Below are 72,089 nucleotides of genomic sequence, written 5' to 3'. Positions count from 1 at the left end.
CCGGTCTCTTGCCATATTCTCTTCCGTCTGAAGGCGTCTCATCTCCAGGCGTATGTGCTCTTCTTCGCTCCGTTGCTGTGTTTGGAGTCGATCGCGTTCACCCTGAAGTCGATCGCGTTCACCCTGGAGTCGATCACGTTCGGTAGAGGCTGTCAGGCTGACGAGGAACGCCTGTGACAGCATCCTCTCTGCCTCGCTGGGGGAAGACGCTTGTAGAGGTGAGCCGCTCCTGGCTGTCCTCGTTGGGGAGTCCTGGAGCTCTATCTCCTCGGCGCTCTCCTCATCTTGTTCCGTGCAGGGTTCCACCTCTGGAGGGTTGTCTTCCTCCCGGAGCTGGTCGGGGACTACTTCTTCAGTATTGGCGGGGGGTAAAGGCATGTCTGTTCCCTCCTGGTCCCCACCGTGAGCTTGGTCAGTTACATTAGAACCCACTAGGGCCTCTGTGGTCGGGGTAACCTGGTCGTTAAGGTCAGACATAATTTTACTTTCTACTTTTACCGCGTTTACCGTCTGTAGAAGGCTAGGTAGTTGACTGACAGCGTAATCCTCTAAGTACTGAGGTGTCTGTCGTCTGCGCCGCGGGCGTTCTACGTTAGGAGGACCGTTTCGTGGAGTGTTCATCATAGGCCATTTCAATATTAATAACACTATATTAATATTACACTAGTTACCCTCCGGCTCGAAGGACCAATAGACCTGTCTCAAACCCTGCCCCTTTTCTTGATCCTCCAATCACAGCTGTCGCTTACCTCTGACTTCCTCGTACAAAACTTTGTTTGTACGAGGAAGTCAGAGGTAAGCGACAGCTGTGATTTGAGGATCAAGAAAAGAGGGCAGGGTTTTGAGACAGGTCCATTGTAACTGAGGGGTACAATTCCCTGACTGTATTGATAAGTATGGTATCATTAAACCACTACCGCTTGATGTACTTTAACTTCTGGCCATCCAGTACACGATATCTAAGTATGATGAACACTTTCCCACATATGAAACCAGGTCCACACAAATATAACAGTCGAAGGTTTAATATAGCAAAAGGTACATACAACATTCACTTAATTACATTTATGATTTGAATGCACCTGTAAGGCAAACGAGCATTCGCATCAAATCAACACTGAATGTCCAATCTCTGGTCACGCAGGAAGCAAGCATACAACCTGGTTCCTTAGGGAAACCATAGCGACGGTACTTAAGGACCACAGCGGGATACTAAAGGGGTCCCGCTGGCTGCAAGTCAGTAAGGGGGGGGGGGGTTTGGAGAGCCGTCAGCTGCATCCCATCTGGCCAACGATTCCTGGGGAGAATTCAGGTACAGAAAACAGTGCCTGCAGGATCTTGATCCACAGATGAACACACCTGGGCCCTCTTGTAGACGGTAGCTGTAGGTCCACAACGAAGGAGAAGCGAGGCGGCCTCGGTCTGGGTTGAGCGCCGTCTCACCTGGGCTCCTCTCGGGGGTAACTCCAACACTCACTGGCGCCGGCTGTTATCCGCTCCACAAATCAAAGCACCCAAAGCAAATAGATACTCCATGCCGTATAGGCTCAGCAGTCGTCCGGGTAGGTAATCCAATGTGCAGGTCCACCCGTCCTCGCCCAGAACTCCTCGGATGAAAGCACCACGCGTGGTCTGCCCAGCCTGGCCAAGACTCCAGACAACGCGAGGAACGATGGGAGTGCTGCTCACTCTAGAACTTCAACCGAACGATGCACCACACACAACAGACCATTACTACTCAATAGAAATACGTCCCACCCGACGGTACAGTGCCAAACCACGACAACTCAGCCATGAATTTACACGAGGTCTCAATGCCTATTCTGGGGCCAAAATAGGCCATACTGCACCACACGTGGGTCGTGGGTGAGGCTTCACGTCTGTTACTAGGTTGGAGGGTAAAGGACTAATGGACTAAAAGAAAGTTCTACTTGACTTGCGCCCTATTTATATTCACGGTGAACAAATAGTACCATTCGTATTTCGGTAGCCGTATTCCTACGCGGAACCGGGGCTAGTTGGGACATGTTCGTCGGCACTATTGAACTTGACTCAAGGGGCCTGTCTGCTGGCGCCAGGTTCTTGTCCAATGAGAGAATGAACTATTATGGGCTGTAGTAGACTAAAGGGATATTCAGTGTATATGTACAAAGAATATACAAGGGATATCAAACGATATACAAATACTATTAAATATATATCCATAAATAAATATATATATTCGGTTTAATCTGATCCTTCACAACATACGTCATACATACGTTATAGAGCAAGCAGATTTTGTTGGTTAAGAGTCAGACACTTATAGTAGTGGTCAGACATTCCTAATAGTTCTCAAGTTCTGCAGCCATTGGTTCTCCAGCTGCTGGCAGGTTGTGGAGCCTGCCTGATGGCCGCTGGCATGAAGGACTGGCTGAGGTGGTTGGTGGAGTGTCAGGGTCTGTGTGCTGAACTTGCTCCTCATCTTGGCTAGCTCCTCATAGAGGGGTTGGGAGGGGTTCTCTTGTTATGTGCAACTTGCCTAGTGCGCACTGACTTCCGTTGTCTCAGAATGGATTTGGTAGAGAGAGAGAGAGAGAGAGAGAGAGAGAGAGAGAGAGAGAGAGAGAGAGAGAGAGAGAGAGAGAGAGAGAGAGAGAGAGAGAGAGAGAGAGAGGAAGCCTGCAGAGGTGCAGAGAACTGTTGTCACGCACAAGCGCCGCTATTTACCGATAATGATTACAGACAGTAGCCTTATTTGAGAGAATAACAAACTTATAATACCATGTTTTATATTACACAACGGTTTTACAATTTTATTTAAAATGTGTATTATATTATATACATTTTCTATTATTTTCTATTTTATTTCGCTTTTTTTCCACGGACTGATTGATTGATTGAAAACTTTATTAACAGATTGCAGAATGGGTCCAATACAGTAAAGCAACTGCTAAGAGGATGAAGACCAGAAAAAGTCTTTCGTCTTGTTTACATAAGGGACCTCCATGTTCAATTAATCAAGACCACCTACAATACCCTCCACGGACCACAGTTTGGGAACCACTGTCATAGATAACACCTCAAAAATACACAGGTTCAGGTGAGGTTTCTAGTGATCTAGGCTATTTTTCCTTCATGGAAATGTATGTAGATTTAATTTAAAGATGAAGATCTTTCATATGGCCATTTCAGACCAATCAAGTGATGATGATGATGATGATGATGATGATGATGATGATGATGATGATGATGATGATGATGATGATGATGATGATGATGATGATGATGATGAGCCCCACCCACACACACACACTCTTTATATTATATGTATATGTTATATGTACTTAGGCTAGTGGTGATGATGGATCTTTCAAGGAGGCTGAGCAGTTTGGAGAATAGGTTCCTACTGCTCAGTCTGAGCTTTTATTGTCAATAGAGCAGACACTGCTATGTGGTGTCAGCACAGTCTCATATCTGTACTCATGCATAATATGATTTCATTTTTGTATCAAGGAAAGAATGACTTGGAACCCACATGTCAAAAACATAGAGCCATTCTTAGGTCTGTAGGCCTATGCAGTCTGCATGGTGTTGTAGTTATCTAACATCAGGGTGTGGAGTTCACAGGATGTCTGTGTATGGATTTGCAGTCAAACTCCTTTCGGTTGCCAAATGATGTTGTTTATTACATCTTGAGTTCGAGTTTTCATGTTCACTTTCACTTTATGCCTATAAATGTCCAGAGCAGAGGAGAGCAGATTGAGCAGAGCAGACTGAGCAGAGCAGACTGAGCAGAGCAGACTGAGCAGAGCAGACAAAACGCATCATGGGAGCACGTGAGTAGACTAAAGACTTTATATATATGTATATGTATATATATATATACACATACACACATTTTAAATTAAACATTTAATAATTATGAACCTATATAATAAATAGTATTTTATAGGTTAACAGAGTAATACCTTTCTTGCACTGTACATTTTATTAAATATAATAATTAAATTATTTTAATTTTCCCATGTCCGCCTCTCTCTTTCTTTCCTTGAAGTTATTCTTCTATTTCTTGGAGTGGTTGGAGCCCCGATCCTGGCCCCTCTTGCTGTGGGTGTGGCCAGCGTTGCTGCCATTGGAGCTGCGGCGGCGGCGGTAACAGGAGGGGTTGCAGGTAATGACCTTTACTGAAGTCTTTACAGTGAAATGGTATTTGAACTTTTCAGTAAAAGCTGTGCTACGTAGTTTTGGGAGAGAAATTTGAAACTCAGAAAAGTGATACAATTATAATGATATATTTTCATAACAGAATAAACAAACAGACAAATGTAGTCAACAGCAATTTTGTTTTTTTTAAGAATATTCAATTGGCTTACGTTCACAGTACCTCAAAATTATTTTCTATTAATTTAGGATGACATAAGGTAGAATCATTTAATGAATTGCATTTCTTTTTGTCAGGGACAATGCAAAAGAAAATCACTGTAAAAAGTTACAATAACAAGATACAGATGCATTGCATGTAGGATTTCTAGCCATGGCTAATTTGCAACCCCTTAGGCTTTAAAATAGTGACATTCTTTACGTGATCATACAATAATTACATCACATTACAGTCATTTTACATGTGTTGCATATGTGTCTGTTCCCTGATTCATGGCAATATATGTGTATGTGCATAATGTTTATAGGTGTGTGTGTACTATAGTCTTATGTAGTAATATGTAAGTATATTTGTCTATGTTGGCCTATATAGTAAACATCTCCTCAAACTTCATAGTGCACCTTTAATAAAAAATAGAACAGAGAATAAAATGAGTTCCTTAGTCGTCTCTTTTTGTCAGCGTTGAACAGTGTTCCCCCTGTAATGCATGGAGTGTTAACCTCACGTGACAGACTCAGGATCAGACCTGAACACCACAGTAACGTCTCTGTGATCTCCTTCTAGGGGCAGTCAGTGCCGCTACGGCGGTGGCGACTACTGTGGCGTTACTGTGACGAGCAGGAGGAGTTACATCATCGGACTGGCCACAGAGGCACCCGCTACACAGGAGAAGCACAGGAGCAAACCCTGAATCATAGAAGAAGAAAACTAAACAACAGGGAGGGGAGGAGTACGAGGCCGGATCACCTCTCTGTTTGACCTTGTTGTGATGCTTTTCTATGTCTTAAATAAAAATGATATTTTATCCTATTGTTGTCTTTCTCTCTTACTGAAATAGGAGATACAGTTACTACATCTACACCGTGGTTAACGTGGTGCATTGGTTAACACTGTCGCCTCACAGCACGGTGAGAGGCATTTCATTTTTCAATGCGTGTGTGTGTGTTCCTGTGTGTCGCCCACCTTACATGTGTGTGTTGCTGCATGGCAAAATAAAGACTTATTCTACTATAAGCCACCTTAGGTAGCAGAGGGGGGCTGTATCCAATGTCTTTGAACACATAGGCCACTATGTTACTCCTACACCTCATCATGAGCAATCAGTTACTTCAAAGACTAGTAATCATCAAATGAGATCAAGCGTATGGTGTGTTTGGTTCTGTTTATTTGATTCAAAGTCAGTCCGTCAAGTCACGTGACAGAGTGCGTGGCTCAAGGCTTTGCCTCGACGTTACCTGCCCAATAGTAATCATTAAATGCTGGAAGACCCAGACCTCCCTCCCGAGTGGACATAAATAAATGTTTGTTTGATAATCTATGTTTTTTATAACCCCCTAAAATTCTATAAATGATAAGGCGGCTGGGTGGCGCAGTGGACTAAGCGCTCGTCACCAACGCAAGAGACACTGGTATCGAATCCGGCTGTCATCGTTGCCTCCGGCTTGGCCGGCCGTCATACTGGCTCGATTGGCAGAGTCAGCGGGAGCGAAGCCGGTGGGTGGGTCCAGGTCGTTGTAAACAGTGACTCCTACATTTCGGTCGGGGCGCCTGCACAGCGAGGGAAGGATCTGGAGGGAGGTAGACAGTGTGACCTTCCACACGTTACACTCTCCCAGTGAGAGTCCGCACTGCCAGGTGAAAAGAAGTGGTGGGCTGGGTACACATGTGTCCAGGGACGTGCACAGGACTTTAGAGGGGCAGGTGCTCAAAGGCTGAAAAGGGCACAACACTTGTGTGTATATATAAAGCGAGCGCGCGTAGCGCGCAAGCACGATTTTTAAGGGCCCTTTTCGGGCGGGGGGCCCCCTTTTTATGCTTTTTGGGGGGTTTTGGTGATCAAATATTGAATATTGAACTATAATAATCAGTGCAGGAGCTCACTTATCCTTGAAAGACACTTTTATCACTGACTTAAAAGGCCCATACATCTCCATAAATGTTCAGGGGGGAGGGAATAAGTGCTTACCCTACAGACCCCAAGAAGTGCTGTATATTCTGTATTGTTTAATATAAATGCATTTTTTATTCCAATCCCGATTTGTATTTGAGATTCCCAAATCCCATCGGACTTGACTTCTTTGTGTCCCTCAATGAGTGTAATACCAGCATTCAACAGCGGTTTCTATCATGATCATCATCACCACCCACGCTATGCATAAAATATATAGGTCCGCGGAGAGGCATGCTGAGGAGGCCGTGCAAACTGCAATGGAATATGGGGCATCTCTCTCTTTACCTAATATTTTTATTCTATCCTGACATTTTTCAGTTGGAAGGGCAGTCTATATGCGTAACAGTAAAAACAAAAAACAAATTATTTTAATTTTTTTTCAAAAAGGGCACTTTTTTGATGAGGCTCAAAAAGGCAGGTGCTCAGGCACCCCTTGGCCTCTATGTGTGCACGTGCCTGTGAGCGGCTATAATAGAGGGGTAGACATAGGCGGAGTTTGAACTTGACGCCAGGGGGTGCGACAGCTTGGCGAATGATCCCCGCGCGCACGCGCAGCGGGCGTGCGCGATTTTTTTGACCTTTATTTTATTATTTTAGCGTTTTTACAATGCCCTAACCCCTAATTTTTTATTTTATTTAGGTAGTACAGCAGCACACACACACAGCACTACGGGGGATCATTTTTAACTGACTTGAAAAATGGAGGGTCTAATTATTATTATTCATAGAGACTCTCGAGCAATAATAATTATTACAGCCTCCATTTTTCGTGGACGAAAAATATACCAACTATAGATATCAATTTTCCCGAAATAACGCTACCTGCCTCGACAAAATCCGTGCATTGGTTATCCAGATACATTAATTATCATCTCAGAATAAGTGGCTTTGTACAAGCTTTACAATGTACTATCGCGCGGGGCATTCTGCTGCTGCTGCTGCCGAATGGTGGTGCTTGGCCGCACGTTAACCCTTTCACTGCCACACTACAGAAGGTTCGCCTTATAATGTGACATGATTACTACTATAAAATGAATGTATTGTAAAACAAAACATAATAGAATTCAGATTTGTTTCTCACAATTATTATAATTTTATTAAAATAAAAATAATCTTATTTTTTTTCTTTTTTTTTTAAAGCAATTTCACCCCCGGCCACCAGGGGGTGCAATGCACCCCCTGCACCCCCATAAACTCCGCCCATGGGGGTAGATCTTGTACACGCCGTTCTGTTTGGAGATGCCGGTGAAGACGTCAACACAGTCCTGAGCCGCAGAGAGATCACAGCGAGGAGCACAGTGGACTATTACGGCCAACATCAGAACCGCAACAGCACCAGCTCGTCATTTTCAAATCCCAAAGTGTCATTTTGCTTTTCAAATCAAATTAATGATGTCTGTGACTGTGAATAATGCAAGGTTTGGTATTTTTTTGTTTTTTTTTTACAGCCACATAACAAATAAACCTCTGTGTTAAAAAACATGTGACACAACCACGTATGCCTGATACTGTAGGTGTGTTTGGGAGGAACAGAACCGATTTTTTCTCAAAAATCACGTGACACGACATGTGATGGGGCTGCTTCTGGGAAGTGAGCTTAAAGGGGGAACTATTTTACTATTTCTTTCACTATTTGGGCACTTTTACACAATTTCTAATCAAGTCCTCAAAAACAGCATTTTTCTACCTCAAGATCTCGAGCCGTTTTGAGCCTGGGCTCCTAAACCACTGTGTGCAGCTCATCTTGTATCTCAACATTAACATGCAGCGGTGTCTCTCTGACATCACAAATCATCACATTTTCAAATGACTCAGTTCAGTGAGGGTGAATATTGTGAGAGGAGAATTGGAAGAATGCGCCAATATGAGAATTTTGAGACATAGATCATATTAATATAAGTTCACATAGCTAGGAAACAATGCTAAACACTCAAAAAGGCCATTTATAAGATAGTTCCCCTTTAAATGTGTTTGACCGGTTTTGATGGTATGTTGCTTGGCTATGAACTTGAACACTATTTAGTGTGTCGACAGGTTGACAGGACAGGGCACCCCCTACAACCCCCATACCTAACATGTTCCCTAGCTGTGTTACTGCGTTGGGAATCCAAGAACAGAGTCCAGATCGATTTCCTCAACCTACGATATGTACACTGCAAAACATCCACGATCCTCTTCGGTCACCTGACTTTCATCTGCCATACGAAGGGAAAAAGCTTTGTAGATTGTTCACACTGCTATTCAAGGGGGAGTAATGCAGCTTTATTGAATACACATACAGGCCATTATGGCCATAGCCCACGCCAATAAAGTGTCACAGTATTACCATATACCATACTGTATATGATACATGTTACATCCTTCACTGTACTTGTGCTGTATAATGACAATACATTTGAATCTAATCTAATCACATCATTTAGTCCATCTCCCTCTGTCTGTCTCCAAGTCACAGTATACCAGAACCACAGAGAGATCACAACGAAGAGCAGAGTGCCCTCGACCTGGCATACCGTGCGGCAAAGGGAACCGCTCCCCCCTACCTCCGGTCAATGGTCTCTAACTACACACCCTCAAGACCCCTACGCTCTGCATCTTCTGGCCGCCTCAGACCTACTCCTATCCGAGCCCCGGGAGGGTCATCAAAGAGAAGTCGCCTATTCTCAGTCCTTGCCCCACAATGGTGGAATGAACTACCCACCCCAGTTAGAACAGCCGAAACACGTCCAATCTTTCGCCGTCGACTAAAGACGCACTTATTCAACCATTATCTAAATTAAAAAATGAAAAAAAAATTAAAATAAAAAATCTAACCCTGACTAACCTTACTGTCATGCACTTGTCCTAATAAACTAACCTACACTGTAGCACTCAACACTTTGATGAACATTGTCGCTCAGCTGATAGAGTTGTGCCCTTCCTGATGGCTTGTCGTACAGAACATGTAAGTCGCTTTGGATAAAAGCATCAGCTAAATGACTAAATGTAAATGTAAATGTAAATGTTACGGTTTCACCTCCACAACCCTCTGTAGTACCACCGTCACACACCTCCGTGTCTGTCTCACCCTCCGTGTCTGTCTCTACGGGCGCGCAATCAGCACAGGTGATACAAATCACGCTGATGGATGGAGGCTCCGCACCTGTCTTCTAATCATCACACTACACTACAAGATACCTGGATCTCCATTCATCAGCATCAGATCTTCTTTAAGAATGGCCTGGCAAGTATCCTCTACATTATTTCCCATAATGATGTTTTTGGTCTTTTGTTATGTGAATACCTTACCTGTTGTATTTCCATGTATATGTAGACACCTGAATATGTCTGAAAATAATTCAATGTGTCTAACGCTAATTCCTTGCATTCCCTGTGTTCGCAAGGAAGTTGTGTAACCGGCTGACCGCTCTTGATCCTCCCTATCCTAACATTGACCAGTGGCGGCTGGCCACTGGGGGCGCTCGGGCGCCGACCCCCCTGTTAAAAGAAAGAAGAACAAGAATTTTTTGTTTTTGTTTTTTGTTTTATAGCCCTATAAATAATATAAACATGTTTAAAATTAATAATATTTACTCATTTTAAGTGTTTGTGTTTCCAATGCACAATATAACGTTAATATATCAAATAAAAATAATTGTTTTCCTGAACAGGAAGTGACTCACTGTCGCATAGCCGCATTTCTCCTAGCCGTATTTCTCTCGGCCCGGGCTAGACGCAATAGCGATCTGAGTGTGCGTCACTGTTTCATCGCTGTATCCGTCGCAGCCAATCAGTGCGTAACGCGCTGTGCGTTGAAATATGATGTATTATGTTGGAAGCCGGGCGCGATTTGAAGCGGTCTAGGCAAGCAGCCTTAGCAGCGTCTAGAATTTCCGTAGCCGCATTTCGCGGAGACGCTCTCTGATTGGCCGACGCGATGCCAGTACTTTTCCGTAGTCGCATTTCTCGGTTTTGCTTGTGTGGACAATAGAACGCCAGGTAGTTTGCAGGATGTTCGATGCTGTGTGTTGTGATGCAGTCTGGAGTCTGAACAGTGGGCAGTGGATATACATCGACAACAGTCTGGGGGACAGTCAGTGGACATACACTTTATCAAGCCCTCCGGCTGGACCACGTTTCAATTAAACAAAGTGAGTTAATTCTCTCTCTCTCTCTCTCTCTCTCTCTCTCTCTCTCTCTTAGCCACTCAGCTAACGTTAGCTGCTGTTAGCCACTCAGCTAATGCTAAACTAACTAACGTGATTCCGTGATTCTCTCTCTTTCTCTCTAACTAACTAACGTGATTCCGTGATTCTCTCTCTCTCTCTCTCTCTCTCTCTCTCGCTCTCTCTCTCTCTCTCTGAATGAAAACTTTATTTAACAGATTGCAGAATGGGTACAATACAGTACGGCTCAATATGGCGATAGTTGTACTGTAACTACTTAAATATTCGTACGCTTGTGGTTTCTCTGACGCACACAGTAGGCTACTCAGTGTGTAGTGTGGTGAGTGAGTGGCCGCGATCTCTCTCTCTCTCTCTCTCTCTCTCTCTCTCTCTGTGCGTGTGTTTGGAGATGGAGCGAGTTTGTTTCTAACTTTTCTATTTATATATTGTGTTTCAAGTTGTGAATTAGACTGTACTTTATTTGACTGGTTGTGTGTTGTTGGTGGTTTGGTAGTGTTGTGGGGAGTCAGTGTTCGCTTGGTCAGCTGCCCGCTGCCAGTGACATGCAAAGCGTCCATGAAAACTAAAGGCTTCATCTGTACATGTTTGCGAAATGTTTGGTATAGCGCCCCCCATGGAGAAGAATGTACCGGCCGCCACTGACATTGACACTTAACTTGCTACCTCTCTTGATTGTGAAAGGTCTCTACTCATCATTCGGGAAGGGTACTGCTTTGGGGAGCGAATATATCATCCATCTTTACTGCCATCGGGTGTGGGAGGGCCCAGGAAGTATTGGGGGAAGTGTGGGTGTGTGGGGAGCTGCTGTTGATCGCCCTGGAGGGCAAGAAGGACCAGCGCACCATTCCTAGGTTAGTGAATCCTAGGCCCCATCCACTCTTGCTGCTCGACCTCCACTTCAACATTCCTGGCCTACAGTCGGGGACCCAGCTGGACCCAGCTCTGCTGCGTTCTCACTACCAGGTGGCCGTGTACATCCACTCCCATAAAGCAGGGATAATCCACCCTGCTACATATACAACCCTCTCACAATTTGTTGACGTTCTACTTCTATCATGTTTTTATCATTGTGTTTGTTCTCGTGTTTTTATTTTCCTCCCCCTCTGTGTCATCCACAGTTCACAAACCCCAGTGCTCTCCACCAGCCACTGTCATCCGCCTGCCAGGCTAAAAGACGCACACACACTTGTTTTTTTCTCCTTTCAATGTATTATTAAATGCCCTACGGGGTTGAACATTATCCTGTCTCCCGTGTTGTGCATTTGAGCCCACCGGTCACCACTGTCCAACGCAGAGTGGACTATTACAGCCAACATTAGAACCACAACAGCACCAGTCGTCATTTTCAAATCCCATTTCTCAAAAATTAAAAGTGTTATTTTCCTTTTCAAATCAAATGTCCGTGAGTAATGCACGGTTTGGTCTTTTTTGTTTTGTACAGCGGCAGCCACATAACAAACAAACCTCTGTGTTCAAAACACGTGACACAACCATGTATACCTGATACTGTAGGTGTGTTTGGCATGTGGAAATGTGGCATGGCGAACGACTTTGATTGTTGTTTCTGTTCTTGTGCTGGGAATTGAGTTGCAATGTGTTTGACCGGTTTTGATGCCATGTTGCCTGGCTATGAACATTCCGTTCCACACTATTACGTGCGTCACAGATTGACAGAACAGGACATCCCCTACAACCCCCATCCCTAACATAAACTAAACTAAAACCAATACACCTTAATACATTTAAAACTGCTGGAATATAACCCCCATGGATTATATGTACCTTTATGTCTCCCCCACAGCTGTACCCAGGCCAGAACATTTGGACATTATTGATTAATTACTACGTGATTTGGCACACTGTGAATAAATTATTGTGTTGGGAGAGGACTCGGGGATTGGCTGATCTCCATGACCTCATCACACACCTACGGGAAAATATAAGAGAATTGGGGAGAGGCTTCCAGGGGTGGTTATCAGCCAATGGCCGCTGTGTATGGGCTGTGTACCCCTTGTGTGTATACATACTGTAAGAAAGAGTGCCTTGGTCTTTTGGACTTTTTTTTTTTAGATGCAAAGCACCTCATAGACTGGCCCTGTCACTAGCTCACCCAATCACTTGCTCGCACATTCACTCACACATGATTAGCCACTCTGCCTCTAGTGGCATTTCAGAGGCTTTGTATCCATGACTGCCAATTATATTCCCCCAAAAAACAAACAGTGTAGATATATCAAGCTGCCATTGTTCCCTGCTTATTCTGCTCTGACAGGACATGCGTGTCAGTCACTATTCCTTGTTCATTCCCCACTATTACAATATAGTAGCAACATAGTAACATGATATGTCAGGATACCACAAATGTTACTCTTCTTCCCCTTTGGTGTTATATCCGGTATATACAGTATATGTATGGTGCAACTCCCTGGTAATACAGAACAATGTATACTAATGCTACCACTAATAGTCAGCTGACTTTGTCAGCTAACCTATTCAATGATTTAATCAACAAATCTGTAAAAGTGTTTTCCCCTCATGCAATAATGCAGAGGGACCTCTTTAAATCATTGGATGACAAAGGATAGTAATTGAATAAGACATATCAGATTTAAGTCGGCAGTCCCATTACAAGAGCCAGTCCTGTAATACAGTGCTCCAGTACATGAGAACAGAAACTGTACTTGCTGTACTTGTACGGGCTGTATAATGACAATACATTTGAATCTAATCGAATCGAATTGAATCACATCATTTAGTTAATTTCCCCCCGTCTGTCTCATGTCACAGTAGACCTGAGCAGCTCCACATTCTGCGTGGAGATGTTGGTGAAGATGGTGGTGCTAGTATGTTAGATCCAGTGATGCCACTAACGCGCTACTAAGTAACGCGTTACTGTAATCTGATTACTTTTCCCCGAAAATAGTAATCTAACGCGTTAATCTTTACAAGCCAGTAATCTGATTGCAGTTACTTGTCCAAGTGGCTGTGCTTTACTATTTCGTTACTATCTCATCATAATGCAGGCGGAATGCAGTATTTTCTTTCGTTTTCGACAGTCAAAAATACGTTTGGAGCTGTTTCCTATGGTGTATTGGGGAGTGACGTCACAGCACGCAACCTCACGTGTTGTACCATGCTGGTGGGCGCGGCTATTATTGTTATTATCAGGCTGACCAAAACATAGCGAGCTAGCAGGGAGACGCTCACGCTGGTAACGCTTTCTTGCACTGGAAGTTCAGTCACTAGTCTACTTAACGTTTGTGTCAGCTAAGCCGGGTGAAAAAAACATTCACTATGCGGAGGAAACAAAATACTGTCCGCATCTGGAATATACAGCACAGCACGACCAAACGGATAGAAAAAAAACCAAAGCCGAAGCATCGACTTCTACAGGACTCGGAGGTGCACCAGCCAAACAGCAAAAGCTGGATTTCTTTACTGGATTTAAACTTTACTACCCACACTTGAAGTGCTGATGCAGAAGACCCTCGCTCTGAAGGACACCCTGCAGGACACGACTGCAGGCCTTCCAGATGCCATAGTGCAGGTATGTTCCACCTTTGAGTTAAACATCTTTTGCATTGCACTATTCATGAACATGGAACACCATACTGCAGTATGTAGGTTGTCAGTAGCACACAATAATAAATAATAATAAATAATAATAAATAATAATAATAATAATAATAATAATAATAATAATAATAATAATAATAATAATAATAATAATAATAATAATAATAATAATAATAATAATAATAATAATAATAATAATAATAATAATAATAATAATAATAATAATAATAATAATAATAATAATAATAATAATAATAATAATAATAATAATAATAATAATAATAATAATAATAATAGCATAGGAGGAGCAGTACCATTTAATAGACTGTTTTTTAAGAGCATGAGCTTCAGATACTGGATAGACCTTCAAACATAAAGAACATTTTCTTGAAGTATAACACTCCAACCCATCAAGTGCTCCTGTGCAGGGACGTGCACAGGACTTTAGAGGGGCAGGTGCTCAAAGGCTGAAAAGGGCACTACACTTGTGCGTATATATTAGCCGAGCGCGCGTAGCCCTTTTCGGGCGGGGGGCCCCCTTTTTATGCTTTTTGGGGGGTTTTGGTGATCAAATATTGAATATTGAACTATAATAATCAGTGCAGGAGCTCACTTATCCTTGAAAGACACTTTTATCACTGACTTAAAAGGCCCATACATCTCCATAAATGTTCAGGGGGGAGGGAATAAGTGCTTACCCTACAGACCCCAAGAAGTGCTGTATATTCTGTATTGTTTAATATAAATGCATTTTTTATTCCAATCCCGATTTGTATTTGAGATTCCCAAATCCCATCGGATTTGACTTCTTCGTGTCCCTCAACCAGCATTCAACAGCGGTTTCTATCATCATCATCATCATCACCACCCACGCTATGCATAAAATATATAGGTCTGCGGAGAGGCACGCTGAGGAGGCCGTGCAAACTGCAATGGAATATGGGGCATCTCTCTCTCTTTACCTAATATTTTGATTCTATCCTGACATTTTTCAGTTGGAAGGGCAGTCTATATGCGTAATGGTAAAAAAATAATAATTTTTTTTTTTTTTTTTTTTTTTTTCAAAGAGGGCACTTTTTTGATGAGGCTTAAAAAGGCAGGTGCTCAGGCACCCCTTGGCCTCTATGTGTGCACGTGCCTGCATGTGTCGGAGGAAGCATGTGATAGTCTCCGCCCTCCCATGCCGACTGTAGAGGGTAGAGTGCGCAACGACCAGGAAGGGGATTGGGAATTGGCATAACGACTAACATTGGGAGGGGAGAAAAATAAAAAAAATAAAAGAAAAGAAAAGATAATAAAAAAATATTATTCTATAAATGATTATCTCTAACTTCAAAATCATTATCAGCAAATTTTAAAGAAATTTGGTAGAGATGAGATACCATCCTAATGGATAGGGGCAAATTCTTCCAGTATTCTATGCTGTGTTTTAATTCACCAATGTCTTCTATCAAATTTAATTTGAGCAAAAATGTTGCTTTTCTTTTTCATTTTAAGTCCTAAATGTGATATAAATGGTAAATGGTGCATTTATATATCGCTTTTATCCAAAGCGCTTTACAATTTTTGTTCCTCACATTCACCCATTCACTCACACATTCAGACACCGATGGCAGAGGCAACCATGCAAGGTGCCAACCTGCTCATCGGGAGTAATTAGGGGGTAAGTGTCTCAAGGACACTTCGACACGCTGCCCGGGAGGAGCGGGAACCAAACCAGGAACCTTCTGATTACCAGACAACTGTTAACCCTAACCCTCCTGAGCCACAGTCACCCTATCCTGAACATCCATAGCGGGACAATCTTGTAATATTGTATTATCTACAAAATACATAATTTCATTTGACCAAATGTATTGTGCAACCAGACATTTTAATTAATGCTTTATTGTAAATAAGTAAATCATCCAGCTGGAATACCCTTGATATGAGGATGACCTCTTATCCAAATTGCCAAAGGTTGTGCAAATAACAAACACCCCAATATAGACTAAATTACTCTGATGAGGTATTATTTGTTATGACAGAGGATTTAGTAGAGTGATAAATCATTTCAATCCCGTCCACAAAACTCTTCCCAAATCCAAACCTCCTCAAAGTTTAAAATAAATAACGCTGTTGTTACAGCCACAGCCAGGGCTTTTCTCTCCCCTGTCTGTCAGCAGGTCCCCATGCCCATAGCTGGTCTACTTCCTGTTCCCGTTTCACCATCCTCGTTCTCACCTGTGCCTGTCTATCACCCAATCACCGAACCAGGATAAGAGGCCTGCACCCCTGCCACTCCTCGTCTGAGTGTTGTTTACGCCTCCCGTGGTATAAGGACTCTTCTCTAGTCTAGACTATACTGCCCTGTCAAGGCAGACCGCAGTAACTTCAAAAAAGTTAAACTGAGAAAAATGGCTTTAAAGTTTTTTGACTTGCCATCCAAAATGTGTTATAGGTAGATAGATGATAGTACCCAGATTTAACATGTATTAATGAAGTAATCTTTAGGCATACAAAAATATGACATAATTATTTTAATTAACCGCCAAAAAGCAGATACTGCACTCTGCTGCACAGTTCCCTTAAATAATTATACAGGTAATGTACAGGCAAAGTGCAGTAACTTCAAATACAATGTTGTTTTCCCTCCAGCTTTCATAACTTAACCTAGCCATTTTATTTGGATCATCATCATTCCAATATATTCAGGTGTTAAATTTCATTTTCAAAATGGCTAGGTTAAGTTATGAAAGCTGGAGGGAAAACAACATTGTATTTGAAGTTACTGCACTTTGCCTGTACATTACCTGTATAATTATTTAAGGGAACTGTGCAGCAGAGTGCAGTATCTGCTTTTTGGGGGTTAATTAAAATAATTATGTCATATTTTTGTATGCCTAAAGATTACTTCATTAATACATGTTAAATCTGGGTACTATCATCTATCTGCCTATAACACATTTTGGATGGCAAGTCAAAAAACTTTAAAGCCATTTTTCACTGTTTGGAAGTTACTGCGGTCTGCCTGGTTTTTGAGTGTGATTTTGTAGTTACTGCAGTTTTTAAAACCCCATATCTCCAAAACTGCGCGACATTAACATCTGAAACTTGGTCACAAGATAAAACATTTATTGACAAGTTCAATTTCACTCATAACTCAATTTTGACTTTTTTTGAGTTACTGCGGTCTGCCTTGACAGGGCAGTATAGTACTCCTAGTTGATGTTTGTGTGCTCAGTGACCTTGTTACATACTTACCCTTGTTCTCCGATGTGCAGGACCTCACCCCTCCAGCCAACACGTCAACCACGGATCCCACCAGCCTGCATCCCCCTGGACCTCACCCACCCACGGCATCGGCCTGTCTCTCCTACACTCCTTGTTCCCCGTCTCCAGCCCCTCTCCCGACCCCCTTTCCCCCCCTCCTGCTTCAATTAAACATTCTAAACTGCTCCATTCTCCTGTGCCTGTGTTCTGCTCTTGGGTTCTAGAAACACTCACCCATAACAGGCGTCCAATGTCATAACAGCTGCTTAATAATGAAAGACCCTCACCACCCCAACAACAGCCTGTTCATGCTGCTGCGGTCGGGCAGACGCCTGCGAACACCAGCTACTAGGACAGAGAGACTTCGGCTCAGCTTATTCCCCCAGGCCATCAGAGCCTTGAACACTGAACTCTCCACACACAAGCACACATGAGCACACACATGACACACACACTGTACACGCTCACACACTAGCAGCCACTTTAACATGAGCAAACACACACTCATGCTGCACACGCTCACACTTATGGTCACTTTACAAAAGGAAAGGTCACTTTAAGAATAGTATAGTATAACTTGAGATTGTATAATATAGCATTGTATAGCAGTGTACATAAAGACCCAGTGCATCATCCGTAGCTAACAGTGTATTGCACTACCACAGGACCTAGCATGTCCTACCATGCTCTGTAAATAACTCATGTACATATACCGATATGCCCTACTTTGTTTACTTGTTTTATTGCACAATGTCATTTTATTGGATTCTATTATATATTACTATTGTATTATGCACATCGTTGCGGGCAAGACCCCCCCGCATTTCATTGTATACTTGTATGCCATGACAAATAAAACTTTTGACTTGACTTGACTGCTTGAGTGTTTTCACCCCAGTCAGAATACAATATATAAAAAATGTGACACATGTTGAAAAAGGAAAGCCTGCCAGGGATCAAGCCAGCTTGATCTTGGTGGATAATTGTTGCTATGTTTATTTAACCTTTGTTAAACCTCTTGAATATAATACATTTAATATAGCTGTGTTAAAATGTTTAAGAATGTTCTGTCCTAAAGTATCTAATATAATAATTTTTTTCTTTTACAGTGGAATAGAATACAATATGAATTAATGAATTGAATGAATTATTTTATTTCGAATGTTTTCAAATACAAATAAATAAACAAACACATTTTTTTTTTCGAAATTTTTTACAAATAAACAAACGAAAAGAATACAATATGTTCAAGGTCTCCTGAAGACAGGGCTTTATGATATTGAAAATAATAAATATTGTTATTGTCACCTGACCCCCACGGGAAGCATCCAGGTCTAAGGCTAAGGTGTGCACATGCACGGATACTCTTCCCACAGGGGCCAGCCGACCTACCACCATGAATTTCCCCAGGACCACAAACAGACACGGGAGAATGCGCCGAGAAACAGTAAGAAAGCTTTTATTGCATAAAAATAGATAGTTTAATACAAGGTTAGATGTTAATATAAATAACTGGTCGGTTAGCCCATTTAAAAGACCCACGCCTCTTAAGCCTAGGGTAGTCTAAAAAGAGGAAGTGCTCCATGCCCCGTAAACCCACCCCCAGACGGTTACTCCCACCCACGTCACCTATCCCCACCCCTGAGACACTACACACGTGAAGGCAAAAAGAGTCTACCCTGCACACGGGTCTATGACTTATCAAACGTCAACTTAGAATCACACTATACCACACGGTTCACTGCAAAACGTCCTGAAATAAGCATCGATATCACACTATCCCTCGGGGAGCCACGGCAAATGCTTTAGGGAGAATATAGGTAGATAAATACACACTAAGTGTTCACACGGTAAATTAAGGGGGTTTGGATAGGATAGTGGGTGTTGTTCACCACTAGGGGTTATGACCAGGCCTAGAATATTCCTCCCATATCCTAACCTAGGTCTGGGGCAGTGGAAGCGCTGAGTTACAAACAATACAAAAAGAAAGGTTATTAATAACCGGGGCCCGAAGCAGAGGGCCGGAAGGACGTCACCTCCTTCCGCTCCCGTAGCCCCTCTCGGCTTTGGGCTAAAAACTGTTCGGTCTGTACTGGGGTGTTTTAGGCCCTCCAAGCACCAGGCGTGCAATAATGTCCTTCCGCCTGTAATGAAAGGCACAGTCAGTAAGAGCACGGTTCCCCCCCCGTTCACGGGTTCGTCACAATGCACAATTGATTAGATATCCTCCATATGATTTAGAAAAGAGAGAGAAAAAGGTAGTTCACAGAGGATGGAGAATCCACAATACTAGGTTCCAGTCTTCGACAGTATTACTGGCTTTACTGTATGCCGTTCCGATAATCTTCAGCTTTACGCCACTAATAATATTCCTAATTCAAATGCAGTCACTGTTCGTCTATGTCTTCATTTACCACTCGGGAAAATAGTTTGTTTGTTTAGGCACGTATTCCACTGTCTTGTGTTTCTTTACTCACGGCGCCCGGTGTGGCGATAATGTCCCTCCGGTCTGAAGCTCCACTCGTTTCCACTCTGGAGGAAACACCGCAGTCGCCGCTATGAACTGGTTCCACTGGAGGAAAGGTAAAACACAAAAAGAGCCGTGTATCCTCGCAGCCCTGCGTCCTCTGCTAGCGTCCTCTCGACTCCCGTTTTCGTTCTGCCATTGTTCGTCATTGATTCTCCTTTCAGTAGCGCCTGCACTTCCGGGCACCGCCCCCGTCACGCCAGCCAGCCAATCACCTCGCGCTCCCTCCAACGACGCTCCTCAGCTGCGTAAGAAGAAGAGGGCACACATGTGTAGCCTGTATAATGTTTACATACGCTACCCCCCCCTGGTGGTCCTGCACTCGCCTGCTGTAGCTGTCATCTGCACAAAATCACCATCCTCCCAAGATGGCTCTCTCCGCTCCCGTCAGGACCTCCTGGACTCCACTCCGTCTAAACACACAACAGGGACAGCATGGTGCAGTACAGCGACGGTACTTCACATATCATTATTAGCTGATATTTACTTGCCTTTTCCATCAGCCAGGTATGCCTTTAGGTCCTCTTCCAGACCATCCCGGGACACGTCCTCCTCTTTGGCTTCCGCAGGTATAGACACCCCCCATACAGATACCCCTAGACCCCCACCCGCGACATTTCCCCCCCCCTATTTCCATGGCTGTCCCGGCCATCACAGCTGGACCAAGCGGATGGGGGGTTTGCCCAAGTTGCTGCGCCGGGATCGTCGAGGCGGCCTGGCCTCTAGGGGGACCACTGCAGGCCCAGCTTCGGCCCTTCCATTCCCTCGGCTGCTCCCTCCTTCCTCAGGACTGACAGGTACCTCCACCTCTCCAGGACCTCCTTCCTCAGGACCGACAGGTCCCCCACTTGACTCCAGGCGCCGGGATCGTCGAGGTGGTATCACCTCCAGGGGGACTACTGCAGCCTCGGCTGCCTCCAGTTGCACAGGTAACGGGGGTTCCTCCGCAGGTCTCGGTACAGCGGGGCCAAAGTGAACGAGCCTGGTCCCACCGCTGCCTCTTGGTCACATTCGCCTGTACCCGCTCGTAGGCCTCCGTCAGTGTCTGGTGATGGCCCTGAACCCATCCCTCCAGGGTGGCTCTCCGTTGCGGGGGTGAGACATCGTGTATCAAGTCCACTGGCAACCTGGCATGGCGCCCAAACACTACAAAATGAGGAGTCATACCGGTACTTGCGTGTATGGCATTATTGTAGGCTTGGACAAGGTATGGAAGCTGATGGTGCCAGTTTGGTTGGATGTCGGGGTCGAGGGAGCCCAGTAGAGAGAGCAGCGTTTGGTTAAAGCGCTCACAGGCCCCATTGCCCTGAGGGTGGTACGGAGTCGTGCGGCTCTTCACGCACCCATACATGTCACACAACTGCTGCATCAGCCGGGACTCAAACGCAGCCCCCTGATCCGTCAAAAACCGTTCCGGACACCCAAAGGGTTGGATCAGCGTTGTCCATAGCGCCTTGACTGTGCTGGACGCCGTCTGATCTTTGGTGGGAACGGCAAAGGCGTAGCGAGAGAACAGGTCAGTCATCACCAGGATGTAGGGATAGACATCGGCCGGCCGGCCCAAGGATAAATAGTCCAAACCCACCACCTCAAACGGGTAGCTACTCCGGATAGAGCTCAGAGGCGCCCGTTGTTCTGGTCCGGCCTTGCTGACTGCACACGTGGGGCACTCCTTGGTCCAGAGCTGCACCGTCTTGCTCATGCCTGTCCAGAAGAACCGTCGCCGCAGCAAGGAGAGTACCTTCTCGGCACTAGAATGGCCAGCGGCCTGATGATAGTCGTTCCAGAGACCCTTGGCCCGACTGAGAGGTACAACCAGCTGGTCAGTGGTCAGTTGGGTATCAGGCTCCACCCCTCTCCTCACAATCAGCCCTCTGTGGAGGTTCAGGCACTCCCACTCGGCCAGCAGACCTCGTAGGCCCGGACACAAGGGATGGCGGCGGTCTGGAGGTGGCGGTGCCCCCTGGGTCAGCCACTGATGGACTTGTCGCAGGTCCGGGTCCCCCTGCTGGCTCTGTTTCCAGTCCCGTGCCTCCGTGGCTGCCGCCTCCATGTCCGCAGCTTCCTCCGCCTCCTTCTCCAGCGGGTCCCGTCCTTCCACTGCCTGGACCGCCGTGTTCCCCGTCTCTGGCAACCGAGACAATAGATCGGCATTCTGATTGACAGCCCCTGGCCGGTACTTGATTACGTAGGAGTAGTTCGCGAGCTGGGCCGCCCAGCGCTGCTCGTGTGCCCCCAGCCGGGCCGTTTCCAGATGCACCAGCGGATTGTTGTCCGTGAAGATAGTAAACTGGGCCCCCCAGAGGTAATCTTTGAATTTTTCGGTCACTGCCCACTTCAACGCCAGCAGTTCCAATTTGAAGGAGCTGTAATTTTGGTCGTTGCGCTCGGTCTGGGACAGGCCACGGCTGGCGTAGGCGATGACCCGCTCCTGGCCCCCCTGCACCTGGGACAGGACTGCTCCCAGCCCCTCCAAGCTGGCATCCGTATAGAGCCTGAACGGCTGGCCGCAATCAGCGAAGGCCAAGATGGGGGCTTCCAACAGGTTTCTCTTCAGCTCCTCAAATGCATGCTGACAGGGCAGCGCCCAGGTCACTGGTGCAGATGGTTGTCCAGCAGTGCCTTGGAGCAGTCGGTTAAGAGGGGCGGCGATCTGGGCAAAGCCAGGGACGAACCGCCTGTAGTACCGCACGAATCCCAGGAATGACTTCACCTGTTTGGCCGTGGTGGGCACAGGCCAGCTGCGGACGGCCTGGGTCTTCTCGGGGTCAGTTGCCACCCCCTGGCCGCTGACGATATGTCCGAGGTACCTCACCTCCCGGTGGAACAACCTGCACTTCCCTGGCTGGAGTTTGAGACCATGCTCCTGCAGGCGATGGAACACCATCTCGAGATGATCCAGGTGGCTCTGAAAGTCGGGGGAATAGACGATCACGTCATCCAGGTATATGAGGAGATGATCATTCACCTGACCACCCAGGCAACGCTGCATCAATCGTTGAAAGGTGGCGGGGGCATTGCACAGACCAAAGGGCATCCGCTCGAACTGGTACAACCCCAGTGGTGTGGCGAAGGCTGTCTTCTCCTGGTCCTCCGGTGCCACTTCCACTTGCCAATACCCACTGGCCAGATCCAGGGTGCTGTACCAGGTCGCCTGGGTCAGATTGGTCAACGATTCCTCTATCCGGGGCAGCGGGTATGCATCCTTGTGGGTCACAGCGCTCAGCTTCCGGTAGTCTACGCAGAAGCGCCAGGATCCATCCTTCTTGCGGACCAACACCACTGGGGCCGCCCATGGACTGGAGCTCTCGCATACCACCTTGCTGTCGACCATCCCCTGCAGCAGCGTCCTCAGCTCTGCGTATAGCTTGGGTGGAATCGGACGGTACCTCTCCCGAATCGGTGGTGCGGTTCCAGTGGGGATATTATGTTGAATCACCTTGGTACGTCCGAAGTCCTCCTCATGTGCAGCGAATACATGGGTCCATCGGTGCAGCAGGGCCGCAAGCTTAGCCTCTTGGTCTCCGGTCAGTCCCTCTCCTCTCAGATCTAGGGCCGGATGGTCGGCAAGGGGGGATTCAGCCACTCGACGCATGTCCACTTCTACCACCCCAGGGCCGGTGTCCCTCAGAATCAGCTGGTTGGTCCCATGGATATCCTGCAGGGGGCCCAAGGACACTGTGGCCAGGGAGCACCGCTGGGGGATCAGCACAGAGGAGAGGTGGGGGTTACAAATACGCAATGGCACCTTACCCCCCCGTACCCAGCTGATGGATCGAGCCACTCGCCAGCCATGCTCTCCTACCACCAGGTCAGTGTAGTCTTCCACTAACACCGGGCAGTCCAGGCGACTCATCCGTGGACTAACCTCTGCCCATACCACGATCTCCGACTCGGGAGGCACCAGGACAGGGGCCTGCCGCCGCAGTCTAGCTGTGCCGCTGGCCACATCAGCTGGGGGGGTGCTCTGTACCTGCTGACAGAGGTTAAACGCCTTTTCCCACACCCTCCGGGCCGTTGGAGGAACAGTGGAGGTGAAAGCTTCCCGCCCCGGGTGTCCCCCCTGAAATATGCCCTCCCAACACTCTGAGATAACGTTCATGCCCAACAACCCATATTCCGTACTAATACAAACATCGTTTACAATCACCACTCCCCGACCCAGTGCCTCAATACCGCCGATGGTAAAGTCCAGAACCACGTAGCCCACAAATGGAATTTGTAGCCCATTAGCCGCTCGCAGGGTCAGCCAGGGTAGTCCTCCAGGCCCTTGGAACCCTTCGCCCCCGAAATGGCGCTGAAAGAATGATTTGCCAAACATAGTCACCTGTGAACCCGTGTCCAGCACACAGGGTATCTTCTTACCCCTAATCAGGACCTCTACCTCGGGACAGCGACCCACCATGGTTGGTCTCTGTAGGGCCTCTGTCGTACCTTCTGAACCGGTCACTTGCCCTGTAGTGACCGGGACTGTTGAAAATCCGGGGGAAGTGTGGTCCTACGCGCGCAGTACCTCTCAACTGCCTCCCTGCAGTTCTTGCAGATAGGCCGACCCTGTTCATCCCACTGGTAGTTTCGCGGCTCCCGGTTGTCAGGGCGTCGGCGTGGCCGTGCAGAGGGTCTAGCTGAAGGGCCTGGCTGTTCCCACCTCTGGGCTGACTCGGGTCCAGGTCCAGAACCCCACATCTGGCTCCGTATTTCCTCGGCAAGGGTGCTCCCCAGCAGTGTCACCTGGTCACGTAGTTCCCTCTGTAGCTCCACCCGTAGCGAGTCTTTCAGCTGTTGTAGGCCGCTCTGGGATACTGCTTCGACGCCGGGAGGTGGGATAGCTGGGGCAGCTCGGGGTCTGGCAAGCCGCCGCCACCTCAGTGGATGCTCGTTCCTCCCGCTCAATGGAGCTCGCTTCCCACCGAACCTCCTCAAAAGTTGCCTCTGGGTTCCGTCTCAGGTGGCGCAGGAGTTCGCGCATGATAGGGCCTTCCCGGAGGCCTTTAGTGAACTGCGCCCTCAGCCTCTTATTTTCCTTCTTGAAGGGTATCAGAAGACCTATGGTCTCCGTACTTTAGGGTTAACGCCCTGATTACTTCCTTAGGGGAAGCTTTAATAGTGGCTGAGAGGAGCATGGCTTCTCTATGTGCAGGGCCATCAAGGGAGCTAAACAGGAAATCTATTCCCTGTGGGGAGGGCAATGTCTGTGCTCGCAAAAAGGCCTCGACCTGGGTTAGCCATTGACTATATTTAGTGGTCCCGGTTCTCCACTAAACTTAGGGACCCAATGCGACCCCAAGTACCAGGGCATCATGACTGCTCGCATCCCCGCTTCTCTAACATTCTCATCGACCATGTCTGCTGTGGACTATGGGGAAATCCTACCGACTACGCCAAAATATGTCACCTGACCCCCACGGGAAGCATCCAGGTCTAAGGCTAAGGTGTGCACATGCACGGATACTCTTCCCACAGGGGCCAGCCGACCTACCACCATGAATTTCCCCAGGACCACAAACAGACACGGGAGAATGCGCCGAGAAACAGTAAGAAAGCTTTTATTGCATAAAAATAGATAGTTTAATACAAGGTTAGATGTTAATATAAATAACTGGTCGGTTAGCCTATTTAAAAGACCCACGCCTCTTAAGCCTAGGGTAGTCTAAAAAGAGGAAGTGCTCCATGCCCCGTAAACCCACCCCCAGACGGTTACTCCCACCCACGTCACCTATCCCCACCCCTGAGACACTACACACGTGAAGGCAAAAAGAGTCTACCCTGCACACGGGTCTATGACTTATCAAACGTCAACTTAGAATCACACTATACCACACGGTTCACTGCAAAACGTCCTGAAATAAGCATCGATATCACACTATCCCTCGGGGAGCCACGGCAAATGCTTTAGGGAGAATATAGGTAGATAAATACACACTAAGTGTTCACACGGTAAATTAAGGGGGTTTGGATAGGATAGTGGGTGTTGTTCACCACTAGGGGTTATGACCAGGCCTAGAATATTCCTCCCATATCCTAACCTAGGTCTGGGGCAGTGGAAGCGTTGAGTTACAAACAATACAAAAAGAAAGGTTATTAATAACCGGGGCCCAAAGCAGAGGGCCGGAAGGACGTCACCTCCTTCCGCTCCCGTAGCCCCTCTCGGCTTCGGGCTAAAAACTGTTCGGTCTGTACTGGGGTGTTTTAGGCCCTCCAAGCACCAGGCGTGCAATAATGTCCTTCCGCCTGTAATGAAAGGCACAGTCAGTAAGAGCACGGTTCCCCCCCGTTCACGGGTTCGTCACAATGCACAATTGATTAGATATCCTACATATGATTTAGAAAAGAGAGAGAAAAAGGTAGTTCACAGAGGATGGAGAATCCACAATACTAGGTTCCAGTCTTCGACAGTATTACTGGCTTTACTGTATGCCGTTCCGATAATCTTCAGCTTTACGCCACTAATAATATTCCTAATTCAAATGCAGCCTGTATAATGTTTACATACGCTACCCCCCCCTGGTGGTCCTGCACTCGCCTGCTGTAGCTGTCGTCTGCACAAAATCACCATCCTCCCAAGATGGCTCTCTCCGCTCCCGTCAGGACCTCCTGGACTCCACTCCGTCTAAACACACAACAGGGACAGCATGGTGCAGTACAGCGACGGTACTTCACATATCATTATTAGCTGATATTTACTTGCCTTTTCCATCAGCCAGGTATGCCTTTAGGTCCTCTTCCAGACCATCCCGGGACACCCCCCATACAGATACCCCTAGACCCCCACCCGCGACATTATATCCAGACAGACAAACAAAATCTGCTTAAAAGGGCAGTTCACCCTTTTACCCAGAGAGTGCTATATATTAATCCAGAGAGTTTTAGTGTGATAATCCACAGACCTTGTCGTGAGCATTAGGTACTCTTATGACAGGTGTACTGTGGCCCACCACTACTGTGTCGTCAGCAAACGTGATGATTGTGTTGTTGTTCCGCTGTGCCACACAGTCATGTGTGTACAGCGAGTAGAGGAGGGGACTCAGAATACAGCCTTGGGGGGCCCCTGTGTTGAGGGTGATGGATGAGGAGGTGCAGTTGCCTGCTCTCACCACTTGGGGTCTTCCCATCAGGAAGTCCAAGACCCACTGGCAGAGGTCATAGTTCAAGCCCAGGTCCCTGAGCTTGGCTACGAGTTTGGGGGGGACTATGGTATTGAATGCTGAGCTGTAGTCGATGAATAGCATTCTCACATAGTTCCCCTGCCTCTTGTCCAGGTGTGACACTAGTGCTGCAGAAAGCCCAGGCCATCCTTCCACTACACTTAGATTATAGGAGTCAGACAGGCTGGTCTGAGACCAGCCCTGCAGAAAGCCCAGGCCATCCTTCTTGATGTTGACCACCCACTACACTCAGAGTTCCGTACTCTTCCCTTCATGAGTACAGATGATTCAAACTAACAGACACAATCACACATTTTTTCAACCGCTATTAGCTTGTTAAATAGAGACTAGAACCCATTGTGATGCACTTGACTCTAGACTAGCACCCATTGCGATGTTGTGTGCAGGTTTATGTCTGTTGTTGGCTGGGATCATAATACGGTTTGAACTTGAACTTTCAATGCCCAATCCCAGGCCGCATGGGAGGGTGTTTTTTGCCATAATTTGGAAACTGAAAGGAGCTTGACCATACTTGTCCATACTCCAAGGACATTCTGGATGAAACTGATTGCACGGACAGACTATTGGGAGGAAATGGCTTTTAAAATAAATAATAATCTGGAAACTGAAAGGAGCTTGGTCATACTTACATAAACATCCTGTGAATTGCCCCATTGATGTTATGATTATATACTGTAGATGTACCTGCAATGCCCCTGTATTGTTTTGTATTGTTGTTGTGTATTTGACAAATAAAGAACTTGAACTTGAACAAGCGGGCGATACTACATAGGTTCGCTGCTCAGAGCCTCCGGTAAGCAGCTCTCTGGCCCTTGTTTACAACATGGACATGTCATAGTGAGCCTATTGTCGTTGATATACCTAATGCTTAAAACGAATTATTAATTAATTGTCCATTGATTGTCCATTGAAATAATCCCCTTTCATATATTCATACCTTACAAATAAATTTGATTTGATTTGATTTGATTTGAGAGAGAGAGAAGGAATGTGTGGCTGCCGCCTGGTGGAGATTTGAGCTCTAATGAACACACCTTTCTAGTTAATTATGAATTTGCATTGGAGATCAGGGAAATAGTATGTTTTTGGTTAACAGCAAGACGTTTTTGTACCCGTTTGATTTAGGTCCATATTGTTTTAATTTTCCAAGTCTGTCTGTGTATTTCCTTGAAGTTACGATTTTGCTGGTTGGAATCCCAATCCTGGCCCCAACACATAGAAGTCACCACATTTTGTGGTGCCATGCTAACATCTGAGGAGCAATTATTTTCCTGGAAAAATACGAATAGCCCTCAATATCCACCACTGATGTGCCCTTGAGCAAGGCACCTAACCCCCAACTGCTCCAGTGGAGTTGCTCAGTGGCCGTCAGACTGAGGTGTACTGGGCAGCTCCCAGGTGTGAATGTGAGTGTGAAGCAGGGCGTTGCTGAAAACCTACCCTGGGTAAATAAAGGTAAAAATTATTCATATATATATATAAAAAAGGTTACACTATTGTCCCTGAATACAATGTCTAAAAAGGAAGAAGAGGAATTCTTCCTCAGATACTGTTTTGGCTTAAAAAGATATTCAAAAACAACAAGGCATTTTAGCGAGATGTGTTCATGTGTTCATGAGGTGTTTAAGACCAATGACCAGTGAGAAGCTGACAAGACCTCCTTTTTTCTTTCATCTCTTTCTTTCATTCTGTATTTTCACATTTTATATATATATATATTTTTACTATTGTGATGGTTTTCTCTCTTCTCTCTTACGATCATTCCAACATTGGTAATATGAGGCAAGACTAATGCATGTTACGTCCTTGAGGGTGGCTACACTGAAACAGATCACACTGTCTGTCCAGCAGAATAAATACATGAACATCTTCCAATGTCATGTTATATGTGCCACAGGCCCACAGCGTTATGGGGGAGGGGAGGTACAGGTATGGGCAGGGTATTAGAAGAAGAGCAATTCAATTAAATCTGAATATAAAAAAGATTTGGGGGAAGAAAACAGTAAACAACAATTAACTCTGAATATAAAAGCATGAGAAAAATAAACAGTATAAACAAGGTGCAGGTGAGGGTCTGTATCCTAACTGGCATGATATACGTCATACATACGTTATAGAGCAAGCAGGTTTTGTTGGTTAAGAGTCAGACACTTATAGTAGGGTCAGACATTCCTAATAGTTCTCAAGTTCTGCAGCCATTGGTTCTCCAGCTGCTGGCAGGTTGTGGAGCCTGCCTGATGGCCGCTGGCATGAAGGACTGGCTGAGGTGGTTGGTGGAGTGTCAGGGTCTGTGTGCTGAACTTGCTCCTCATCTTGGCTAGCTCCTCATAGAGGGGTTGGGAGGGGTTCTCTTGTTATGTGCAACTTGCCTAGTGCGCACTGACTTCCGTTGTCTCAGAATGGATTTGGTAGAGAGAGAGAGAGAGAGAGAGAGAGAGAGAGAGAGAGAGAGAGAGAGAGAGAGAGAGAGAGAGAGAGAGAGAGAGAGAGAGAGAGAGAGAGAGAGAGAGAGAGAGAGAGAGAGAGAGAGAGAGAGAGAGAGGAAGCCTGCAGAGGTGCAGAGAACTGTTGTCACGCACAAGCGCCGCTATTTACCGATAATGATTACAGACAGTAGCCTTATTTGAGAGAATAACAAACTTATAATACCATGTTTTATATTACACAACGGTTTTACAATTTTATTTAAAATGTGTATTATATTATATACATTTTCTATTATTTTCTATTTTATTTCGCTTTTTTTCCACGGACTGATTGATTGATTGAAAACTTTATTAACAGATTGCAGAATGGGTACAATACAGTAAAGCAACTGCTAAGAGGATGAAGACCAGAAAAAGACTTTCGTCTTGTTTACATAAGGGACCTCCATGTTCAATTAATCAAGACCACCTACAATACCCTCCACGGACCACAGTTTGGGAACCACTGTCATAGATAACACCTCAAAAATACCCAGGTTCAGGTGAGGTTTCTAGTGATCTAGGCTATTTTTCCTTCATGGAAATGTATGTAGATTTAATTTAAAGATGAAGATCTTTCATATGGCCATTTCAGACCAATCAAGTGATGATGACGATGATAACGATGATGATGATGATGATGATGATGAGCCCCACCCACACACACACACTCTTTATATTATATGTATATGTTATATGTTCTTAGGCTAGTGGTGATGATGGATCTTTCAAGGAGGCTGAGCAGTTTGGAGAATAGGTTCCTACTGCTCAGTCTGAGCTTTTAATGTCAATAGAGCAGACACTGCTATGTGGTGTCAGCACAGTCTCATATCTGTACTCATGCATAATATGATTTAATTTTTGTATCAAGGCAAGAATGACTTGGAACCCACATGTCAAAAACATAGAGCCATTCTTAAGTCTGTAGGCCTATCCAGTCTGCATGGTGTTGTAGTTATCTAACATCAGGGTGTGGAGTTCACAGGATGTCTGTGTATGGATTTGCAGTCAAACTCCTTTCGGTTGCCAAATGATGTTGTTTATTAGATCTTGAGTTCGAGTTTTCATGTTCACTTTCACTTTATGCCTATAAATGTCCAGAGCAGAGGAGAGCAGATTGAGCAGAGCAGATTGAGCAGAGCAGATTGAGCAGAGCAGACTGAGCAGAGCAGACAAAACGCATCATGGGAGCACGTGAGTAGACTAAAGACTTTATATATATGTATATATATATACACATACACACATTTTAAATTAAACATTTAATAATTATGAACCTGTATAAGAAATAGTATTTTATAGGTTAACAGAGTAATACCTTTATTGCACTGTACATTTTATTAAATATAATAATTAAATTATTTTAATTTTCCCATGTCCGCCTCTCTCTTTCTTTCCTTGAAGTTATTCTTCTATTTCTTGGAGTGGTTGGAGGCCCGATCCTGGCCCCTCTTGCTGTGGGTGTGGCCAGCGTTGCTGCCATTGGAGCTGGGGTGGCGGCGGTAACAGGAGGGGTTGCAGGTAATGACCTTTACTGAAGTCTTTACAGTGAAATGGTATTTGAATTTTTCAGTAAAAGCTGTGCTACGTAGTTTTGGGAGAGAAATTTGAAACTCAGAAAAGTGATACAATTATAATGATATATTTTCATAACAGAATAAACAAACAGACAAATGTAGTCAACAGCAATTTAGTTTTTTTTAAGAATATTCAATTGGCTTACGTTCACAGTAGGCCTACCTCAAAATGATTTTCTATTAATTTAGGATGACATAAGGTAGAATCATTTAATGAATTGCATTTCTTTTTGTCAGGGACAATGCAAAAGAAAATCACTGTAAAAAGTTACAATAACAAGATACAGATGCATTGCATGTAGGATTTCTAGCCATGGCTAATTTGCAACCCCTTAGGCTTTAAAATAGTGACATTCTTTATGTGATCATACAATAATTACATCACATTACAGTCATTTTACATGTGTTGCATATGTGTGTGTTCCCTGATTCATGGCAATATATGTGTATGTGGCGTGCATAATGTTTATAGGTGTGTGTGTGTGTGTGTGTGTGTGTGTACTATAGTCTTATGTAGTAATATGTAAGTATATTTGTCTATGTTGGCCTATTAAACATCTCCTCAAACTTCATAGTGCACCTTTAATAAAAAAATAGAACAGAGAATAAAATGAGTTCCTTAGTCGTCTCTTTTTGTCAGCGTTGAACAGTGTTCCCCCTGTAATGCATGGAGTGTTAACCTCACGTGACAGACTCAGGATCAGACCTGAACACCACAGTAACGTCTCTGTGATCTCCTTCTAGGGGCAGTCAGTGCCGCTACGGCGGTGGCCACTACTGTGGCGTTACTGTGACGAGCAGGAGGAGTTACATCATCGGACTGGCCACAGAGGCACCCGCTACACAGGAGAAGCACAGGAGCAAACCCTGAATCATAGAAGAAGAAAACTAAACAACAGGGAGGGGAGGAGTACGAGGCCGGGTCACCTCTCTGTTTGACCTTGTTGTGATGCTTTTCTATGTCTTAAATAAAAATGATATTTTATCCTATCGTTGTCTTTCTCTCTTACTGAAATAGGAGATACAGTTACTACATCTACACCCTGGTTAACGTGGTGCATTGGTTAACACTGTCGCCTCACAGCACGGTGAGAGGCATTTCATTTTTCAATGCGTGTGTGTGTGTTCCGGTGTGTCGCCCACCTTACATGTGTGTGTTGCTGCATGGCAAAATAAAGACTTATTCTACTATAAGCCACCTTAGGTAGCAGAGGGGGGCTGTATCCAATGTCTTTGAACACATAGGCCACTATGTTACTCCTACACCTCATCATGAGCAATCAGTTACTTCAAAGACTAGTAATCATCAAATGAGATCAAGCGTATGGTGTGTTTGGTTCTGTTTATTTGATTCAAAGTCAGTCCGTCAAGTCACGTGACAGAGTGCGTGGCTCAAGGCTTTGCCTCGACGTTACCTGCCCAATAGTAATCATTAAATGCTGGAAGACCCAGACCTCCCTCCCGAGTGGACATAAATAAATGTTTGTTTGATAATCTATGTTTTTTATAACCCCCTAAAATTCTATAAATGATAAGGCGGCTGGGTGGCGCAGTGGACTAAGCGCTCGTCACCAACGCAAGAGACACTGGTATCGAATCCGGCTGTCATCGTTGCCTCCGGCTTGGCCGGCCGTCATACTGGCTCGATTGGTAGAGTCAGCGGGAGCGAAGCCGGTGGGTGGGTCCAGGTCGTTGTAAACAGTGACTCCTACATTTCGGTCGGGGCGACTGCACAGCGAGGGAAGGATCTGGAGGGAGGTAGACAGTGTGACCTTCCACACGTTACACTCTCCCAGTGAGAGTCAGCACTGCCAGGTGAAAAGAAGTGGTGGGCTGGGTACACATGTGTCGGAGGAAGCATGTGATAGTCTCCGCCCTCCCATGCCGACTGTAGGGGGTAGAGTGCGCAACGACCAGGAAGGGGATTGGGAATTGGCATAACGACTAACATTGGGAGGGGAGAAAAATAAAAAAAGAAAAGAAAAGATAATAAAAAAATATTATTCTATAAATGATTATCTCTAACTTCAAAATCATTATCAGCCAATTTTAAAGAAATTTGGTAGAGATGAGATACCATCCTAATGGATAGGGGCAAATTCTTCCAGTATTCTATGCTGTGTTTTAATTCACCAATGTCTTCTATCAAGTTTAATTTGAGCAAAAATTTTGCTTTTCTTTTTCATTTTAAGTCCTAAATGTGATATAAATGGTAAATGGTGCATTTATATATCGCTTTTATCCAAAGCGCTTTACAATTTTTGTTCCTCACATTCACCTATTCACTCACACATTCAGACACCGATGGCAGAGGCAACCATGCAAGGTGCCAACCTGCTCATCGGGAGTAATTAGGGGGTAAGTGTCTCAAGGACACTTCGACACGCTGCCCGGGAGTAGCGGGAACCAAACCAGGAACCTTCTGATTACCAGACAACTGTTAACCTTAACCCTCCTGATCCACAGTCACCCCATCCTGAACATCCATAGCGGGACAATCTTGTAATATTGTATTATCTACAAAATACATAATTTCATTTGACCAAATGTATTGTGCAACCAGACATTTTAATTAATGCTTTATTGTAAATAAGTAAATCATCCAGCTGGAATACCCTTGATATGAGGATGACCTCTTATCCAAATTGCCAAAGGTTGTGCAAATAACAAACACCCCAATATAGACTAAATTACTCTGATGAGGTATTATTTGTTATGACAGACGATTTAGTAGAGTGATAAATCATTTCAATCCCGTCCACAAAACTCTTCCCAAATCCAAACCTCCTCAAAGTTTAAAATAAATAACGCTGTTGTTACAGCCACAGCCAGGGCTTTTCTCTCCCCTGTCTGTCAGCAGGTCCCCATGCCCATAGCTGGTCTACTTCCTGTTCCCGTTTCACCATCCTCGTTCTCACCTGTGCCTGTCTATCACCCAATCACCGAACCAGGATAAGAGGCCTGCACCCCTGCCACTCCTCGTCTGAGTGTTGTTTACGCCTCCCGTGGTATAAGGACTCTTCTCTAGTCTAGACTATAGTACTCCTAGTTGATGTTTGTGTGCTCAGTGACCTTGTTACATACTTACCCTTGTTCTCCGATGTGCAGGACCTCACCCCTCCAGCCAACACGTCAACCACGGATCCCACCAGCCTGCATCCCCCTGGACCTCACCCACCCACGGCATCGGCCTGTCTCTCCTACACTCCTTGTTCCCCGTCTCCAGCCCCTCTCCCGACCCCCTTTCCCCCCCTCCTGCTTCAATTAAACATTCTAAACTGCTCCATTCTCCTTTGCCTGTGTTCTGCTCTTGGGTTCTAGAAACACTCACCCATAACAGGCGTCCAATGTCATAACAGCTGCTTAATAATGAAAGACCCTCACCACCCCAACAACAGCCTGTTCATGCTGCTGCGGTCGGGCAGACGCCTGCGAACACCAGCTACTAGGACAGAGAGACTTCGGCTCAGCTTCTTCCCCCAGGCCATCAGAGCCTTGAACACTGAACTCTCCACACACAAGCACACATGAGCACACACATGACACACACACTGTACACGCTCACACACTAGCAGCCACTTTAACATGAGCAAACACACACTCATGCTGCACACGCTCACACTTATGGTCACTTTACAAAAGGAAAGGTCACTTTAAGAATAGTATAGTATAACTTGAGATTGTATAATATAGCATTGTATAGCAGTGTACATAAAGACCCAGTGCATCATCCGTAGCTAACAGTGTATTGCACTACCACAGGACCTAGCATGTCCTACCATGCTCTGTAAATAACTCATGTACATATACCGATATGCCCTACTTTGTTTACTTGTTTTATTGCACAATGTCATTTTATTGGATTCTATTATATATTACTATTGTGTTATGCACATCGTTGCGGGCAAGACCCCCCGCATTTCATTGTATACTTGTATGCCATGACAAATAAAACTTTTGACTTGACTTGACTGCTTGAGTGTTTTCACCCCAGTCAGAATACAATATATAAAAAATGTGACACATGTTGAAAAAGGAAAGCCTGCCAGGGATCAAGCCAGCTTGATCTTGGTGGATAATTGTTGCTATGTTTATTTAACCTTTGTTAAACCTCTTGAATATAATACATTTAATATAGCTGTGTTAAAATGTTTAAGAATGTTCTGTCCTAAAGTATCGAATATAATAATTTTTTTCTTTTACAGTGGAATAGAATACAATATGAATGAATGAATTGAATGAATTATTTTATTTCGAATGTTTTCAAATACAAATAAATATTTTTTTTCGAAATTTTTTACAAATAAACAAACGAAAAGAATACAATATGTTCAAGGTCTCCTGAAGACAGGGCTTTATGATATTGAAAATAATAAATATTGTTATTGTCACCTGACCCCCACGGGAAGCATCCAGGTCTAAGGCTAAGGTGTGCACATGCACGGATACTCTTCCCACAGGGGCCAGCCGACCTACCACCATGAATTTCCCCAGGACCACAAACAGACACGGGAGAATGCGCCGAGAAACAGTAAGAAAGCTTTTATTGCATAAAAATAGATAGTTTAATACAAGGTTAGATGTTAATATAAATAACTGGTCGGTTAGCCCATTTAAAAGACCCACGCCTCTTAAGCCTAGGGTAGTCTAAAAAGAGGAAGTGCTCCATGCCCCGTAAACCCACCCCCAGACGGTTACTCCCACCCACGTCACCTATCCCCACCCCTGAGACACTACACACGTGAAGGCAAAAAGAGTCTACCCTGCACACGGGTCTATGACTTATCAAACGTCAACTTAGAATCACACTATACCACACGGTTCACTGCAAAACATCCTGAAATAAGCATCGATATCACACTATCCCTCTGGGAGCCACGGCAAATGCTTTAGGGAGAATATAGGTAGATAAATACACACTAAGTGTTCACACGGTAAATTAAGGGGGTTTGGATAGGATAGTGGGTGTTGTTCACCACTAGGGGTTATGACCAGGCCTAGAATATTCCTCCCATATCCTAACCTAGGTCTGGGGCAGTGGAAGCGCTGAGTTACAAACAATACAAAAAGAAAGGTTATTAATAACCGGGGCCCGAAGCAGAGGGCCGGAAGGACGTCACCTCCTTCCGCTCCCGTAGCCCCTCTCGGCTTCGGGCTAAAAACTGTTCGGTCTGTACTGGGGTGTTTTAGGCCCTCCAAGCACCAGGCGTGCAATAATGTCCTTCCGCCTGTAATGAAAGGCACAGTCAGTAAGAGCACGGTTCCCCCCCCGTTCACGGGTTCGTCACAATGCACAATTGATTAGATATCCTCCATATGATTTAGAAAAGAGAGAGAAAAAGGTAGTTCACAGAGGATGGAGAATCCACAATACTAGGTTCCAGTCTTCGACAGTATTACTGGCTTTACTGTATGCCGTTCCGATAATCTTCAGCTTTACGCCACTAATAATATTCCTAATTCAAATGCAGTCACTGTTCGTCTATGTCTTCATTTACCACTCGGGAAAATAGTTTGTTTGTTTAGGCACGTATTCCACTGTCTTGTGTTTCTTTACTCACGGCGCCCGGTGTGGCGATAATGTCCCTCCGGTCTGAAGCTCCACTCGTTTCCACTCTGGAGGAAACACCGTAGTCGCCGCTATGAACTGGTTCCACTGGAGGAAAGGTAAAACACAAAAAGAGCCGTGTATCCTCGCAGCCCTGCGTCCTCTGCTAGCGTCCTCTCGACTCCCGTTTTCGTTCTGCCATTGTTCGTCATTGATTCTTGTGGTAAATTCCCAAACATAGACTCATGATTAACTAATGTGTGGAAATACTTGGCTCTCAAAACAATAATTCATAGATTGTGTGTGTGTTTACATAGACTGATTGCCATTGTCACCCCAGGAGGGCATTTGCACATAGTGGCAGCTGGGGTAAGACTTACTTCCCTTTAGGGGGTGGGTCAGAACAAAGGGCAGGAAATTCTAGAGAAACATGTCTCCTTTTAGGAGACATCAAAGAGCCAACTGGTCTGCCAAAGACAAAAGGTCACGTAGACATGTTATCTCGCTGGAGTTTCCTGTCACACACACACACACACATACACACACACATTCACACACACATTCACACACACACACACACTCACACACACACATTTTCAAATACACACACACACATAGACACACACACATAGTCACACACACAGACACACACTCACACACTCACACAGTCACACACACACACACACACACTCACACACACACACATTTTCAAATACACATCCACACATCCACACACAGAGAAGATCACTATTGAAATCCTGGTATATTGTACTTATAATCTTGAATTAAGTCATTGAAGTAAGTTAAAATATAATTAGGTTTGGTCATACTTAAATGTCTACAATTAGTTAATGTGTCTGTGCTGTTTTCATTTATGTTCAATATGATAAATTGATTGTTATGGTATTGATTTGTATTCTATTAAGCTAAATGATTAGATTTGTTAGATATTTTCTGAAAGTCAGTAGACTTAGTGATAAAGAAATATATCTGTGTTTATGTGGGCAATTGTAATTCAAATATAAATATTAGTAAATGAGAATGATGCAATGTTTAAATGAGAATGATGCAATGTTTAAATGAAAATAATGCAATGTTTAAGGTAGATGGATTGGGACAGCCTCTGTTAGTATTATGTGAAGGGGGTTGGGCTATTAAGCCAAACCCCTATTTTTCAAATACAAGCTTAGCAGGCTTGTGATTGGGGCAATAATGTGATGATGTCATCAACTCCGAGACACTGGGCCTTGGGCTATAAGAATGGGTGTGTGATGGGGGGAGAGGAACTCTGAACCAACCAAACCAACAGGACAGACCTCTCCTACCATCTCACCCATCCACAGGCCATCTTCAGCAGGCAACGAGAACAAAGGACTTTTTGGAGGGAAAACCAACTCTTGGTTATCAGACAACAAGAGACCATCAACAACTTATCAACTATCATTCTTTATACTGTAAAATTAGTCTGGTTGTTATCATTCACGGCATAGTGTTTGTGATCACAACCATAGCAGTTTCGTATTGTAATTTGTATACACTCTTAAACTTTGATTAAACAACTGTTAAACTACCTTCCTCCTAATTCCTTCTGCCTGCTCACTCAGTTTGAACAGAAGTGATTCCCAGAGCTTTAAGGTATTGAATCACAACGCAGAGTACCACCAGCAAACAGGTTCTGATCAGAGCAGAACCGAGACAGCTTGGGAATCCACTTCATTCTCCTTTCAGTAGCGCCAGCACTTCCGGGCACCGCCCCCGTCACGCCAGCCAGCCAATCACCTCGCGCTCCCTCCAACGACGCTCCTCAGCTGCGTAAGAAGAAGAGGGCACACATGTGTAGCCTGTATAATGTTTACATACGCTACCCCCCCCTGGTGGTCCTGCACTCGCCTGCTGTAGCTGTCATCTGCACAAAATCACCATCCTCCCAAGATGGCTCTCTCCGCTCCCGTCAGGACCTCCTGGACTCCACTCCGTCTAAACACACAACAGGGACAGCATGGTGCAGTACAGCGACGGTACTTCACATATCATTATTAGCTGATATTTACTTGCCTTTTCCATCAGCCAGGTATGCCTTTAGGTCCTCTTCCAGACCATCCCGGGACACGTCCTCCTCTTTGGCTTCCGCAGGTATAGACACCCCCCATACAGATACCCCTAGACCCCCACCCGCGACATTTCCCCCCCCCTATTTCGATGGCTGTCCCGGCCATCACAGCTGGACCAAGCGGATGGGGGGTTTGCCCAAGTTGCTGCGCCGGGATCGTCGAGGCGGCCTGGCCTCTAGGGGGACCACTGCAGGCCCAGCTTCGGCCCTTCCATTCCCTCGGCTGCTCCCTCCTTCCTCAGGACTGACAGGTACCTCCACCTCTCCAGGACCTCCTTCCTCAGGACCGACAGGTCCCCCACTTGACTCCAGGCGCCGGGATCGTCGAGGTGGTATCACCTCCAGGGGGACTACTGCAGCCTCGGCTGCCTCCAGTTGCACAGGTAACGGGGGTTCCTCCGCAGGTCTCGGTACAGCGGGGCCAAAGTGAACGAGCCTGGTCCCACCGCTGCCTCTTGGTCACATTCACCTGTACCCGCTCGTAGGCCTCCGTCAGTGTCTGGTGATGGCCCTGAACCCATCCCTCCAGGGTGGCTCTCCGTTGCGGGGGTGAGACATCATGTATCAAGTCCACTGGCAACCTGGCATGGCGCCCAAACACTACAAAATGAGGAGTCATACCGGTACTTGCGTGTATGGCATTATTGTAGGCTTGGACAAGGTATGGAAGCTGATGGTGCCAGTTTGGTTGGATGTCGGGGTCGAGGGAGCCCAGTAGAGAGAGCAGCGTTTGGTTAAAGCGCTCACAGGCCCCATTGCCCTGAGGGTGGTACGGAGTCGTGCGGCTCTTCACGCACCCATACATGTCACACAACTGCTGCATCAGCCGGGACTCAAACGCAGCCCCCTGATCCGTCAAAAACCGTTCCGGACACCCAAAGGGTTGGATCAGCGTTGTCCATAGCGCCTTGACTGTGCTGGACGCCGTCTGATCTTTGGTGGGAACGGCAAAGGCGTAGCGAGAGAACAGGTCAGTCATCACCAGGATGTAGGGATAGACATCGGCCGGCCGGCCCAAGGATAAATAGTCCAAACCCACCACCTCAAACGGGTAGCTACTCCGGATAGAGCTCAGAGGCGCCCGTTGTTCTGGTCCGGCCTTGCTGACTGCACACGTGGGGCACTCCTTGGTCCAGAGCTGCACCGTCTTGCTCATGCCTGTCCAGAAGAACCGTCGCCGCAGCAAGGAGAGTACCTTCTCGGCACTAGAATGGCCAGCGGCCTGATGATAGTCGTTCCAGAGACCCTTGGCCCGACTGAGAGGTACAACCAGCTGGTCAGTGGTCAGATGGGTATCAGGCTCCACCCCTCTCCTCACAATCAGCCCTCTGTGGAGGTTCAGGCACTCCCACTCGGCCAGCAGACCTCGTAGGCCCGGACACAAGGGATGGCGGCGGTCTGGAGGTGGCGGTGCCCCCTGGGTCAGCCACTGATGGACTTGTCGCAGGTCCGGGTCCCCCTGCTGGCTCTGTTTCCAGTCCCGTGCCTCCGTGGCTGCCGCCTCCGTGTCCGCAGCTTCCTCCGCCTCCTTCTCCAGCGGGTCCCGTCCTTCCACTGCCTGGACCGCCGTGTTCCCCGTCTCTGGCAACCGAGACAATAGATCGGCATTCTGATTGACAGCCCCTGGCCGGTACTTGATTACGTAGGAGTAGTTCGCGAGCTGGGCCGCCCAGCGCTGCTCGTGTGCCCCCAGCCGGGCCGTTTCCAGATGCACCAGCGGATTGTTGTCCGTGAAGATAGTAAACTGGGCCCCCCAGAGGTAATCTTTGAATTTTTCGGTCACTGCCCACTTCAACGCCAGCAGTTCCAATTTGAAGGAGCTGTAATTTTGGTCGTTGCGCTCGGTCTGGGACAGGCCACGGCTGGCGTAGGCGATGATCCGCTCCTGGCCCCCCTGCACCTGGGACAGGACTGCTCCCAGCCCCTCCAAGCTGGCATCCGTATAGAGCCTGAACGGCTGGCCGCAATCAGCGAAGGCCAAGATGGGGGCCTCCAACAGGTTTCTCTTCAGCTCCTCAAATGCATGCTGACAGGGCAGCGCCCAGGTCACTGGTGCAGATGGTCGTCCAGCAGTGCCTTGGAGCAGTCGGTTAAGAGGGGCGGCGATCCGGGCAAAGCCAGGGACGAACCGCCTGTAGTACCCCACGAATCCCAGGAATGACTTCACCTGTTTGGCCGTGGTGGGCACAGGCCAGCTGCGGACGGCCTGGGTCTTCTCGGGGTCAGTTGCCACCCCCTGGCCGCTGACGATATGTCCGAGGTACCTCACCTCCCGGTGGAACAACCTGCACTTCCCTGGCTGGAGTTTGAGACCATGCTCCTGCAGGCGATGGAACACCATCTCGAGATGATCCAGGTGGCTCTAAAAGTCGGGGGAATAGACGATCACGTCATCCAGGTATATGAGGAGATGATCATTCACCTGACCACCCAGGCAACGCTGCATCAATCGTTGAAAGGTGGCGGGGGCATTGCACAGACCAAAGGGCATCCGCTCGAACTGGTACAACCCCAGTGGTGTGGCGAAGGCTGTCTTCTCCTGGTCCTCCGGTGCCACTTCCACTTGCCAATACCCACTGGCCAGATCCAGGGTGCTGTACCAGGTCGCCTGGGTCAGATTGGTCAACGATTCCTCTATCCGGGGCAGCGGGTATGCATCCTTGTGGGTCACAGCGTTCAGCTTCCGGTAGTCTACGCAGAAGCGCCAGGATCCATCCTTCTTGCGGACCAACACCACTGGGGCCGCCCATGGACTGGAGCTCTCGCATACCACCTTGCTGTCGACCATCCCCTGCAGCAGCGTCCTCAGCTCTGCGTATAGCTTGGGTGGAATCGGACGGTACCTCTCCCGAATCGGTGGTGCGGTTCCAGTGGGGATATTATGTTGAATCACCTTGGTACGTCCGAAGTCCTCCTCATGTGCAGCGAATACATGGGTCCATCGGTGCAGCAGGGCCGCGAGCTTAGCCTCTTGGTCTCCGGTCAGTCCCTCTCCTCTCAGATCTAGGGCCGGATGGTCGGCAAGGGGGGATTCAGCCACTCGACGCACGTCCACTTCTACCACCCCAGGGCCGGTGTCCCTCAGAATCAGCTGGTTGGTCCCATGGATATCCTGCAGGGGGCCCAAGGACACTGTGGCCAGGGAGCACCGCTGGGGGATCAGCACAGAGGAGAGGTGGGGGTTACAAATACGCAATGGCACCTTACCCCCCCGTACCCAGCTGATGGATCGAGCCACTCGCCAGCCACGCTCTCCTACCACCAGGTCAGTGTAGTCTTCCACTAACACCGGGCAGTCCAGGCGACTCATCCGTGGACTAACCTCTGCCCATACCACGATCTCCGACTCGGGAGGCACCAGGACAGGGGCCTGCCGCCGCAGTCTAGCTGTGCCGCTGGCCACATCAGCTGGGGGGGTGCTCTGTACCTGCTGACAGAGGTTAAACGCCTTTTCCCACACCCTCCGGGCCGTTGGAGGAACAGTGGAGGTGAAAGCTTCCCGCCCCGGGTGTCCCCCCTGAAATATGCCCTCCCAACACTCTGAGATAACGTTCATGCCCAACAACCCATATTCCGTACTAATACAAACATCGTTTACAATCACCACTCCCCGACCCAGTACCTCAATACCGCCGATGGTAAAGTCCAGAACCACGTAGCCCACAAATGGAATTTGTAGCCCATTAGCCGCTCGCAGGGTCAGCCAGGGTAGTCCTCCAGGCCCTTGGAACCCTTCGCCCCCGAAATGGCGCTGAAAGAATGATTTGCCAAACATAGTCACCTGTGAACCCGTGTCCAGCACACAGGGTATCTTCTTACCCCTAATCAGGACCTCTACCTCGGGACAGCGACCCACCATGGTTGGTCTCTGTAGGGCCTCTGTCGTACCTTCTGAACCGGTCACTTGCCCTGTAGTGACCGGGACTGTTGAAAATCCGGGGGAAGTGTGGTTCTACGCGCGCAGTACCTCTCAACTGCCTCCCCGCAGTTCTTGCAGATAGGCCGACCCTGTTCATCCCACTGGTAGTTTCGCGGCTCCCGGTTGTCAGGGCGTCGGCGCGGCCGTGCAGAGGGTCTAGCTGAAGGGCCTGGCTGTTCCCACCTCTGGGCTGACTCGGGTCCAGGTCCAGAACCCCACATCTGGCTCCGTATTTCCTCGGCAAGGGTGCTCCCCAGCAGTGTCACCTGGTCACGTAGTTCCCTCTGTAGCTCCACCCGTAGCGAGTCTTTCAGCTGTTGTAGGCCGCTCTGGGATACTGCTTCGACGCCGGGAGGTGGGATAGCTGGGGCAGCTCGGGGTCTGGCAAGCCGCCGCCACCTCAGTGGATGCTCGTTCCTCCCGCTCAATGGAGCTCGCTTCCCGCCGAACCTCCTCAAAAGTTGCCTCTGGGTTCCGTCTCAGGTGGCGCAGGAGTTCGCGCTTGATAGGGCCTTCCCGGAGGCCTTTAGTGAACTGCGCCCTCAGCCTCTTATTTTCCTCCCCTGCCCCATCTGGGTCACTAACCCTCCATAGGTACAGGCACTCTCTAAGGCGCAGGGTGAACTCCTCTATCCCTTCCTTCTCCGCCTGCTTACAACAAAAAAAACCTTCTTGAAGGGTATCAGAAGACCTATGGTCTCCGTACTTTAGGGTTAACGCCCTGATTACTTCCTTAGGGGAAGCTTTAATAGTGGCTGAGAGGAGCATGGCTTCTCTATGTGCAGGGCCATCAAGGGAGCTAAACAGGAAATCTATTCCCTGTGGGGAGGGCAATGTCTGTGCTCGCAAAAAGGCCTCGACCTGGGTTAGCCATTGACTATATTTAGTGGTCCCGGTTCTCCACTAAACTTAGGGACCCAATGCGACCCCAAGTACCAGGGCATCATGACTGCTCGCATCCCCGCTTCTCTAACATTCTCATCGACCATGTCTGCTGTGGACTATGGGGAAATCCTACCGACTACGCCAAAATATGTCACCTGACCCCCACGGGAAGCATCCAGGTCTAAGGCTAAGGTGTGCACATGCACGGATACTCTTCCCACAGGGGCCAGCCGACCTACCACCATGAATTTCCCCAGGACCACAAACAGACACGGGAGAATGCGCCGAGAAACAGTAAGAAAGCTTTTATTGCATAAAAATAGATAGTTTAATACAAGGTTAGATGTTAATATAAATAACTGGTCGGTTAGCCTATTTAAAAGACCCACGCCTCTTAAGCCTAGGGTAGTCTAAAAAGAGGAAGTGCTCCATGCCCCGTAAACCCACCCCCAGACGGTTACTCCCACCCACGTCACCTATCCCCACCCCTGAGACACTACACACGTGAAGGCAAAAAGAGTCTACCCTGCACACGGGTCTATGACTTATCAAACGTCAACTTAGAATCACACTATACCACACGGTTCACTGCAAAACGTCCTGAAATAAGCATCGATATCACACTATCCCTCGGGGAGCCACGGCAAATGCTTTAGGGAGAATATAGGTAGATAAATACACACTAAGTGTTCACACGGTAAATTAAGGGGGTTTGGATAGGATAGTGGGTGTTGTTCACCACTAGGGGTTATGACCAGGCCTAGAATATTCCTCCCATATCCTAACCTAGGTCTGGGGCAGTGGAAGCGTTGAGTTACAAACAATACAAAAAGAAAGGTTATTAATAACCGGGGCCCGAAGCAGAGGGCCGGAAGGACGTCACCTCCTTCCGCTCCCGTAGCCCCTCTCGGCTTCGGGCTAAAAACTGTTCGGTCTGTACTGGGGTGTTTTAGGCCCTCCAAGCACCAGGCGTGCAATAATGTCCTTCCGCCTGTAATGAAAGGCACAGTCAGTAAGAGCACGGTTCCCCCCCGTTCACGGGTTCGTCACAATGCACAATTGATTAGATATCCTACATATGATTTAGAAAAGAGAGAGAAAAAGGTAGTTCACAGAGGATGGAGAATCCACAATACTAGGTTCCAGTCTTCGACAGTATTACTGGCTTTACTGTATGCCGTTCCGATAATCTTCAGCTTTACGCCACTAATAATATTCCTAATTCAAATGCAGTCACTGTTCGTCTATGTCTTCATTTACCACTCGGGAAAATAGTTAGTTTGTTTAGGCACGTATTCCACTGTCTTGTGTTTCTTTACTCACGGCGCCCGGTGTGGCGATAATGTCCCTCCGGTCTGAAGCTCCACTCGTTTCCACTCTGGAGGAAACACCGCAGTCGCCGCTATGAACTGGTTCCACTGGAGGAAAGGTAAAACACAAAAAGAGCCGTGTATCCTCGCAGCCCTGCGTCCTCTGCTAGCGTCCTCTCGACTCCCGTTTTCGTTCTGCCATTGTTCGTCATTGATTCTCCTTTCAGTAGCGCCAGCACTTCCGGGCACCGCCCCCGTCACGCCAGCCAGCCAATCACCTCGCGCTCCCTCCAACGACGCTCCTCAGCTGCGTAAGAAGAAGAGGGCACACATGTGTAGCCTGTATAATGTTTACATACGCTACCCCCCCCTGGTGGTCCTGCAATCGCCTGCTGTAGCTGTCGTCTGCACAAAATCACCATCCTCCCAAGATGGCTCTCTCCGCTCCCGTCAGGACCTCCTGGACTCCACTCCGTCTAAACACACAACAGGGACAGCATGGTGCAGTACAGCGACGGTACTTCACATATCATTATTAGCTGATATTTACTTGCCTTTTCCATCAGCCAGGTATGCCTTTAGGTCCTCTTCCAGACCATCCCGGGACACGTCCTCCTCTTTGGCTTCCGCAGGTATAGACACCCCCCATACAGATACCCCTAGACCCCCACCCGCGACATTATATCCAGACAGACAAACAAAATCTGCTTAAAAGGGCAGTTCACCCTTTTACCCAGAGAGTGCTATATATTAATCCAGAGAGTTTTAGTGTGATAATCCACAGACCTTGTCGTGAGCATTAGGTACTCTTATGACAGGTGTACTGTGGCCCACCACTACTGTGTCGTCAGCGAACGTGATGATTGTGTTGTTGTTCCGCTGTGCCACACAGTCATGTGTGTACAGCGAGTAGAGGAGGGGACTCAGAATACAGCCTTGGGGGGCCCCTGTGTTGAGGGTGATGGATGAGGAGGTGCAGTTGCCTGCTCTCACCACTTGGGGTCTTCCCATCAGGAAGTCCAAGACCCACTGGCAGAGGTCATAGTTCAAGCCCAGGTCCCTGAGCTTGGCTACGAGTTTGGGGGGGACTATGGTATTGAATGCTGAGCTGTAGTCGATGAATAGCATTCTCACATAGTTCCCCTGCCTCTTGTCCAGGTGTGACACTAGTGCTGCAGAAAGCCCAGGCCATCCTTCCACTACACTTAGATTATAGGAGTCAGACAGGCTGGTCTGAGACCAGCCCTGCAGAAAGCCCAGGCCATCCTTCTTGATGTTGACCACCCACTACACTCAGAGTTCCGTACTCTTCCCTTCATGAGTACAGATGATTCAAACTAACAGACACAATCACAAATTTTTTCAACCGCTATTAGCTTGTTAAATAGAGACTAGAACCCATTGTGATGCACTTGACTCTAGACTAGCACCCATTGCGATGTTGTGTGCAGGTTTATGTCTGTTGTTGGCTGGGATCATAATACGGTTTGAACTTGAACTTTCAATGCCCAATCCCAGGCCGCATGGGAGGGTGTTTTTTGCCATAATTTGGAAACTGAAAGGAGCTTGACCATACTTGTCCATACTCCAAGGACATTCTGGATGAAACTGATTGCACGGACAGACTCTTGGGAGGAAATGGCTTTTAAAATAAATAATAATCTGGAAACTGAAAGGAGCTTGGTCATACTTACATAAACATCCTGTGAATTGCCCCATTGATGTTATGATTATATACTGTAGATGTACCTGCAATGCCCCTGTATTGTTTTGTATTGTTGTTGTGTATTTGACAAATAAAGAACTTGAACTTGAACAAGCGGGCGATACTACATAGGTTCGCTGCTCAGAGCCTCCGGTAAGCAGCTCTCTGGCCCTTGTTTACAACATGGACATGTCATAGTGAGCCTATTGTCGTTGATATACTTAATGCTTAAAACGAATTATTAATTAATTGTCCATTGATTGTCCATTGAAATAATCCCCTTTCATATATTCATACCTTACAAATAAATTTGATTTGATTTGATTTGATTTGAGAGAGAGAGAAGGAATGTGTGGCTACCGCCTGGTGGAGATTTGAGCTCTAATGAACACACCTTTCTAGTTAATTATGAATTTGCATTGGAGATCAGGGAAATAGTATGTTTTTGGTTAACAGCGAGATGTTTTTGTACCCGTTTGATTTAGGTCTATATTGTTTTAATTTTCCAAGTCTGTCTGTGTATTTCCTTGAAGTTACGATTTTGCTGGTTGGAATCCCAATCCTGGCCCCAACACATAGAAGTCACCACATTTTGTGGTGCCATGCTAACATCTGAGGAGCAATTATTTTCCTGGAAAAATACGAATAGCCCTCAATATCCACCACTGATGTGCCCTTGAGCAAGGCACCTAACCCCCAACTGCTCCAGTGGAGTTGCTCAGTGGCCGTCAGACTGAGGTGTACTGGGCAGCTCCCAGGTGTGAATGTGAGTGTGAAGCAGGGCGTTGCTGAAAACCTACCCTGGGTAAATAAAGGTAAAAATTATTCATATATATATATAAAAAAGGTTACACTATTGTCCCTGAATACAATGTCTAAAAAGGAAGAAGAGGAATTCTTCCTCAGATACTGTTTTGGCTTAAAAAGATATTCAAAAACAACAAGGCATTTTAGCGAGATGTGTTCATGTGTTCATGAGGTGTTTAAGACCAATGACCAGTGAGAAGCTGACAAGACCTCCTTTTTTCTTTCATCTCTTTCTTTCATTCTGTATTTTCACATTTTATATATATATATATTTTTACTATTGTGATGGTTTTCTCTCTTCTCTCTTACGATCATTCCAACATTGGTAATATGAGGCAAGACTAATGCATGTTACGTCCTTGAGGGTGGCTACACTGAAACAGATCACACTGTCTGTCCAGCAGAATAAATACATGAACATCTTCCAATGTCATGTTATATGTGCCACAGGCCCACAGCGTTATGGGGGAGGGGAGGTACAGGTATGGGCAGGGTATTAGAAGAAGAGCAATTCAATTAAATCTGAATATAAAAAAGATTTGGGGGAAGAAAACAGTAAACAACAATTAACTCTGAATATAAAAGCATGAGAAAAATAAACAGTATAAACAAGGTGCAGGTGAGGGTCTGTATCCTAACTGGCATGATATACGTCATACATACGTTATAGAGCAAGCAGGTTTTGTTGGTTAAGGGGAGACACTGTAGGTGAATAGGGTAAAAAAATTAACTAATAGATATCACAATGAAACTTCCCCAGTTGATTACTTATATTAAGACAAGACTTTTTTGTATTACAAGTTTTCTGAAATTGTATGTTTAAATATGCAAATGAGGCATGATCTACTTAAATATGCACTAATTTGCATATAATTCCAGGACAGAAATCTGAACATTGGATACAGCCATTTTCAAAATTATAGTTTCATTTTGTTGACATATTAGAGCCAAAGGTTATTACAGAGGGGATTTTGGATATCTCTTTTTATCACTCCATAAATCAGAAAATACTCCATTCAGTCCATTTTTATGGTAAAATTCCATATTTCGCCATGTTTTTAGGAATAAAATGTGATATAAATCAGGGTATGAATGCGATATCAACAAACCCTTCTGTAAATACCTTCAGAACATAGATATGAATAGAACTGGAAGGTTTGGTGTATGTGAGTGCTACTGAAGTGGAGATTTCTGGCTCAGAGTATGAGGGAAAACTCTTAAAACTCATTTTCGGGAAAACGCCTTCAAAGTTCTGTATTGTAAAATGCCATACTTTTTTTTTTTTAAACAGATATTTACAAACACAATACCTAATCAAACCATTAGTAATAGACAACCTAAACACATGCCTGATAACTGAATAATAATAATAATGATGTTATTGAACTGAACAGAACTACACACAGGCTACAAACAGTGTAGTACAGTGTAGTACCCCCTAATAGGCAAAAAATATTTGAATAGATATCACTATGAAACTTTCCCAACTAAATGTGTGTTATTGACGTTTTATTGTCACTAGTTTCATAGAAGACATGTTTAGGAAGCAATATATAACAAAATCTCAAAATCAACAAAAAAAGTATTTTTGACTATTCACCTGCAGTGTCTCGCCTTAAGAGTCAGACACTTATAGTAGTGGGCAGACATTCCTAATAGTTCTCAAGTTCTGCAGCCATTGGTTCTCCAGCTGCTGGCAGGTTGTGACGCCTGCCGCGTGAATATTAAAGGCAACCAACTTGTGTTCGGCTTTTCTCTGATTGGCCGCGCCCCCCCGCCCCCACGCGCAGGCAAGCGCAGCCGTCCCACGTCCCAAATGAAATCCAAAGAGCAAGCGCGGCAGCGCGGCAGCGCGGGCAACCAACTTCTGTAGTGTTGGGCTGCTGTTCCAACGCACTTGTGTTGGGCTGCGGTAGCAGTGGAGCGCTGCTGACTGATTATTATGTTTCGCGTTTTTAACAACCAACGGTAGATTCACTCGTCACTGTACATGTATAAACAAAGCCCATACAGTTATGAAATAATAAACACTGTTAGGACTCGCAATAATAAACACTGTTACGACTATATATATATATATATATATATATATATATATATATATATATAGGTACTAAATACCTATATGTCCCTATGCCATAAATGTCATGTATGTTGTGTATGTCATAAATGTCTATATGAATTGAAAATGGGGGACCCTGATGTAAACAAGACAAACGTCTTTCTCAGGTCTGCATCCCCTTAACAATTGTATGTATTGAGCCGTACTGTATTGTACCCATTCTGCAATCTGTTAAATAACGTTTTCATTCATTCATTCATTCACTATCTGACTCTTAATAATAAACACTAGTGTTAGGACTATCTGACTCTTACTAATAAACACTGTGTTAGGACTATAAACACTGTTAGGACTATCTGACTCTTAATATGGCATGGCAGCTGGCATGAAGGACTGGCTGAGGTAGTTGGTGGAGTGTCAGGGTCTGTGTGCTGAACTTGCTCCTCATCTTGGCTAGCTCCTCATAGAGGGGTTGGGAGGGGTTCTCTTGTTATGTGCAACTTGCCTAGTGCGCACTGACTTCCGTTGTCTCAGAATGGATTTGGTAGAGAGAGAGAGAGAGAGAGAGAGAGAGAGAGAGAGAGAGAGAGAGAGAGAGAGAGAGAGAGAGAGAGAGAGAGAGAGAGAGAGAGAGAGAGAGAGAGAGAGAGAGAGAGAGAGAGAGAGAGAGAAGCCTGCAGAGGTGCAGAGAACTGTTGTCACGCACAAGCGCCGCTATTTACCGATAATGATTACAGACAGTAGCCTTATTTGAGAGAATAACAAACTTATAATACCATGTTTTATATTACACAACGGTTTTACAATTTTATTTAAAATGTGTATTATATTATATAAATTTTCTATTATTTTCTATTTTATTTAGCTTTTTTCCACGGACTGATTGATTGAAAACGTTATTAACAGATTGCAGAATGGGTACAATACAGTAAAGCAACTGCTAAGAGGATGAAGACCAGAAAAATACTTTTGTCTTGTTTACATAAGGGACCTCCATGTTCAATTAATCAAGACCACCTACAATACCCTCCACGGACCACGGTTTGGGAACCACTGTGTAGATAACACCTCAAAAATACCCAGGTTCAGGTGAGGTTTCTAGTGATCTAGGCTATTTTTCCTTCATGGAAATGTATGTAGATTTATATTATATGTATATGTTATATGTTCTTAGGCTAGTGGTGATGATGGATCTTTCAAGGAGGCTGAGCAGTTTGGAGAATAGGTTCCTACTGCTCAGTCTGAGCTTTTATTGTCAATAGAGCAGACACTGCTATGTGGTGTCAGCACAGTCTCATATCTGTACTCATGCATAATATGATTTAATTTTTGTATCAAGGCAAGAATGACTTGGAACCCACATGTCAAAAACATAGAGCCATTCTTAGGTCTGTAGGCCTATGCAGTCTGCATGGTGTTGTAGTTATCTAACATCAGGGTGTGGAGTTCACAGGATGTCTGTGTATGGATTTGCAGTCAAACTCCTTTCGGTTGCTAAATGATGTTGTTTATTACATCTTGAGTTGGAGTTTTCATGTTCACTTTCACTTTATGCCTATAAATGTCCAGAGCAGAGGAGAGCAGATTGAGCAGAGCAGACTGAGCAGAGCAGACTGAGCAGAGCAGACTGAGCAGAGCAGACAAAACGCATCATGGGAGCACGTGAGTAGACTAAAGACTTTATATATATGTATATATATATACACATACACACATTTTAAATTAAACATTTAATAATTATGAACCTGTATAAGAAATAGTATTTTATAGGTTAACAGAGTAATACCTTTCTTGCACTGTACATTTTATTAAATATAATAATTAAATTATTTTAATTTTCCCATGTCCGCCTCTCTCTTTCTTTCCTTGAAGTTATTCTTCTATTTCTTGGAGTGGTTGGAGCCCCGATCCTGGCCCCTCTTGCTGTGGGTGTGGCCAGCGTTGCTGCCATTGGAGCTGGGGTGGCGGCGGTAACAGGAGGGGTTGCAGGTAATGACCTTTACTGAAGTCTTTACAGTGAAATGGTATTTGAATTTTTCAGTAAAAGCTGTGCTACGTAGTTTTGGGAGAGAAATTTGAAACTCAGAAAAGTGATACAATTATAATGATATATTTTCATAACAGAATAAACAAACAGACAAATGTAGTCAACAGCAATTTAGTTTTTTTTAAGAATATTCAATTGGCTTACGTTCACAGTAGGCCTACCTCAAAATGATTTTCTATTAATTTAGGATGACATAAGGTAGAATCATTTAATGAATTGCATTTCTTTTTGTCAGGGACAATGGAAAAGAAAATCACTGTAAAAAGTTACAATAACAAGATACAGATGCATTGCATGTAGGATTTCTAGCCATGGCTAATTTGCAACCCCTTAGGCTTTAAAATAGTGACATTCTTTATGTGATCATACAATAATTACATCACATTACAGTCATTTTACATGTGTTGCATATGTGTGTGTTCCCTGATTCATGGCAATATATGTGTATGTGCATAATGTTTATAGGTGTGTGTGTGTGTGTGTGTGTGTGTGTGTGTGTGTGTGTGTGTGTGTGTGTGTGTGTGTGTGTACTATAGTCTTATGTAGTAATATGTAAGTATATTTGTCTATGTTGGCCTATATAGTAAACATCTCCTCAAACTTCATAGTGCACCTTTAATAAAAAAATAGAACAGAGAATAAAATGAGTTCCTTAGTCGTCTCTTTTTGTCAGCGTTGAACAGTGTTCCCCCTGTAATGCATGGAGTGTTAACCTCACGTGACAGACTCAGGATCAGACCTGAACACCACAGTAACGTCTCTGTGATCTCCTTCTAGGGGCAGTCAGTGCCGCTACGGCGGTGGCCACTACTGTGGCGTTACTGTGACGAGCAGGAGGAGTTACATCATCGGACTGGCCACAGAGGCACCCGCTACACAGGAGAAGCACAGGAGCAAACCCTGAATCATAGAAGAAGAAAACTAAACAACAGGGAGGGGAGGAGTACGAGGCCGGGTCACCTCTCTGTTTGACCTTGTTGTGATGCTTTTCTATGTCTTAAATAAAAATGATATTTTATCCTATCGTTGTCTTTCTCTCTTACTGAAATAGGAGATACAGTTACTACATCTACACCCTGGTTAACGTGGTGCATTGGTTAACACTGTCGCCTCACAGCACGGTGAGAGGCATTTCATTTTTCAATGCGTGTGTGTGTGTTCCTGTGTGTCGCCCACCTTACATGTGTGTGTTGCTGCATGGCAAAATAAAGACTTATTCTACTATAAGCCACCTTAGGTAGCAGAGGGGGGCTGTATCCAATGTCTTTGAACACATAGGCCACTATGTTACTCCTACACCTCATCATTAGCAATCAGTTACTTCAAAGACTAGTAATCATCAAATGAGATCAAGCGTATGGTGTGTTTGGTTCTGTTTATTTGATTCAAAGTCAGTCCGTCAAGTCACGTGACAGAGTGCGTGGCTCAAGGCTTTGCCTCGACGTTACCTGCCCAATAGTAATCATTAAATACTGGAAGACCCAGACCTCCCTCCCGAGTGGACATAAATAAATGTTTGTTTGATAATCTATGTTTTTTATAACCCCCTAAAATTCTATAAATGATAAGGCGGCTGGGTGGCGCAGTGGACTAAGCGCTCGTCACCAACGCAAGAGACACTGGTATCAAATCCGGCTGTCATCGTTGCCTCCGGCTTGGCCGGCCGTCATACTGGCTCGATTGGCAGAGTCAGCGGGAGCGAAGCCGGTGGGTGGGTCCAGGTCGTTGTAAACAGTGACTCCTACATTTCGGTCGGGGCGCCTGCACAGCGAGGGAAGGATCTGGAGGGAGGTAGACAGTGTGACCTTCCACACGTTACACTCTCCCAGTGAGAGTCCGCACTGCCAGGTGAAAAGAAGTGGTGGGCTGGGTACACATGTGTCGGAGGAAGCATGTGATAGTCTCCGCCCTCCCATGCCGACTGTAGGGGGTAGAGTGCGCAACGACCAGGAAGGGGATTGGGAATTGGCATAACGACTAACATTGGGAGGGGAGAAAAATAAAAAAAGAAAAGAAAAGATAATAAAAAAATATTATTCTATAAATGATTATCTCTAACTTCAAAATCATTATCAGCCAATTTTAAAGAAATTTGGTAGAGATGAGATACCATCCTAATGGATAGGGGCAAATTCTTCCAGTATTCTATGCTGTGTTTTAATTCACCAATGTCTTCTATCAAGTTTAATTTGAGCAAAAATTTAGCTTTTCTTTTTCATTTTAAGTCCTAAATGGTGGTATCTGCTGATGGAGGCGCAGTGTTCAGGGTAACAGAGCATGAGGTGAGGCGGACCTTTAAAAAAGTGAATATCAGGAAGGCAGCAGGTCCAGACGGCATCCCCGGCCGCGTCCTAAAAGTCTGTGCCGACCAACTGGCCCCAGTATTCACTGACATATTTAACCTGTCCTTAGAACAGGCTGTCATCCCCACCTGCCTGAAGAAGTCCACTATTATCCCTGTACCCAAAAAATCCAAGCCTGCTTGCCTCAACGACTACCGCCCTGTAGCTCTCACCTCCATAGCCATGAAGTGCTTCGAGAAGCTAGTGAAGGGCTACATCTGCTCCTCCCTCCCCATCAACATGGACCCCCTGCAATTTGCATACCGCCCCAACAGGTCCACGGAGGACGCCATATCCCATGTGCTGCACACAGCAGCATCACACCTGGACAAGAGGCAGGGGAACTATGTGAGAATGCTATTCATCGACTACAGCTCGGCATTCAATACCATAGTCCCCTCCATACTCATAGCCAAGCTCAGGGACCTGGGCTTGGGCTATGACCTCTGCCAGTGGGTCTTGGACTTCCTGACTGGCAGACCCCAGGTGGTGAGAGCAGGCAACTGCACCTCCTCATCCATCACCCTCAACATAGGGGCCCCCCAGGGCTGTGTTCTGAGTCCCCTCCTCTACTCCCTGTACACACACGACTGTGTGGCTCAGCGGAGTAGCAATACAATCGTCAAATTTGCTGACGACACAGTGGTGGTGGGCCTGATCTCTGCCAACGACGAGAGGGCCTACCTGGAAGAGGTCAAGGTCCTGGCGGGATGGTGCCAGGAAAACAGCCTCTCCCTGAACGTCAGCAAAACAAAGGAGATGATTGTGGACTTCAGGAGGTCGGGGGTCAAGGACTACAGCCCCCTCAGCATCGACGGGGCACCGGTTGAGAGAGTCAACAGCTTTAAGTACCTCGGAGCCTACATATCCGAGGACTTGACATGGACCACACACATTAACAGTGTTGTGAAGAAGGCACGACAACGCCTCTACTTCCTCAGGCGCCTAAGGAAGTTCCAAGTCAGCCAGAAGATCCTTAAGAACTTCTACTCATGTACAATAGAGAGCATCCTGACCGGCAACATCACCTCCTGGTTTGGGAATAGCACTGCACAAGACCAAAGCAGACTACAAAGAGTGACACGTTCAGCCGAACGCACAATTGGAGGGGGGCTCCCCACCCTCCAGAACATTTACTACAAGCGTTGCAAGGGCAAGGCTAAGAGAATCATTAAAAACTCCAGTCACCCGAACAACTGCCTCTTTGAACTGCTGCGGTCAGGCAAGCGATACAGGAGTCTCAAGGCGAGCACAGAAAGACTCAGAAGAAGCTTCTATCCCCAGGCCATCAGGCTGCTAAACGAACAATGAATGAACACTACACAACAACAACCACCAAACGCACATAGCACACACGCACACACTCACTTTAAACAAACACACTGTAGCACCCACTCCACACACTTATAGCACACACCCACTTTAAACAAACACACTGTAGCACCCACTCCCCACACTTTATATTTATGGATGAAGGATTGCACTACAACTCGTACACCTTACTGTAAATTGTACCTAAAATTGTACCTCATCCCATTTCTGCTTTGCACTAGATAGTACTGTACATTAGTACACTGCATAGTATTGTGTATTGTATATTATATGGTAACTCAGAACATTGTACATATGTCTATACCGAACACTGTGACCTCATTTTCTTCTTCTAAATTCATGCTATATTATGTTATTATGTTATTTGATACTATCTTGTCTAGCACAGTCTCTGGAGCGTAACAGTAAGAAGCATTTTGTATGAAAGTATTCTGTACTTCTGTATGACAACTATTAAAGAACTTGAACTTGAACTTGAAATGTGATATAAATGGTAAATGGTGCATTTATATATCGCTTTTATCCAAAGCGCTTTACAATTTTTGTTCCTCACATTCACCTATTCACTCACACATTGAGACACCGATGGCAGAGGCAACCATGCAAGGTGCCAACCTGCTCATCGGGAGTAATTAGGGGGTAAGTGTCTCAAGGACACTTCGACACGCTGCCCGGGAGGAGCGGGAACCAAACCAGGAACCTTCTGATTACCAGACAACTGTTAACCTTAACCCTCCTGATCCACAGTCACCCCATCCTGAACATCCATAGCGGGACAATCTTGTAATATTGTATTATCTACAAAATACATAATTTGTGCAACCAGACATTTTAACTAATGCTTTATTGTTCAGTTCAGTTCAGTTCAGAGTTTTTATTTGCCACATGGAATCATACAATCATAGTTTCTTCATTACACAATCATAAATAGTCATTCCATGGACAAAAGGAGCAGAAGAAGAATAAATCTTATAGTTACCTGCCCCTTATTCCTAAACTAACAAGTATTTACTTAATGGTCGGCGTACAACCTAATTTACACAAATAATCATTTATACCATTATAAAAGAAACACACAATCCACAGTTAAACAAGAAAAAATTAAATAATAATAATAATAATGATAAAGAATAAAGAATAAAAGAAAGAGAAAAAAAAAGAAAAGATCTCACTATTCAGATCACATTTGATTTTCATACTGATTGTGATGCACTTGACTCTAGACTAGCACCCATTGCGATGTTGTGTGCAGGTTTATGTCTGTTGTTGGCTGGGTTTGAACTTGAACTTTCAATGCCCACTCCCAGGCCGCATGGGAGGGTGTTTTTTGCCATCATTTGGAAACTGAAAGGAGCTTGACCATACTTGTCCATACTCCAAGGACATTCTGGATGAAACTGATTGCACGGACAGACTCTTGGGAGGGTGTTGTCACCTGCCGGCTGGAAATGGCTTTTAAAATAAATAATAATTTGGAAACTGAAAGGAGCTTGGTCATACTTACATAAACATCCTGTGAAGTGCCCCATTGATGTTATGATTATATACTGTAGATGTACCTGCAATGCCCCTGTATTGTTTTGTATTGTTGTTGTGTATTTGACAAATAAAGAACTTGAACTTGAACTTGAACAAGCGGGCGATACTACATAGGTTCGCTGCTCAGAGCCTCCGGTAAGCAGCTCTCTGGCCCTTGTTTACAACATGGACATGTCATATTGTCGTTGATATACCTAATGCTTAAAACTAATTATTAATTAATTGTCCATTGTCCATTGAAATAATCCCTTTTCATATATTCATACCTTACATATAAATTTGATTTGATTTGATTTGAGAGAGAGAGAAGGAATGTGTGGCTGCCGCCTGGTGGAGATTTGAGCTCTACTGAACGCACCTTTCTAGTTAATTATGAATTTGCATTGGAGATCAGGGAAATAGTATGTTTTTGGTCAACAGCGAGATGTTTTTGTACCCGTTTGATTTAGGTCTATATTGTTTTAATTTTTCCAAGTCTGTCTGTGTATTTCCTTGAAGTTACGATTTTGCTGGTTGGAATCCCAATCCTGGCCCCAACACATAGAAGTCACCACATTTTGTGGTGCCATGCTAACATCTGAGGAGCAATTATTTTCCTGGAAAAATACGAATAGCCCTCAATATCCACCACTGATGTGCCCTTGAGCAAGGCACCTAACCCAAACTGCTCCAGTGGAGTTGCTCAGTGGCCGTCAGACTGAGGTGTACTGGGCAGCTCCCAGGTGTGAATGTGAGTGTGAAGCAGGGCGTTGCTGAAAACCTACCCTGGGTAAATAAAGGTAAAAATTATTCATATATATATATAAAAAAGGTTACACTATTGTCCCCTGAATACAATGTCTAAAAAGGAAGAAGAGGAATTCCTCCTCAGATACTGTTTTGGCTTAAAAAGATATTCAAAAACAACAAGGCATTTTAGCGAGATGTGTTCATGTGTTCATGAGGTGTTTAAGACCAATTGTTTCAGTGTCAGTGAGAAGCTGACAAGACCTCCCTTTTTCTTTCATCTCTTTCTTTCATTCTGTATTTTCACATTTTATATATATATTTGTTTTACTATTGTTGTGATGGTTTTCTCTCTTCTCTCTTACGCTCATTCCAACATTGGTAATATGAGGTAACTAATGCATGTTACGTCCTTGAGGGTGGCTACACTGAAACAGATCACACTGTCTGTCCAGTAGAATAAATACATGAACATCTTCCAATGTCATGTTATATGTGCCACAGGCCCACAGCGTTATGGGGGAGGGGAGGTACAGGTATGGGCAGGGTATTAGAAGAAGAGCAATTCAATTAAATCTGAATATAAAAAAGATTTGGGGGAAGAAAACAGTAAACAATATAATTAACTCTGAATATAAAAGCATGAGAAAAATAAACAGTATAAACAAGGTGCAGGTGAGGGTCTGTATCCTAACTGGCATGATATACGTCATACATACGTTATAGAGCAAGCAGGTTTTGTTGGTTAAGAGTCAGACACTTACAGTAGTGGTCAGACATTCCTAATAGTTCTCAAGTTCTGCAGCCATTGGTTCTCCAGCTGCTGGCAGGTTGTGGAGCCTGCCTGATGGCCGCTGGCATGAAGGACTGGCTGAGGTGGTTGGTGGAGTGTCAGGGTCTGTGTGCTGAACGTGCTCCTCATCTTGGCTAGCTCCTCATAGAGGGGTTGGGAGGGGTTCTCTTGTTATGTGCAACTTGCCTAGTGCGCACTGACTTCCATTGTCTCAGAATGGATTTGGTAGAGAGAGAGAGAGAGAGAGAGAGAGAGAGAGAGAGAGAGAGAGAGAGAGAGAGAGAGAGAGAGAGAGAGAGAGAGAGAGAGAGAGAGAGAGAGAGAGAGGAAGCCTGCAGAGGTGCAGAGAACTGTTGTCACGCACAAGCGCCGCTATTTACCAATAATGATTACAGACAGTAGCCTTATTTGAGAGAATAACAAACTTATAATACCATGTTTTATATTACACAACGGTTTTACAATTTTATTTAAAATGTGTATTATATTATATACATTTTCTATTATTTTCTATTTTATTTAGCTTTCTTTCCACGGACTGATTGATTGATTGAAAACTTTATTAACAGATTGCAGAATGGGTACAATACAGTAAAGCAACTGCTAAGAGGATGAAGACCAGAAAAAGACTTTCGTCTTGTTTACATAAGGGACCTCCATGTTCAATTAATCAAGACCACTGGTCAGACAGGCTGGTCTGAGACCAGCCCTGCAGAAAGCCCAGGCCATCCTTCTTGATGTTGACCACCCACTACACTCAGAGTTCTGTACTCTTCCCTTCATGAGTACAGATAATTCAAACTAACAGACACAAGCACACATTTTTTCAACCACTATTAGCTTGTTAAATAGAGACTAGAACCCATTGTGATGCACTTGACTCTAGACTAGCACCCATTGCGATGTTGTGTGTAGGTTTATGTCTGTTGTTGGCTGGGATCATAATACGGTTTGAACTTGAACTTTCAATGCCCACTCCCAGGCCGCATGGGAGGGTGTTTTTTGCCATCATTTGGAAACTGAAAGGAGCTTGACCATACTTGTCCATACTCCAAGGACATTCTGGATGAAACTGATTGCACGGAGAGACTCTTGGGAGGGTGTTGTCACCTGCCGGCTGGAAATGGCTTTTAAAATAAATAATAATTTGGAAACTGAAAGGAGCTTGGTCATACTTACATAAACATCCTGTGAAGTGCCCCATTGATGTTATGATTATATACTGTAGATGTACCTGCAATGCCCCTGTATTGTTTTGTATTGTTGTTGTGTATTTGACAAATAAAGAACTTGAACTTGAACAAGCGGGCGATACTACATAGGTTCGCTACTCAGAGCCTCCGGTAAGCAGCTCTCTGGCCCTTGTTTACAACATGGACATGTCATATTGTCGTTGATATACCTAATGCTTAAAACTAATTATTAATTAATTGTCCATTGAAATAATCCCTTTTCATATATTCATACTTTACATATAAATTTGATTTGATTTGATTTGAGAGAGAGAGAAGGAATGTGTGGCTGCCGCCTGATGGAGATTTGAGCTCTACTGAACGCACCTTTCTAGTTAATTATGAATTTGCATTGGAGATCAGGGAAATAGTATGTTTTTGGTTAACAGCGAGATGTTTTTGTACCCGTTTGATTTAGGTCTATATTGTTTTAATTTTTCCAAGTCTGTCTGTGTATTTCCTTGAAGTTACGATTTTGCTGGTTGGAATCCCAATCCTGGCCCCAACACATAGAAGTCACCACATTTTGTGGTGCCATGCTAACATCTGAGGAGCAATTATTTTCCTGGAAAAATACGAATAGCCCTCAATATCCACCACTGATGTGCCCTTGAGCAAGGCACCTAACCCCCAACTGCTTCAGTGGAGTTGCTCAGTGGCTGTCAGACTGAGGTGTACTGGGCAGCTCCCAGGTGTGAATGTGAGTGTGAAGCATGGCGTTGCTGAAAACCTACCCTGGGTAAATAAAGGTAACAATTATTCATATATATATATATAAAAAAGGTTACACTATTGTCCCTGAATACAATGTCTAAAAAGGAAGAAGAGGAATTCTTCCTCAGATACTGTTTTGGCTTAAAAAGATAATCAAAAACAACAAGGCATTTTAGCGAGATGTGTTCATGTGTTCATGAGGTGTTTAAGACCAATTGTTTCAGTGTCAGTGAGAAGCTGACAAGACCTCCTTTTTTCTTTCATCTCTTTCTTTCATTCTGTATTTTCACATTTTATATATATATATATATTTTTACTATTGTGATGGTTCTCTCTTCTCTCTTACGATCATTCCAACATTGGTAATATGAGGTAACTAATGCATGTTACGTCCTTGAGGGTGGCTACACTGAAACAGATCACACTGTCTGTCCAGCAGAATAAATACATGAACATCTTCCAATGTCATGTTATATGTGCCACAGGCCCACAGCGTTATGGGGGAGGGGAGGTACAGGTATGGGCAGGGTATTAGAAGAAGAGCAATTCAATTAAATCTGAATATAAAAAAGATTTGGGGGAAGAAAACAGTAAACAATATAATTAACTCTGAATATAAAAGCATGAGAAAAATAAACAGTATAAACAAGGTGCAGGTGAGGGTCTGTATCCTAACTGGCATGATATACGTCATACATACGTTATAGAGCAAGCAGGTTTTGTTGGTTAAGAGTCAGACACTTACAGTAGTGGTCAGACATTCCTAATAGTTCTCAAGTTCTGCAGCCATTGGTTCTCCAGCTGCTGGCAGGTTGTGGAGCCTGCCTGATGGCAGCTGGCATGAAGGACTGGCTGAGGTGGTTGGTGGAGTGTCAGGGTCATGTGCTGAACGTGCTCCTCATCTTGGCTAGCTCCTCATAGAGGGGTTGGGAGGGGTTCTCTTGTTATGTGCAACTTGCCTAGTGCGCACTGACTTCCATTGTCTCAGAATGGATTTGGTAGAGAGAGAGAGAGAGAGAGAGAGAGAGAGAGAGAGAGAGAGAGAGAGAGGAAGCCTGCAGAGGTGCAGAGAACTGTTGTCACGCACAAGCGCCGCTATTTAGCGATAATGATTACAGACAGTAGCCTTATTTGAGAGAATAACAAACTTATAATACCATGTTTTATATTACACAACGGTTTTACAATTTTATTTAAAATGTGTATTATATTATATACATTTTCTATTATTTTCTATTTTATTTAGCTTTTTTCCACGGACTGATTGATTGATTGAAAACTTTATTAACAGATTGCAGAATGGGTACAATACAGTAAAGCAACTGCTAAGAGGATGAAGACCAGAAAAAGACTTTCGTCTTGTTTACATAAGGGAACTCCATGTTCAATTAATCAAGAACCACATACAATACCCTCCACGGACCACAGTTTGGGAACCACTGTCATAGATAACACCTCAAAAATACCCAGGTTCAGGTGAGGTTTCTAGTGATCTAGGCTATTTTTCCTTCATGGAAATGTATGTAGATGTAATTTAAAGATGAAGATCTTTCATATGGCCATTTCAGACCAATCAAGTGATGATGATGATGATGATGATGATGATGATGATGATGATGATGATGATGATGATGATGATGATGATGATGAGCCCCACCCACACACACACACACACTCTTTATATTATGTATATGTTATATGTATTTAGGCTAGTGGTGATGATGGATCTTTCAAGGAGGCTGAGCAGTTTGGAGAATAGGTTCCTACTGCTCAGTCTGAGCTTTTATTGTCAATAGAGCAGACACTGCTATGTGGTGTCAGCACAGTCTCATATCTGTACTCATGCATAATATGTAAGGCTGTCAAAGTTAACGCGATATTAACGCGTTAACTCCCGATTCTATTAATGCCACTAATTTTTTTAACTCAAGATTAACTACACCTGAGACTTCACTCAGGTGTATTATTGATGCTCTCATTGATACTATGTTTGTTTCTGAAGTGTGTGTGTGTGTGTGTGTGTGTGTGTGTGTGTGTGTGTGTGTGTGTGTGTGTGTGTGTGTGTGTGTGTGTGTGTGTGTGTGTGTGTGTGTGTGTGTGTGTGTGTGTGTGTGTGTGTGTGTGTGTGTGTGTGTGTGTGTGTGTGAGATATAGAGAGAGAGGGGGGTGAGAGAGATGAGGAAGGGGCAAGAGAGAAAGAGATATGGGAGAGTGTGTGTGTGAGGGAGAGAGGGGTGTGTGTGATTAATCAGCCCTTGTGTGTGTGAATGTAACAAGTTCCTAACGTTTTCTTTCCCTATTATTTCATGCACACTTTATTCATTGTTTTAAATTATTATTTTCTTTTAAGTTATTTTGTGCATCACTCTGTTTTGAATTTGATGCAAATTTGCAATGCATGAGGGTCATCCTTTTGTGTTAAATGGCTGCATAAAGCAAGCATTTGTTGACTCGCATGTTGATAAGAGTATTAAAACTTGGAACTTGAAAAAGATCTGTTTAAGGTATAAAAAAAAAATGCGATTAATTTGCGATTAATCGCGAGTTAACTATGGACAATCATGCGATTAATCGAGTTAAATATTTTAATCGTTTGACAGCACTAATAATATGATTTAATTTTTGTATCAAGGCAAGAATGACTTGGAACCCACATGTCAAAAACATAGAGCCATTCTTAGGTCTGTAGGCCTATGCAGTCTGCATGGTGTTGTAGTTATCTAACATCAGGGTGTGGAGTTCACAGGATGTCTGTGTATGGATTTGCAGTCAAACTCCTTTCGGTTGCCAAATGATGTTGTTTATTAGATCTTGAGTTCGAGTTTTCATGTTCACTTTCACTTTATGCCTATAAATGTCCAGAGCAGAGGAGAGCAGATTGAGCAGAGCAGATTGAGCAGAGCAGACTGAGCAGAGCAGACTGAGCAGAGCAGACAAAACGCATCATGGGAGCACGTGAGTAGACTAAAGACTTTATATACGTATATGTATATATATTAGGGATGTCCGATATTATCGGCCTACCGATATTATCGGCCTACCGATATTATCGGCCGATATCGGCATTAAAATGTGATATCGGAAGATATCGGTATCGGTTTTCAATTTTTTTTTTTACATTTCTATAACCTTTATTTACCCAGGCAAGCAAGTAAGAACAAATTCTGATTTTATTTATTGTCAAAAGTATGCATAATGTTGTGTTAATTCCAAAACAAGATATATGTAATGTTAATTACCTGAAATTATTCCGTTTTTGGTGGGGGAAACCCTGCATATATCGGTATCGGTTGATATCGGTATCGGAAATTAAGAGTTGGACAATATCGTTATATCGGTATCGGTAAAAAAGCCAATATCGAGCATCCCTAATATATATACACATACACACATTTTTTATTAAACATTTAATAATTATGAACCTGTATAAGAAATAGTATTTTATAGGTTAACAGAGTAATACCTTTCTTGCACTGTACATTTGATTAAATATAATAATTTAATTCTTTTAATTTTCCCATGTCCGCCTCTCTCTTTCTTTCCTTGAAGTTATTCTTCTATTTCTTGGAGTGGTTGGAGCCCCGATCCTGGCCCCTCTTGCTGTGGGTGTGGCCAGCGTTGCTGCCATTGGAGCTGGGGCGGCGGCGGTAACAGGAGGGGTTGCAGGTAATGACCTTTACTGAAGTCTTTACAGTGAAATGGTATTTGAACTTTTCAGTAAAAGCTGTGCTATGTAGTTTTGGGAGAGACATTTGAAACTCAGAAAAGTGATACAATTATAATGATATATTTTCATAACAGAATAAACAAACAGAAAATGTAGTCAACAGCAATTTTGTTTTTTTTAAGAATATTCAATTGGCTTACGTTCACAGTACCTCAAAATGATTTTCTATTAATTTAGGATGACATAAGGTAGAATAATTGAATGAATTGCATTTATTTTTGTCAGGGACAATGCAAAAGAAAATCACTGTAAAAAGTTACAATAACAAGATACAGATGCATTGCATGTAGGATTTCTAGGCATGGCTAATTTTAAACCCCCGTCTCTGGTTAGGCTTTAAAATAGTGACATTCTTTACGTGATCATACAATTATTACATCACATTACAGTCATTTTACATGTGTTGCATATGTGTGTGTTCCCTGATTCATGGCAATATATGTGTATGTGCATAATGTTTATAGGTGTGTGTGTAGGCCTACTATAGTCTTATGTAGTAATATGTAAGTATATTTGTCTATGTTGGCCTATATAGTAAACATCTCCTCAAACTTCATAGTGCACCTTTAATAAAAAAATAGAACAGAGAATAAAATGAGTTCCTTAGTCGTCTCTTTTTGTCAGTGTTGAACAGTGTTTCCCCTGTAATGCATGGAGTGTTAACCTCACGTGACAGACTCAGGATCAGACCTGAACACCACAGTAACGTCTCTGTGATCTCCTTCTAGGGGCAGTCAGTGCAGCTACGGCGGTGGTGACTACTGTGGCGTTACTGTGACGAGCAGGAGGAGTTACATCATCGGACTGGCCACAGAGGCACCCGCTACACAGGAGAAGCACAGGAGCAAACCCTGAATCATAGAAGAAGAAAACTAAACAACAGGGAGGGGAGGAGTACGAGGCCGGGTCACCTCTCTGTTTGACCTTGTTGTGATGCTTTTCTATGTCTTAAATAAAAATGATATTTTATCCTATCGTTGTCTTTCTCTCTTACTGAAATAGGAGATAAAGTTACTACATCTACACCATTGTTAACACTGTCGCCTCAGAGCATGTGGTGCATTGGTTAACACTGTCGCCTCACAGCGTGGTGAGAGGCATTTCATTTTTCAATGCGTGTGTGTGTGTTCCTGTGTGTCGCCCACCTTACATGTGTGTGTTGCTGCATGGCAAAATAAATAAGTGCCCCCCACTGGTCGGTCTAGGGAGCCCTGAAGTCGAACAGATGCTTCCTCCGACACATAGGAGACAGCCAACAGAATCTTTTCACCTGACAGCGCGGACTCTCATTGGCGAAGTCTAACGTGTGGGAGGTCACACTACCTCCGCCATTTACCTCCCTCGCTGTGCAGGCGCCCTGACCGACCTGTAGGAGTCACTGTTTACAACGACCAGAATACCACCCCACCGGCTTCCCTCCCGCTGACTCTGCCAATTGAGCCAGTATGACGGCCGGCCAAGCCGGGGCAACGCTGACAGCCGGATTCGATACCAGTGTCTCTTGCGTTGGTGACGAGCGCTTAGTCCGCTGCGCCACCCAGCCGCCTATGATAGTGCATCATTGAGATATTATACCATTTCATTTAGAGGGCTGTCATGACTGTGTGGTTCATATAGTCTGATAAGATCTGTGAACTTTGATTCAGCTTTGTCATTATGGAGCCTCTTTTGAACTATGACTTCTTTTTTAGTTTTAGTAAGGGTTATTTGGGCATCAAAGAATATACAGTGGTGGTCAGAGAGAGGTAGCTCAGTTATTGAGATATTGTTGATGTTTAGCCCAGTTGTCTAATGTATTACCATGTCGGTGAATTGCATTTGTTATATGCTGTAAAATAAGATTTGCAAGCTCTATAGCTTTGGAGTCTGCTTTTTTATTTACATGAATATTCAGGCCTCCGTTTAGGATCACCTTATCGTATCTGGTAACACATAGTGAGATCAGTTCAGAGAACTCTTGTATAAATAATGGTGAGTGTCTAGGTGGGCGATATATTGTGACAATTAAGGTTGATGCAGTTTTGAGTTCAATGGCTAGATATTCCATCGACATGAACTCACCTCGTTCTGTGATTCTAAACAAAATGTTTTAGGACAAAGCGGCTGCCACCCCTCCTCCTCTTCGGTTCTTTCTGAGCAGTTGATGAAAGTTAGTCTGGTGGACAGGTCTCTATCATTATTGATGTAGCTGTGTCGTTATTAAGCCATGTCTCCACTAAGCAGATGCAATGCAAAGTTATTTTCTTTAATCAGATCATTGACTAAAAAGGTTTATATCACAAAACTATAAACTTGTCTTGCCATAATTCATTTGGTGTGAGAGTTATTGAGTTAAAAGAGTAAATATGTATGATGTCATAATGATGTCATGCACATGTCCTAATATACTAACCTACACTGTAGCACTCAACACTTTGATGAACATTGTTTACTCAGCTGATAGAGTTGTGCCCTTCCTGATGACTTGTCGTACAGAACTTGTAAGTCGCTTTGGATAAAAGCATCAGCTAAATGACTAAATGTAAATGTAAATGTAATGATATATTATCATATTATTATATTTTATATTGTATATTATTGCCATTATAATGTATATTATTGTAAGCAGTAATATATTCAGCTCAGTGAAATGAGGAAAATGAAGAAAGGAAAATATCAAAGTCAATCAAACGGGACACAGTTTTCTGGTATAGCACTGCAAAAAAAGATTTACACAAACTTAAAATTTTGCAGAATATGGCTGCACGCTTGGTTCCTCTGTAGCAGGTGTAGGTGGCATGCATGTGAAACTCTCCAGGTTGAAAGTGAAGGATACTCAAACTAGGCCCAAAACCTTAGCGTATATTAGAATTGTATATCGAGACATGACCATGAAACCAGGCAGGTTACACATGAGCATGTTGTATAATAAATTATATGTATTATTAATAGTTTAGCTGTGAATTGATTTCACAGTTTTATGTTGTTTAGGTTTGTGTGGACCACAGGAATATTAGAAGATTAGCCATTGTGGTAGCTAAAGGGGATCCAAATAAACAAACAGGGTACTTAGTACAACGTACTTAAGCCTTGATTGCTTTAGTTTTTAATAATAATAATAATAATGTAATAATAATAATTACACTGAGCTGTGTTTATCACTTCCTGGAAAATACATCATAATGATATTTTTGGGTGGAGTGTTTATTTAACTTTGCAAGGCAGGTGTGGTGTGTGGTTGTTAAACTTCTGTGAGCAACCGAAGTGAGACAGAGGTGAACAACAGCTCAGCCCACAACTCAACACCAGTCACTGAGCCACCACCCCAAAGGCTTCATCTGTGTTATTTTTTAGTAACACTTTACTTTAATTGATGGTCATAAGGCATCTTATCATAATCACATTGTGAACACTTTATAATCGCATCAGAAAATTACCTTGAGGCTGTTATGGGATATATATTTATCACTGGAGACTACATTATGACTTTGGTCATAAAACATTATAAGCCATTAATAATATTGTCAGACAATGTATTAATATATTATGAATGTGCTTTATAATCGAATCAGATAATATCATAATTATTTATAATAATGGCTGGTTTTGAAGGCAGCAAGGGAGCCAGGTGAACAGGCCAGTGTGAGAATCAGGTGAACAGGCCAGAGTGAGAATCAGGTGAACAGGCCAGAGTGAGAATCAGGTGAACAGGCCAGAGTGAGAATCAGGTGAACAGGCCAGAGTGAGAATCAGGTGAACAGGCCAGAGTGAGAATCAGGTGAACAGGCCAGAGTGAGAATCAGGTGAACAGGCCAGAGTGAGAATCAGGTGAACAGGCCAGAGTGAGAATCAGGTGAACAGGCCAAGAGTGAGAATCAGGTGAACAGGCCAGAGTGAGAATCAGGTGAACAGGCCAGAGTGAGAATCAGGTGAACAGAGTGAGAATCAGGTGAACAGGTCAGAGTGAGTACGGACATTAGTTTGTTTGTTTTGTGGTGGTTGAAAAACCTATATGGCAGAATTCACAGGTTCCTGCACTGTTCTGTTCTTCATGAGGAGCCATGTCTCTGGGTATCACTTTACAGGAGATTACACTCAATTGAATACTGAATGTTTTGCCTGGGGGTGGAATTAGAGGAAAGGTCATAGGGTCAACAGGGTTCTCCCTCTAGGGGTCATGAATGTACACAGGAAATTTGAAAAGATTTGAATAAAAACGGGAGCTCTGTGTGCGTGTCTATCCATGAGCCGTTTAACAACTCTTTTGGTGTGGGTAATGTTAACCTAATTAACCCCTTCCTATTCCACCTTTCCCTTTCCATTGTAAGGTTTCTAGGGTCATTGAGGGAGGGTACTGCTTGCGGGGGGAACCCAGGGTATCTATTTACAATTCAGTCACCAGGTGTGGGAGGGCTTAAGGAGCAATTGGGGGAAGTGGGAGCGTGTTGGGGAGTACTGCTGACCGCCCTGCTGCAGGGGAGGAAGACCAGAGTACCAGACCAGGTTGGTAAATCCCGGGCCCCATCCACTCACACTACCAGCCTCCAGTCGACGCTCCAGGACAAAAAGACAAGGGTGCAGTCAGACGGAGCTCTACTGTGTCCAGCTACCTTGTGACTGCCAGCAACCGTTCCCATGAAGCAGGGATAATCCACCCTGCTACATATGCATACATTCATACATAAATACATAGGCTACATGAGAAGCTCTCTCACAGTTAAAATTAAAATAAAATATATACATATATATTTAACCTTAATTAACCAGGTAAGTCATTAAGAACAAATTCTTATTTACAAAGGCGACCTGGCAAAAGACAGACTAAGGAGAGTTTTACAGATGAACATAAACCAGTGTATCTCACAGGGTAAATGGTTTCAACTCAGGGCCTGAAATCCTTCCTTCATTGAAATCCAAGTGTGACTGATGAAAAATTATATAATCCAGATATGCACGTGTTCTTTTCAGGGAGGATAAGAGAGAAGAAGAGAGCCTTGAGAGAGCAGGGATTGGACTAAAGACAAATCGTTCTTTTTCTCTGTTCCCTCTGTGATACGGAGCCGTTGTAGAGCAGGGCTGTAGGGACTCTGTCTCCTCATTATATAGAGTGATACTACCACCAAACTATGCAACAGGAAATGAACAACAGACCAAGCTGTTCACCAGCCATACAATTACACTGAAACAGTGAACTTGGTTTCCCAGAAGCATCTTGCCACATCAGATTATTCTGGTTTCTCTTGGAAAGGTCCCCTCCTTCAGGGGGGGGGGGCGGGGGGGGGGGAGAGGGGTCTTAGGACGTATGATTTCCCTGGGGATTGGCTGGGCATGTTTCTGGGCCTGCCTCTCTTTCCTCCTCTGCTGTTCTCTTAAGCATTCCTATAGGAGCGCGATGATTTCACGGGCCGGCACCTGGGGCTTGTAAACGAGAGGAGTTTGGAAATGGCAGACTGAACGAGGAAGTCTCATGACGGCACGCTTTCCGTTCCACCTGCTGCTATCTGCAAACGTTGAGTTCTTCACCAGCTGCAAGTTGATAGCCACTGTCTTCCACCTAACCTGAATGGCTTGGCTTTGGCTCTTGGCCACTTCATCTTCCCCCAAGCTAAGTAACGTTACACTTGCTGTATATGCACGTTCGATTTAAGCTTTGTGAACAAACACACCTCTGATTCAGTTCTCCCTTTACCAGAGGGAACTGAACTGTACCCCACTTCCCCTAGGAAGCCAGTATAATTGGGCTAACCATAGCGGTCTGTTTATATTGTAGTAATATTGTCAAGCTAAGGGTTGAAGGGCACTTCAACAACTCCAACCCCATGGGCGGCTGGGTGGCGCAGCGGAGATTGCGCTCGTCACCAATGCAAGAGACTCCGGTCTCAAACCCTGGCGTCAGAATTGCCTCCGGCTTGGGCCGGCCGCCATACTGGCTCAATTGGCAGAGCCAGCGGGTGGAAGTCGATGGGTGGGGATTTAAACGGTGTGGACAGCGACTCCTACAGGTCGGTTGGGGGATGCCTGCACAGCAGAGACAGGAAGTAGCGGGGGTAGTGTGAGCCTCCCATGCGTTACACCTCGCCACTGAAAAGATGTGACAGGCTGCTTCCTCGTGTACCGGAGGGGACACGTGATGCAAGGCTTCTATCCTCCCTACAACCGACCAGTGGGGGGCATAATCGAGCAACGTTCAAGACAGGGGAGGGGAGAATTGGAAACACGAAATTGGGATGGGAGGAAAATAGGAAAATAAGGAGAAAAAGTGGATAAAAAAAATAACTGTGGCAGGGCATCCAGACCATCACGTATTACAAACCTTTCAACAACTCTCCACCAACCACTGACTCCTCCCTCCCTAATGAGCTCAATAGCTTTTATGCCAGATTTGACAAAGACAACCAGGAGGTGCCCGCCAAGGCTGCCCTCCTTGCCAACCTCCAACCCCTCACTCTCTCCCCCACTGATGTGTGTACCACACTGAGCAGGACTAATGCAGTTGTCCCAGTGTGCTTTAAAACCACCTCCAACGTGCCAGTGCCGAAACACTCCTCTGCCTCGAGCCTTAATGACTTCCGCCCGTTGCACTCACCCCCATTATCATAAAGTGCTTCGAGAGGCAGGTCCTGGCTCACCTGAAATCTGGCCTCTCACCCTCACTGGACAGTCAGCAATTAGCCTACCGTGAGAACAGGAGCACGGAGGACGCTATGTCCTCAGTGCTACACTCTGCCCTCTCCCACCTGGATGAGAGCAACACCCATGTGAGAATGCTGTTCATCGACTTCAGCTCAGCAGTCAGCATTCAACACCATCGTCCCCTCCAAACTCATCTCCAAACTTGGTGACCTTGTGGAAACCAAGGACCTTGACATCAACCCCTCTGTCTGCAACTGGATACTAGACTTCCTAACGAACAGATCTCAGTTCGTTAGGATCGATGATCTCACCTCCTCCACCCTGAACACAGACATCTCACAAGGCATGCGTGCTGAGCCCCCTCCTCTACTCCCTCTTACCCATGACTGCACTCCTGGACATGGTACCAACCATAGATATATAACACTAGATGGCTTACCCACGCTGCTGGCCAATGGAGACCGACATTGCCACATGGCGGCCATCTTGCGAGGGTGGAGCACGCCCACTCATAACATGCATGTCTATGGTGCATGTACTATTGAAATAACCATAGCTTGCAAAATTTTCAACCATTTGATTTGTTAAAAATGTCAGAGATTTAGTTATCATACTGCATACTTATAATGGACTTTGATATATTAAAAAAAAAAAAATTATATAAAAATTCTTCCAAGAATCATAGCCATGTTAATAACGTTTGTAATAAACCAAACCGTTTGTAAATCAAGAGTTAAGAGTATTTTTGTTTGTACAGATCATCACCTTAAAGCAGTAGTCCACCCTCGCAAGATGGCCACCGGTGAAGTACGCGGGAGACTCCGCCTTGAGCCATCTAGTCTTTATATATATCTATGGTACCAGCACCATTATTAACTCAATTAACACACACACACACCTACACACACACACGTACGTCAAACTGCAGCTTTCACACTGGCTAATGGGTTTTACCAATCAACTACTGACTCTCGACTAGCACCCCAATCAGGGTTCAATCAGCAGCACCTGTCAGCATACTGCTTTTAACAGGAGCGCAGTCTGAAGAACATTCTCCATGCAATGTTATCTTAGCTGGACTGTGCATGAAACCGCTCTGTTCACAATCCGGATAGGCAGCCGGTAAGAATGTTTTTGTGTCTATATTATATGATGGGGTACACTGTTAAGTTTGGGATGTATTTATGTATGGTTTAAGTGTTCACGGTTAAGTATGTTGCATTCACTAGCCCACATTACAGTAGTCACACAAGTGGTGATCTTTGTATGTTGCATAGACAATTTAGATGAGTTGCATGATGCATAATGGTATTTTATTGTGTTTTTGTGCTACGGTTTTTTACCTAAATACTAGAACTATTAAAGACAACCCATCTATTGGCTAAAAATGGATGAATGAATAGGAAACCTTTTGAATATCAAAGGGAGAAAGAAGGACCTTTCGCTCTTTTGAGTAAAACCCAGTTAACCCTTCGGGTAGCCCCTTTCGTGACTGCGGTTTGCAAGCCTGGGGTTTTTGCAGTCACGAAAGGGGCTACCCTTCGGGTGAACAAGCGACAACCTTTAAAGTTTGGGACAGTGCACACGGTCAAATACATACAACTTGACAATACATTTTAATCTAATTTAATTGAAT

General features: G+C 44.9%; 1 protein-coding gene and 4 long non-coding RNA genes across 5 annotated transcripts in view; all 5 read left to right on the top strand.

Moving 5' to 3' along the window:
- Window positions 1-3,709: 3,709 nt before the first annotated feature.
- LOC311235110 lies at window positions 3,710-5,173 on the top strand. Its single transcript, XR_014620128.1, has 3 exons — window positions 3,710-3,818; window positions 4,037-4,153; window positions 4,928-5,173. It is a non-coding gene; the product is annotated as an uncharacterized lncRNA (long non-coding RNA).
- Window positions 5,174-30,526: 25,353 nt separating this feature from the next.
- LOC311235141 lies at window positions 30,527-32,033 on the top strand. Its single transcript, XR_014620134.1, has 3 exons — window positions 30,527-30,660; window positions 30,871-30,987; window positions 31,788-32,033. It is a non-coding gene; the product is annotated as an uncharacterized lncRNA (long non-coding RNA).
- Window positions 32,034-50,925: 18,892 nt separating this feature from the next.
- LOC311222656 lies at window positions 50,926-52,459 on the top strand. The gene is made up of 3 exons (XR_014619373.1): window positions 50,926-51,051; window positions 51,262-51,378; window positions 52,214-52,459. It is a non-coding gene; the product is annotated as an uncharacterized lncRNA (long non-coding RNA).
- Window positions 52,460-62,939: 10,480 nt separating this feature from the next.
- LOC311237324 lies at window positions 62,940-64,815 on the top strand. Its single transcript, XR_014620273.1, has 3 exons — window positions 62,940-63,069; window positions 63,664-63,780; window positions 64,570-64,815. It is a non-coding gene; the product is annotated as an uncharacterized lncRNA (long non-coding RNA).
- A 6,640-nt stretch (window positions 64,816-71,455) lies between these two features.
- The window catches only part of cox7a1 (cytochrome c oxidase subunit 7A1), a 7,298-nt gene continuing 6,664 nt past the window's right edge, over window positions 71,456-72,089 (top strand). Inside the window, exon 1 of the mRNA XM_084329351.1 lies at window positions 71,456-71,575. The gene's annotated coding sequence lies outside the window, so the exon portion shown is untranslated. The remainder of the gene's footprint in view (window positions 71,576-72,089) is intronic.

The sequence above is a fragment of the Notolepis coatsorum genome, assembly GCF_963971535.1.
Source record: "Notolepis coatsorum genome assembly, chromosome: 1".
Lineage (NCBI taxonomy): Eukaryota > Metazoa > Chordata > Actinopteri > Aulopiformes > Paralepididae > Notolepis > Notolepis coatsorum.
This window is presented reverse-complemented; position numbering and strand designations above follow the sequence as displayed.